General features: G+C 38.5%; 8 protein-coding genes across 17 annotated transcripts in view; 6 read left to right on the plus strand and 2 right to left on the minus strand.

Annotated features, from left to right (window-relative positions):
- The first annotated feature begins 6522 nt into the window (after window positions 1-6522).
- Window positions 6523-19620, plus strand: LOC121984957 (lysine-specific histone demethylase 1 homolog 3-like). 8 transcript variants are annotated; one of them, XM_042538155.1, is made up of 11 exons: window positions 6523-9356; window positions 9723-9864; window positions 10183-12684; window positions 12770-12863; window positions 13885-14345; window positions 14455-15168; window positions 15480-15554; window positions 15843-16210; window positions 18174-18389; window positions 18482-18552; window positions 19157-19620. In XM_042538155.1, the coding sequence occupies exons 1-8, from the start codon at window positions 6943-6945 to the stop codon at window positions 15906-15908; spliced, it is 6468 nt and encodes a 2155-aa protein (XP_042394089.1). In that variant the 5' UTR covers window positions 6523-6942; the 3' UTR covers window positions 15909-16210; window positions 18174-18389; window positions 18482-18552; window positions 19157-19620. The 8 variants fall into 8 exon arrangements, with proteins under 8 accessions (XP_042394089.1, XP_042394086.1, XP_042394085.1 ...); XM_042538152.1 differs by having other exon boundaries at window positions 18502-18909; XM_042538151.1 differs by having other exon boundaries at window positions 18502-18680; window positions 18778-19620.
- Window positions 19621-19781: 161 nt separating this feature from the next.
- Window positions 19782-24547, plus strand: LOC121984959 (barley B recombinant-like protein D). Of its 2 annotated transcripts, XM_042538160.1 has the most exons (4): window positions 19782-19991; window positions 20286-20673; window positions 22393-22482; window positions 23470-24547. In XM_042538160.1, exons 3-4 carry the CDS (start codon window positions 22429-22431, stop codon window positions 24406-24408), a joined length of 993 nt encoding a protein of 330 aa, XP_042394094.1. In that variant the 5' UTR covers window positions 19782-19991; window positions 20286-20673; window positions 22393-22428; the 3' UTR covers window positions 24409-24547. The 2 variants fall into 2 exon arrangements, with proteins under 2 accessions (XP_042394094.1, XP_042394093.1); XM_042538159.1 differs by lacking the exon at window positions 20286-20673 and having other exon boundaries at window positions 19783-19992.
- A 303-nt stretch (window positions 24548-24850) lies between these two features.
- Window positions 24851-26561, minus strand: LOC121984958 (protein DETOXIFICATION 49-like). Its single transcript, XM_042538158.1, has one exon. The coding sequence runs from the start codon at window positions 26454-26456 to the stop codon at window positions 24921-24923; it is 1536 nt and encodes a 511-aa protein (XP_042394092.1). The 5' UTR covers window positions 26457-26561; the 3' UTR covers window positions 24851-24920.
- Window positions 26562-28540: 1979 nt separating this feature from the next.
- Window positions 28541-31894, minus strand: LOC121987615. Of its 2 annotated transcripts, none has more exons than XM_042541365.1 (5): window positions 31490-31894; window positions 31263-31408; window positions 30237-30340; window positions 30133-30163; window positions 28541-29755 (listed from the first exon to the last, which is right to left on the minus strand). In XM_042541365.1, exons 2-5 carry the CDS (start codon window positions 31375-31377, stop codon window positions 29565-29567), a joined length of 441 nt encoding a protein of 146 aa, XP_042397299.1. In that variant the 5' UTR covers window positions 31378-31408; window positions 31490-31894; the 3' UTR covers window positions 28541-29564. The 2 variants fall into 2 exon arrangements, with proteins under 2 accessions (XP_042397299.1, XP_042397298.1); XM_042541364.1 differs by having other exon boundaries at window positions 31832-31888.
- Window positions 31895-32282: 388 nt separating this feature from the next.
- LOC121984960 (mitochondrial import inner membrane translocase subunit TIM23-1-like) lies at window positions 32283-33142 on the plus strand. Its single transcript, XM_042538161.1, has one exon. It carries the CDS (start codon window positions 32285-32287, stop codon window positions 32954-32956), a length of 672 nt encoding a protein of 223 aa, XP_042394095.1. The 5' UTR covers window positions 32283-32284; the 3' UTR covers window positions 32957-33142.
- A 24344-nt stretch (window positions 33143-57486) lies between these two features.
- Window positions 57487-64580, plus strand: LOC121984961 (cytochrome b5-like). Its single transcript, XM_042538162.1, has 4 exons — window positions 57487-57648; window positions 57742-57858; window positions 63841-63907; window positions 64130-64580. Exons 2-4 carry the CDS (start codon window positions 57775-57777, stop codon window positions 64378-64380), a joined length of 402 nt encoding a protein of 133 aa, XP_042394096.1. The 5' UTR covers window positions 57487-57648; window positions 57742-57774; the 3' UTR covers window positions 64381-64580.
- Window positions 64581-65112: 532 nt separating this feature from the next.
- LOC121987616 (auxin-responsive protein SAUR32-like) lies at window positions 65113-65621 on the plus strand. Its single transcript, XM_042541366.1, has one exon. The coding sequence runs from the start codon at window positions 65173-65175 to the stop codon at window positions 65470-65472; it is 300 nt and encodes a 99-aa protein (XP_042397300.1). The 5' UTR covers window positions 65113-65172; the 3' UTR covers window positions 65473-65621.
- A 541-nt stretch (window positions 65622-66162) lies between these two features.
- The window catches only part of LOC121984962 (autophagy-related protein 13a-like), a 7720-nt gene continuing 3389 nt past the window's right edge, over window positions 66163-70493 (plus strand). Inside the window, exons 1-2 of the mRNA XM_042538163.1 lie at window positions 66163-67554; window positions 68759-68937. Coding sequence (XP_042394097.1) covers window positions 66286-67554; window positions 68759-68937 — 1448 coding nt within the window. The 5' untranslated portion in view covers window positions 66163-66285. The remainder of the gene's footprint in view (window positions 67555-68758; window positions 68938-70493) is intronic.

Consider the following 70493-nt stretch of genomic DNA (forward strand, 5'->3'; position numbering starts at 1 on the left):
GTTAGCACTAACGATTTAACCCAGGTTTTGATGAATGACAAATAGGTTAAGTTAGTTTTGTTGTTGTCTGACACTTTGATCAAGTGTGCAGGAAAAGTCCAGACAGGTCGACGGGCTGACCGGATGTCTGGCACGAAGTCCAGCTAGGTCGACGGGCTGACCGGATAGCTGGCAAGAAGTCCAAGCGGGTCGACGGGCTGACCGGACGCTTGGCGAGAAGTCCAGCTAGGTCGACGGGCTGACCGGATAGCTGGCAAGAAGTCCAAGCGGGTCGACGGGCTGACCGGACGCTTGGCGAGAAGTCCAGCTAGGTCGACGGGCTGACCGGATAGCTGGCGAGAAGTCCAAGCGGGTCGACGGGCTGACCGGACGCTTGGCGAGAAGTCCAGCTAGGTCGACGGGCTGACCGGATAGCTGGCGAGAAGTCTAGACGGTCGAAGGGCTGACCGGACGTCTGGCAGGTAAGTAAGGTAAGTCACTGGAGGGGAGTGACTGCGAGGACGCGTTCCCGGAAAGGGAACATTAGGCGTCGATCCGGCTTAGATCCATTTCGGATATCTAAGTCGAGATCGTGACTAGATTCCGGTCTCGAAAGGACGGAATCTAAGTCATACTTTGCTTATCTATAAAACTGTGCTAACAATCTTTGCTGCAGGGTACATTTGCCTCGGACAAACCTTTTCTTGCAGGAGAAGGACTTTCTGGAGAAGAGGGGTCCGGGCGCCCGGAGGTCCGGGCGCCCGGAAGGGATCCGAGCGCCCGGGAGGCAAGTTTTATCCCGATTGCGCGTCGCCACGTGGAGCTCACTGGTTGGACCTGTCACGTCCCACCAGGGCGCCTGGAAGGGATCCGGGGCGCCCTGAGCTTCATATGAAAGAAGGGGCAAGGGTGGAGTTTCAATAAGAACTCAGAATCCAAGATCTGCTGCTCTGTGCTCTTGCGACGCCACGAAAAGCTCTTCGACTCAGTGCTGATTTTGTTTTAATTCTATTGTCGGTATTTTCTTTATCTGTCAATTCTTGTACTTAACTTTGTAATATTCGAATTGATAGTGATTGCCCAACGAAAGTACTCACGGAGTACGGGCCTTCGAGTAGGAGTCGTCACAGGCTCCGAACGAAGTAAAACCATTGTGTCTATTTTACTTTTCCGCTGCGTATTTATACTCTTGTTTTTCGAATTGATATTCACCCCCCCTCTATCGAATCTAACGGTCCTACAAGTGGTATCAGAGCAGGTATCGCTCTGATTTGGTGCAACCACCAATCAGACAAAGAGGGGGTCTTTTTAAAGAAAAATTATATATCGTTCGTTTTTAAAATAAAACCTTACGCCTTTCGTTTTTTCCCTCCAAAACTATTTTTGAAAAATACATCATCATTTTTTCACTATTATTTAGTATCGACAAAATATTACATTTTCAAAAATTTGAGATAATATTTTTTATTAATATTTTAATAATATTTTATTATTTTTTTAAAAAAAAAATTAGTGAAATATTATTTTTTCCAGCACTGCTAATCCAAGACCAAGTCTTGGGATTTTGTCTTTGTTTCATTGTGTGCAAGAACAATGTCTTTTCAAGAAGGATGGAACCCCAATGAACCACCACCGTACGATGAAGATTTCAACTACTGGAGGCGAAGAATGGAATGCTTCTTAGGAAGCGTAGATATCGATTATATGCTAATATTGAAAAAACCTTCTCAAAACTCGGAACTGAATAAAAACGTAAGTAAAATTATTTGTAATATTTTACCTAACAATATCATATGCAGACTAGAAAAATACAAGAATGCATATGAGCTGTGGACCCAGTTGATCAAGCTTCACGAGACGCCAATGGAGCTAGAAGATCAAGTTAAAGTCGAATCCGGACTCGAGTCAGATCCAACGGAAAAGCCTGCTGAATTAGGGGTTACGCTCAAGGTTAGTGATATTTACCAAAATACCCCTGCAAATAGTAGTTTAAAAAATATGAGCATTGATCTGGTTATTTCTGAAAATATATGTGAAAATAATGTAGTTGACAATAATTACAAAAATACCCCTAGGATATTATCTGATAAAACAAATCCAATTAATTTAAAAAATTCAAACTTAAACCTAAACAAATCTGAAAACTCAAATGATAGAGATGACAAGGTCAATATTGATCTAGATAAAATTAATAAGTTATTTAATAATCTAGACAATATTAATCTAGAAAATCCTATCCAAACCCAAGATAATTTAATTAATAAAAAATTAAGTTTTAACGATAAGAAGAATCTAATAAATTCCACTAATTATATCAACTTAAAAAATAAAGAAAATATAAGAATAAAATCAAACACTTTGATAAAATCAAAACTAAATTTAACAAAATTAAAATTAAATGTTAAAAATAACATATTTAATCCAAAAAATTCAAAATTAACAAATAATAAAAGGTTAAAAGATAAGCCTTTAAGGAAACATAATTCAAACAATTTAATTAATTCAAAGTTAAAAATGAATAAAAACTTAAACTTTAAAAATAAGCTATTAAAAGAAAGATAATTCAATTAACCTAATAAAAGTGAAATTGAAAGAAAATTTAAATATTAACTACATTCTCTTAAAGAAAGATAATTTGACTAATTTAATTAATTCAAAATTAAAAACTTGAATCTAAATTACAAATTAAACATTAGATTTTAACCAAAACTTAACTATAATAAACCCAGAACTAAAAACTAAATTAATGGCCAATAATTCAGGGGGAGGTTCCAGAATAGCTGGCACCTCCAAAACTAACCTACCCGACAGGGTAACCCTAACCAACCTACCCGAAAAGGGTAACTCCAACCAACCTACCCGTTAAGGTAATTAGGATTAGTTAAAAAGAGACCAAGTTTAACTTGAATCATGGTACTGGTGAAGTTTTTGGATGATAGTACGTTAGTGAAACTTGGGCATCGCATGTCTAGAAAGATATGGTTTCGATCTGGTGCATTTGGCCAAGTGGAACTGACCGAAGCTACCCTTAAATGAATCCTAACCAGTTAGACCAAAATTTAGTACTAAGCTCCGTGGATAGGACTATTCGGAAAGCCTCGAAAGGTTGGTTACTACTAATGATGTCCATGTGACTCACCAAGCTTAGAAGTTTATCCGAAGAATGCCTATTTGTGGAGACCAAAGCTAAATCTGAATCTAACACAAGTTAAACCAAACTCTGTAATAAAATCTAATTCCTCTCACAAAATTATAGGATACCTTGATTGATAATCTAGATCGGGTGAGATGAATAAGGATTAAATTAATTTTTAAACTAAATTAAAATTAATTAAAATTAAATTTTGAATTTCAAATTAAAATTAAAATTTCAAATTAAATTTAAATTAATTAAAATTAAATTAAATTTAAATTAAAATTAAATTTTTTTCAAACTTAAAAATTTATTTTAAAAATTAAACTTAATTTTTTTTTAACTTAAAAATTTATTTTAAACTTAATTAACTTAAAAATTTTATTTTAACCTAAAAATTATAAAATTCTTTATTAAAAACCATAGGATTCTTTAAAAAACTATTTTAAAAATTCTTTAAAAACTATTTTAAAAATTCTTTAAAAAAAAAATATTTTAAATATTCTTTAAAATCTATTTTAAAAATTCTTTAAAAACTATTTTAAAAATTCTTTAGAAACTATTTTTAAAAATTCTTTAAAAAAAAAAACTATTTTAAAAATTCTTTAAAAACTATTTTAAAAAATTCTTTAAAATCTATTTTAAAAATTATTTAAAAACTATTTTAAAAATTCTTTAAAAACTCTTTTAAAAAATTCTTTAAAAACAATTTTAAAAATTCTTTAAAAAATTCTTTTAAAACTATTTTTTAAATTCTTTAAAAACTATTTTAAAAATTCTTTAAAAACTATTTTTAAATTTCTTTAAAAATTATTTGAAAAATTCCTTAAAAACTATTTTAAATATTCTTTAAAAACTATTTTAAAAATTCTTTAAAAACTATTTTAAAATTCTTTAAAAACTATTTTAAAAATTATTTAAAAACTATTTTAAAAATTCTTTAAAAACTCTTTTAAAAAATTCTTTAAAAACATTTTTAAAAATTCTTTAAAAACTCTTTTAAAAATTCTTTAAAAACTATTTTAAAAATTCTTTAAAAACTATTTTAAAAATTCTTTAAAAACTATTTTTAAATTCTTTAAAATACTATTTTAAAAATTATTTTAAAAACTCATTTAAAAATTATTTTAAAAACTTTAAAAATTCTTTTAAATTTTTTTTTAAAACATTTTAAAAATTATTTTAAAAACTCTTTTAAAAAACTTTAAAAATTCTTTTAAAATTTTTTTAAAAACATTTTAAAAATTCTTTTAAAAACTCTTTTAAAAATCATTTTAAAAATCATACTTTGCTTATCTATAAAACTGTGCTAACAATCTTTGCTGCAGGGTACATTTGCCTCGGACTAACCTTTTCTTGCAGGAGAAGGACTTTCTGGAGAAGAGGGGTCCAGGCGCCCGGAGGTCCGGGCGCCCGGAAGGGATCCGGGCGCCCGGGAGGCAAGTTTTATCCCGATTGCGCGTCGTCACGTGGAGCTCACTGGTTGGACCTGCCACATCCCACCAGGGCGCCTGGAAGGGATCCGGGGCGCCTTGAGCTTCATATAAAAGAAGGGGCAAGGGTGGAGCTTCAATAAGAACTCAGAATCCAAGATCTGCTGCTCTGTGCTCTTGCGACGCCACGAAAAGCTCTCCGACTCAGTGCTGATTTTGTTTTAATTCTATTGTCGGTATTTTCTTTATCTGTCAATTCTTATACTTAACTTTGTAATATTCGAATTGATAGTGATTGCCCAACGAAAGTACTCACGGAGTACGGGCCTTCGAGTAGGAGTCGTCACAGGCTCCGAACGAAGTAAAACCATTGTGTCTATTTTACTTTTCCGCTGCGTATTTATACTCTTGTTTTTCGAATCGATATTCACCCCCCCTCTATCGAATCTAACGATCCTACAGGAGGCAGCCGGGGTAATATCTTACCCGAACCCGACTGGTCAGGTTCTCACAGATCGGTTATATCCAGGCATGATTCTCTCAGTAAGTTAACTCTCAATCAACCAACTCTCGATCGACTCTTGGATGATCTCACCATAACTCCCAATCCCTCAAGGTTTAGGCCAGGTATTATACCCGACAGATCATCCTGAGCTGCCCTATTCATACCCGATCGGGACAGAAGGTGCTACACGACAATAGGGGTAGGGGATCGTAACTGCTTGTCAGAAAGTGATTGTCGAATGTCAGGGAATATTTCAACGGTCTGTGGTCATCTGCGAATGAAACCTTCTTTCAATCTATAGGAGGATGCCATGTGTCCTCTATCACCCGACAGGTCTTGCCACCCGACATTCTCTGACATCGGTCAGCCTCCAGAGGTACGCACTGTCATATAAAAAGGGAGGTTCTCTCCCTTGCGCAGGTACACTCTCTTGCACATTCACACTTGTCTTCTACTTTTCTTTTTCCTTCGTATACTATTTTTCTGGGGGAAAAGTACTTGGCTTGAGCGTCGGAGGGTCTGTTCCGGAGACTTTTTTCCTGGTTTCTGACCTCTAACGTCCCGTGTGCTTGTCCGAGTGTGCGCAGAGATCAGGTACCACCGACTTAGTCATCGTCGTTCGTCAGCGCCACGTGGGGGTACATTCTTGTGGGCGCATACGAGAACTGTGTCCCTTTCACCCCTCTGTCAGCACTAGTAATAGCTCATCCGACCTCTGTCTGACTCAGATTCCGAAAAATAAATAATTTTTCTTTTCTGGAAGAAACGTTCCTTAAAATTTAAAATAAAATAAACCATAATATATATATATATATATATATATATATATATAGCTAAACCTTTATCTCCCCTGCGATCTCCGTTTCTGTGATAAAGAAACCTTCCCTCTTGTCTTTCCGGGTCTTAAACGACTCTAAAGAGAGTGAGTGAACAACGAAGAAAAAACTTGAGGGCTTTCTAAAGGCCTTTTAGACAAAAAAAAAAAAAAAGATCGAGAAGATGTGACCGCGCCATTATCATTCGCCCCTTTAGTAGTGCTTCTTCCCCGCTTTGGACAAAACAAGAACTCTTAAGGACAGGAGTGAATGCACCATGTATATATATATATTTTTTATGGTTTATTTTATTTTTAACTTTAAGGAACGCTTCTTCCTGACAAAAAAAAATTATTTATTTTAAAAATTTTAAGGTGAAAATTTTATTCATCTATTATATTACCATTCAATTCGAAACAAGTAAGATTATATAATTTTTTTATAGTTGCGATTTTTTAAAATTAAAATAATTTGTTACTAATTAAAATGATGCTCCATCCTTAAATTTCTTCTCGATTAGGAAAAAAATTAGGAATTTTGTTAGAATATTCCAAAGAGTTGATAAATCTCATATATTTTTTAATTGAATAGATAAAAAAAGGAAAAAAAAAGTAATAATAATAATAAAAGGAATACTCAAGCCCAAGCCTTAGAAGGGCGAAGGCAAAACAGCTTCCACAAAAAGGGTATCATTTTGCCTTGTAAGAGCTCAAGCCCGCCCACTTCCGCTTCCCCTCTTCGCCAACAATACCACCCTTTCGCCTCCTCGCCGTCGCCGCCACCGCCCTCCATCGCCTCCCTCCCTCCCTGCTCGGCCTCTCTGGATCGCCGGAATCTTCAGGTCGGGCTTCCGTCCCTCCCCGCCGCTTCCTTGCAACGGGACGCTGCGGCCCCTTTCGCTGTCTGACAACCAGGAATTTAGTCGCCGTCGCCTCGAACTCCACGTTTCCTTTTGTACGGGGTGTGATCTCTTGGCTTCCGATGGGCGCCTGAGCGATCGGCGGTTTCGGCTTCAGAAAACGGTTGGGGAAAAGTCGTGATTTTGATGAGGCAAGGGCTGTGTTTGGAAGAGCGTTGATGGAAGGTGAGAATACGCCTGATGATGTTTCACCTGGTGGTTGTGGCAAGGTAGAGCCGCGGCTATCGGAGCCGAGGTCCGCGAGTTCTAAGATGGAGAGGAAAGGGCGCAAGAGGAAGTCTTTGCCGTCGGATGAGGCGGAGGTCGGCGAGTTTGATGAGGATGAGCGGCCGATTGGTTCCCTGTTCAATCTCAAAAAGATTAAGGTTGCGAAAAAAAGGAAGCCACCTTCAGTTAGAGTTGGAGCCGAAAACCCTAGATGTGATGAGCAGATACATATGGGTGGGATGGACGATACATTGGCCAGCTTTAGGAAGAAGCTGAAGGCTCCGAAGAAAGGCAAAGGTGCTACTGGTGGCCTTGTGTCTGAAGGATCCAAGGATTCCCTTTCATTGGATAGTGCAAATTTGGACAAGATGGAGGATATTTTCAGTCGCCGTGGGCAACCAGGAACTTCAGGAAGTCACGGGCGCAGAGGATATCAGCGTGCTTTAACTGGCAAAGATGAGGCCAAAGGAGTGCCCCCGGTGCATGACAACAATTTTTCAGATGGGAGAATGGGAGATTCACTGTCCACCTTTGTCAAGAGTGTTCATCCAGCCAAGAAGGCGAAAGGAACAGGGGGAACCTCATGCACTGACGTGGAGATGAAGTTCAAAATGGACATGGTTTCTACTGATGTACTTCTGAGTTCTCCTTCTATGAAACATAGTTTATCTTCAGATGGATCCCACGGAAAAGTTATCAAGAGAAAGAGTCGTTTATCCTTGACTTCAGATGGATCCAGAGAAAAAGTTTTCAAGAGAAAGAGTCGTTTATCCTTAACTTCAGATGGATCCAAAGAAAAAGTTATCAAGAGAAGGAATCGTCGAAAGTCTGAATACTGTACTCTTCCAGACTTGAAGATCGATAACTTGTCAAAGGAGCATTTGTGCAGGAACTCTGATGCTGGAATGTCAGTTATAGAACAACCTGCTTCCTTGAGAAAAACAATGACTGGCTCATCTTTGCTTGAGGAAGATATGGTACCTATTCCAATGGCATCTGATGTTCTTGACTCAGCTAGTGCTCTCAAACAACCACTTTGCTGCCTGACTCAGGAAGCATCTTTTGTTTCAGTATTGGCTATTGAGGGAAGTGCACATTTTGATTGTTATGGTGGTTCAGATGGACGTTTTGAGGAACCTTTAGATGATTCCGCTCCTTCCATCCTACAGGTACAAACTCCTTACCAAACCTTCTACGAGAAGCTACCTGACCAGGTAAATGAAAAGATCGCAACAAAAGAGGCTAATGTCAAACACCCTGTATGTCTATCAAATTCTGTTGATGTTTCATCCGAGGGTTGCAATGGGGTTATGGCTGTACAATGCCAGTACACAACTGAATTTCTTTCAAACAATAAGTTGTCTGAAAAAGTCGAGGGACCCAACACTTCCCCTGATAAAGGCATTCCTAAAGCTCCTGAAGGAATTTCTTCTCTTAGAAAACCAAAGAAAGAATTTATGAAGCCCTTACTGAATGAAAGATATTTCCACCCTTGTACTGGGAATTTAACCAGGGATGAAATGCCAAAATCAAATTCTGGCAGAATACTTGGAAGATCCTTCTATCATGATGATAAGACACCATCTCAAATTGAAATAACAAATGTGATAAACTCTGAAGGCCATAATGAACTTTTGTGTCCTCAAGTTTCACTGAGGGGCCAATGTCAAGAGCTTCAGTTAGAGTTCCATAAAACTTGCAGGATTGGTGGAGACCATAATGAGCATTTGTCTTGTTCGTGTTTCTCTCATGCGGGTGTGAATGCCGAAGAAACTCATAGTTCAATTGCCCATCCAAATCATTCAGCTTATCATAATGCAACATCCTGTAGTTCACAATGTTTACCTGCTAGGATGCCAGTTGCAGACGATCTTGAACCTGATAATGTTATACATCAAGCTTTTAGTGAGGGAGTCTCATTGGTAAATCCTATCTTACACAATGCTCCCAAAGAACCTTCTTCCGTCACCAATAAAGTACCCACAACCAATAAGGATCCTGATGCAGTTAATTTTGATGCTAGACTCGATCAGAGAGAAACCCATCAAAATGAACTACTAGAAAATAACCAATCTACAATTTCCTATGCAAAAATGCACAGGCTTGGTGACATGGCATGTGAGGGAGACGTCGATTGGGAAATCCTTATGCATGAGCAAGGTTTCTACACAAGTATATCTACAGCTGATGAAAACCAATCTTCTAGACCAAAAGCTAAATCATGTTTTTCAGTGGATGCTACTAATTCTGATTCGGTAGCAGTAGCTGCTGGCCTAAAACCTCATGCTGTTAATCATATTGAGAAGATTAAGTTCAGGGATGTCTTTAAGCGAAGAGGTGGTCTTCAAGAATATTTGGATTGCAGGTAAACTACCTTCTGTGAACCTGTAGGAAGTAATTTTATTTTTCTCTTGACAAGGAACTATCTGCTATTTTGCGCTTTTAGCTTTTCTGCACCAGCATATCTTTTGTTCTTCTGTTCATCTTCTGTTTTTCTGCATCCCTAAAAATATTTCTTTTAATCAAGGCATTTTTGCATTTTCCATTTTGTAATAGCTAATGTGTTTTACTATGTTTTTGTTTCCCCTTACATCCTTACTAAATGTTAATTACTTCTATTTGGTAGTATAAAATTGAAAGATGATTCGTGATCTTTTCAAGGTGTGCTTAGCCTTTGTGTTGATTACTCTGTTAATTGACTGTACATATACTTTTTTACCTTGAATGGCAGGAACTTCATTTTAGGATGTTGGAGTAAAGATGTCAAGCACATACTCCCTCGTACGAGCTGCGGCATAACTGATGTTCCTTCAAAGGATGAACCACCACGTCAAACCCTCATTCGTGAAATCTACATGTTTCTTGATCGTAATGTAAGTTACTTCATAGAAAGGATTTTCTTTTTTGAATTAATATAAGACTTATGAATCCTCTAAATCTTAATTTTGATAGCTATCACATCATCTTTCAATACGTGCAATTAAATCATATTTATTCAGTGTCCATGTGCCTTGAGATATCTTTGTATGTACTGAACTTTCTTTACCTTCCTGGTTAGTAGTTTTCTCCCTTATTCTGGACATCTTTTAAGATTACTTCTACTTTTGTCTATATGTGTTTCTTTTCTCGATTGATGCGATACCTCCAGCACGATGAGCTTAGAAATTCAGCTGCTAATAATTTTCTTGCAGGGTTACATTAATGCAGGAGTTGCTTCAGAGCAAGGCATTGTGAAACTTGGTAGTCTATCTTATCACAGAGATCCGCAAAGGCTTCAAGATAAGGGAGATCACATGGTGAATGCAGCTGGTTTGGACAAAATTACTCGCAACTTTTTTCAGGCTAATCTTCTAGAGCATACTACAGCGATGTTGAATAACAATCTCACTGAAGTTCAGCAAAACATGAAATTGGTTGCAGGAAATGATGAAGGTGAGAGTCTCCTGCCATCTTGTGGCAGATTGGAGCACTCTCTTAATGTTCAGGTGAATGGGCAGACTAAGATAGAGCAAGATGTGGTGCCAGCAGTTACTGCATGTGATGCTGAATGTTTCACAACTTCTATGATAGGGAACCTAGGGTGCTGGGACTCAGAATCCAACTTAACGAATGCAGTTGACAATTTTACTTCACATGATGAAGGGACTAGACAGAGTGATGCTCATCAAGAAGACAATGCAGAAACTTGTAAAGCTCCGATAGCTTGTCAACAAATTGACACCATTGATTGTGGACCAATAGTTGATGTTTCCTCAAAGCATGCACTGGCTTTCTCTGATACAGATAGTATCAAAGAAATGGAGAGTGGGCATGCTAATGTTCATTTGGCATCTGTACAACCTTTAGGTGCAGATAATCATACTAAATCTGATCCAAATGTTCAGAAGAAGATAATTATTGTCGGAGCAGGTCCTTCTGGCATAACTGCAGCACGCCATTTACACCGCCAGGGCTTTTGTGTGACTGTGCTTGAGGCTCGAGATAGACTTGGGGGTCGTATATACACAGATCGCTCCTCACTTTCAGTTCCTGTTGATCTTGGTGCCAGTATCATCACTGGTGTAGAGGCTGATGTTGCTACTGAAAGAAGGCCAGATCCATCATCCTTGGTATGTAGCCAGTTGGGTCTTGAGTTGACTGTTTTAAATAGTGACTGCCCACTCTACGATATAGTCACGGGGGATAAAGTTCCAAGTGATTTAGATGAGGCATTGGAAACTGAATATAATAGTCTTCTTGATGACATGGAACTTCTTGTGGCACAACATGGTGAGAGTGCAATGAACATGTCTCTTGAGGATGGACTGGAATATGCTATTAGGTACCGACGTATGTCCAAGGCAACATCTGATATAGTCACAGAGTTTGATAAACCAAATTTAGTAAATAATCCTATAAAAGTAGCTGTAAATTCTTCATCTTGTAGATCAACAGATTGTGTTGACAATGAACTTAAAACTAATGTTTTGAGTCCCTTGGAACGAAGAGTGATGAATTGGCACTTTGCACATTTGGAATATGGATGTGCTGCACCACTCACAGATGTATCTCTCCCGCATTGGAATCAAGATGATGTTTATGGAGGATTTGGTGGTCCCCACTGTATGATTAAAGGGGGATACAGCACAGTTGTAGAAAATCTAGGCATGGGACTTGATATTCAACTGAACCAAAATGTTACTGAGATTATCTACGACATTAATGAAACAGGTGGGGCCCTTCAAGATGAAAAACAGGTTAAAGTAATTACCTCAAGTGGAAAGGAATTTGTAGGGGATGCAGTCTTGATCACTGTGCCACTTGGTTGCCTAAAGGCAGAGACTATAAAATTCTCTCCTAAGTTACCAGATTGGAAGCAGGCATCTATACGAAGGCTTGGCTTTGGTGTGCTGAATAAAGTCATATTGGAGTTCCCTACAGTTTTTTGGGATGATAATGTCGACTACTTTGGAGCTACTGCAGAAGAAACTAATCAAAGGGGGCAATGTTTTATGTTTTGGAATGTAAAGAAGACAGTTGGTGCACCTGTTCTTATAGCACTCGTTGTTGGAAAGTCAGCTAAGAATGGACAAACTTTTGACAACTCTGATCATGTCGGCCATGCATTGCTGGTTCTTCGTAAGCTTTTTAGTGAAGCAGCTGTACCAGATCCAGTTGCATCTGTTGTGACCAATTGGGGCATGGATCCATTTAGTAGGGGCGCTTATTCTTATGTTGCTATTGGAGCTTCTGGTGAGGATTATGATACTTTGGGAAGACCAGTTGCAAACTGTTTATTTTTTGCAGGTGAAGCAACCTGTAAAGAACACCCTGATACTGTTGGTGGTGCTATGATGAGTGGTCTTCGAGAAGCAGTACGCATTATGGACATCTTGACCACTGGTAAGGATCACCTAGCAGAGGTAGAGTGGATGGAAGCTATACAAAAACAGTCTGACAGTCAACGAAATGAAGTAAAGGACTTATCAAAGCAACTTGATGCATACAAACTGGGTGCATTATCCAAAAGCTCTTCAGATGGGAAGCAGTCATTGCCCACCAAGGATTCTGTATTACAGGACTTGTTCTTTAGTGCAAAGACTACATCTGGACGACTTCATCTGGCTAAAGAACTATTGCGTCTTCCTGTTGAATCTCTAAAATCTTTCACTGGGACTAGAGAAGGACTTGGCACACTGAACACTTGGATCCTTGTAAGATTTCCTAGTCAAGTCTTTATGAGCAAACTTCTTGATTAATATCTAAACAAACATTTCCCCTACCTCTTCATGAAAACAGGATTCTTTAGGGAAAAATTCGACTCAACTCTTGCGACATTGTGTCCGCTTGCTTGTGCTTGTATCAACTGATTTAGTTGCTGTTCGTCTATCAGGTATTCTGTTTTTCAAATGATTTTTTGTTTTTCATAACTGCGTCCTCCAGGTTATAATTCCTCTTTCTTTTAGATTGAACTGTCACTTCATTTACATTGGTACAACTTGAAGCTTTATCTGTTTGCATTAGTTATGCATCTTTCTATCATGGTAATTCTTGGTTATTGTATGTTCCAATATATAATTACTGTATAACATATTTGATATAGAATTTCATAGGGATGTCAAACTGTCAATAACCTGTGTCATGGCCAAGCAAGGGCATGTTTGAACCATGTCAAGTTTGTGACCTAACCCTTGATGACATTACCCTAGGCTCAGCTTGGGCCCAGGATGATCTGTGCCAGCTTATGGGCCATGAATTTAGTAATAAGATATTACAAAATACAATTATTTATTAAAATAATGATATTAAATCTAAAAAGTTATGCCAACATTTTATCAAGTGTTTAGGAAAAATTATAACTTATTTGATAGTTTTTATTTTTTATTTTTAAAAAATATTTTAGGGAAAAGAATGGGTAATTTATAAAATGCAATGTAAAAAAATTTAAATTGCTTATGGGTTATGTTAGGCCCATGTCTAGGTCAAATGAGTTGCCCTCGACATTACATAATTGGTTCAACTTGTTCTGCCCCTCTAGCATTTCATGGTGGTAATATATATGACCAATTTATAGAAGTGTATATTTTGCTTCTCTTTCCTTTGATATTTAGTTTTTAACATTGGTAGGAGATACTCTCTATTGCTTGAACTATTATGTGAGGCTTACTATTTATTTTATGATAGCTGAGTGATACTGACATGAGTTAAGGTGGATGGAGATGAAATCCCTGTAAGACTTTTCTGTATCTTGGGTTAATTATTTAAAGAAGGGGATATTGATAAAAATATATTTTAGTACTCCATTTTAACATGAATCTATTTTTGATATTTGACTGCATTTATGTCCAGTCAACACTAATCTCTAATTAAGCATTGTTAAATTAAAATGTTAGCTTTTCTTATTCCTTTTATAGGAATTGGAAGAACCATTAAGGAGAAGGTTTGTGTGCATACTAGTCGTGATATTCGTTCTGTTGCAAGCCAGCTTGTCAAGATGTGGGTAGAAGTTTTCCGCAAGGAAAAGGCTGTTAATGGTCTGAAGTTGCTAAGGCAAGCAACAGGATTGGAACTTTCCAAAGTAAGATCTAAGGATGGAAAATCCCATCTGCGTGCATCTACTGAGACATCAGAAACTAGATGCAATTTGCAAGTTCGTTCATCTTCTGGAAGTCATTCGCCATCTAAAGCAAACAATAGAAAGACTGAGGTTGCAGCCACAAAGTTAGAATCATCAATGAGCTTAAAATCTGATGTCAAATCATTGCATTTCCAGAGAATGGCAGCTGCAAAGAATAGTTTAGTTATTTCTGAAGAAGAAGCTGCGACTTTTGCTGCCATAGAATCTGCACGAGCTGCTGCTCTGAAAGCTGCAAAGGTTTACATCTAAATTTTCATTACATCCAATAATCCAATTTTTATTTACACGTGTTAGTACTTTGCAATGATGGAATGTGCTAAATTCAAATTTTCATTGTTTGTGTTAGGCATATGCAACTTCAGAAGCAGAGGTCACTACAGTGCGTGAACTTCCAAAGATACCATCTTTCCATAAATTTGCAAGGCGTGAACACTGTCTACAAATTGATGAATTGGATGTCAGAAGGAGGCAATCTGATGGCAATTTTATTAGGCAAGATTGTGCCTCAGAAATAGATTCAAGAAACTGCAGGGTTAGAGATTGGTCTGTTGATTTTAGTGTTGCATGTGGTAACATGGACAATTCAAAATTATCTGGTGATAACCATACTCACTCTAGCTATTCAAATGAATTAGCATATGCATCAAATGCAAGGGAACATTCTGGAGAAAGTGTAGCAATAGATAGCAGAATGACTAGAGCATGGGTTGATACAGATAGGGCTGGTAGTGGTGGTGTCAAGGATTCTGTTGCCATAGAGAGATGGCAGTCACAGGCAATGGATGCAGATGCTGATTTTTACTCCAGTATTCATATGAGAGATGAGGAAGAATCCAACAAGGAAGTGTTACCAGATGTACAAAACCAGTGTCACAGTGACGAAGTTGCTGCCATACAATTCGAAGAAAACAAATCGCTGTTTGAAAATCAAGTAAGAGGAGTCCACCATATTAAACAGGGAGTTGTGGACTTTGTGGCTTCCCTACTGATGCCTTTATACAGAACTAGGAAGATTGACAGAGAAGGATACAAATCCATAATGAAGAAAGCTGCAACCAAGGCAAATCCTTATGGTTACTTTTAAGTCATTCACAGTACAATAGCTTGTTTTAGCGTGCATATTTTATATGGAGACGGATGAAGAGTTTTCTTTATCTTCTCAATTATTTTGATTGTCTGTCCAGGCATTTTTTCTTCAGTATTTTTTGTTTATCATGATTTAGATATTGGATCCGGACATGTTTTATGATAGGATATTATTCCCATTTTAGCTTATCTTGATAATTTGATATATCAACTAGCTTTTATAAATTTTTGAAATTCAGTTTCTAGAATTTTTATTTTTATATTCCTTTACTTTGACTTTGCCAGGTAATGGAACAATGTACAGAAAGAGAAAAAAATATGGCTGTGTATGACTTTCTTGATTTTAGACGGAAGAACAAGGTCAGTTCAACTTTTCATATAGTAACTGTATCCACTTATTCATGCAAAAAATCTTTGTAAAATGCTAAAGATTTTGACATACTTCTAACAACTTTGGAAGTTTTGATCAATCTTCTTTAGCTAATCACATCTTATCTTTTTGATTTGTTGTATTTTGTGTACTTCTGTGTTTCACATCATTGATGTTAATGGCTAATTTATCAATAAAGTTTCATCACCAGAGTAATTTTTTTCAAATTTTATTACTGCTGTCATATCTTGACTATCTACTGATTTTTGTTGTTGCAGATTAGATCTTTTGTGGACAAGTTGATTGAAAGACACTTGACTATGCAACAGGGCGTGAAATTGTGATGTTGCCAGGAATGCCATGGAATTCGGACATACTCGAAGTGCTATTGTCTGAATGATACAAGTCTAACACTTGCAGATTAGATTGCTGTGTGGATGGAATCTGGAAGTGTTGGAGTGTTGGCAACATCATTCTGGACCAGCTCTGCCGAATGCCTTTTGATGTGTATGCCAAGCTAAATGAAGATATCTTGATTGGATTTATCGGCCACCAGCTGCTCTATGAATGCACCTTAAGGTTTATCCCTGAGGACTCTAATGCAATTTCTCCTTCCAAGTTTGGCTACTCAGGAGGAAATGCGAAGGTGATAGATGGTCACAATGTTTGAGGGCATGGATATTCAATGGAATTTTGTGCAGGATAATAGGAAACTGAGTTCTGACAAATATTTTGTGGTATTATGTCTACATGATGAAGTAGTCTTTACTGCATTGTCCCATTTGACAAATTACAGTTTCAAGTCACAGAGCTTCCTTATTCTTTTAATCAAGGATTCTTAGATGAGTGCAGACATTTGCCTTTGCTTTCTTCTTGCTGTATAGTTATGGAATTCATATTGCTGATACCCTTTGTAACCTTTTCATGAGAAAAATAACACTTTATTTTCATGACAGTATTCTCAACTTCTGTTATTGTTTCCTTAAATGACATGTGTACTTGTTGTACAACCTCATTTTCTGTTTGTTAGGTTGTGATAAATACTTGTCAGTTGCATTAGCTCTTATGGCTCCATGCACTTGCTCATGATGTAAATTGCTAATGACGGATTAATCAATTCCCATTAAATGATTCATCTTATTATCTGTGTGGCATGTCAGTAACTAGCATCCTACACTGCATGAAGTTATCCAACTATGCTCTATAGTTGCTAACTTTCTATAGCATCTGGCTTGCTATCATAGTTAGATGATATTTTGATTGTTATTCAGGTTTTGCATGATTGCTAATTGAGTTTTTATTCATGCAGTTGGATAGTTGATGGTAGAGCTTGAATTAGTCTTCTAAATTATATTCAACAGTCTATTAATGAATAAATCCTCAAGGGTAAATCATAGTTCAGTACCATGATTAGGTCCAATTTCATTTTCTTCCGTAAAAGAAAAACAGAATCCTCGCAATATATTGCTTGTCATGAATTGTTTTCTGTTTAACTTATAAAAGTTTGGCTTTCTGACGATGGATGTTTCTAATTTACTTTCATAATCGAGTACCAAATTCATCTTCTAAAAGTTCTTGATTATCAATACATACATCTTCCAATATCATAGTGGCTTTGGGATTAGATTCTCAATCTGTCATATACTTTTTTCAGTTTCATTACTTTGGTTGCCCCAAGTTATTTAGAGATTTCTTTGACACATTTGTAATTGAAGTCTTTGGTTTGCTTCATCATAATCTCCCTTCTCCTGGAAACCTTTGTTATCGATGTTTTTTGGAGTTGAATTTTTCAGTTGACTGACTTATTTGTTTAAACGAATTATTGTCATATTTATACTTGAACTTTCTGTCTCATTTACATTTTGACAACTGATCATGAGAAATTATATAGTTACAAGAATGATTTTTTTACCTTCTCCATAGAGTAAGTGGCATTGCTTGCTACTGTGTTCAGCTTCTAGTTCAAGTTCTTTTGTTGTAAGCATTTTTTAATTCAACTCCTTTACGCAGTCTAACTAGCTGTTGCATGCACATATATCAGTGTTAGACTCGCATTGTGTGCTTGGGTGAATGAAGAAAGAGCTTCATGTAGACTATTTCATAGTTACATCCGTCTTTTCCTTTTTTTTAGGAACTAAAGTTAAACATCCAAGTTCATAAACTACAAATTTGAACTGCACTGTTTGATTGTTACTAGAAGATCCAGGTTTGTCAATTATAATTTCCATCTAGGTTGCATGTGACATGATACTGCCTATCATTCAAAACTATCTTTTTTATAGTTGTGAATTGTAAGGCATCTATGTGACACACAATGTAATTTCATTTTTTTAAAATATGATATTCTGAGTTATGTGAGGAATGTCCATGATCTTCCTTCTAGAACTACCTTGTGCACATGTGGTCTTATTTGAATTTTTTTTAAAAAAATTATTGATAAAATAGCAATAATTTCAAGTTAGAAGCATTGCTTTTGATTCATATGAACCGAAGAGCTTTGGTTTGTAAAGAATGCAAAATGATGTTCTACCTCTATTTTGCCTCCAGTTTTTACTTTTCTAAAACTCATTCTGGTTATAATGATTTGAAGTTACTAAAGCATGCAACAGGATCAGAACCATTCAAAGTAAGATCTAAAGATGAGAAGCCACTACTAATACATCAGAAAAATGGATGCAAAATGCAAGTTCCTTCATCGGGAAGTCATTTGCCATCTAAAGCCAATGAGGGTTGCCTGCAAAGAATATTTAAGCTGTATCCGAAGAATAAGCTGCTACTTTGCTGATGTAGAAGCTGCACGAGTTGCTGCCCTGAAAGCCGCAAAGGTTTCACGCTAGTTTTTCTTCAAGTCCATTAATTCAATTTTTGATTATGCTTGTTAGTACTTCTTCGCCATGATGGAATGTCCTAAATTCAGGTTTTACTGCTATACTGTAGGCAAATGCAACTTCAGAACCAGAGGCCACCGCTTTGTGTGAGCTTCCGAAGGTATCATCTTTCTATAAATTTTCAAGATTAGAACAATGCAAACAGATTAATTGGATGCAAGAAAGAAGCTGTCAAATGATCTTTTTGTTAAGGCTAGTTTATCAGAAACGGATTCAAGAAACAGCAGGGTTAGAGATTTATCTGTTGATTTTAGTGTTGCTCGTGACAGACTTACATGATTCAAAAGTGTCTTATATGAATGAATAGCATATCCTTTAAGTGCAGGGAAAAGGTCGGTGAAAATCGAGCAATATCAAATGATTTCTTGAAAAGGTCAAAGAAGGAGAGTCAACCATATCAAACAAAGCCTCGCAAGTTTTTCGGCTTTATATAGAACTAGGAAAATCGCCAGAGAAGGTTCGAATCCATAACAAAGAAAAGGATGAACACTTTTCCTGGTGTATTTGATATGATGATGAAAGATACTAATTCCATTAACTAAGTTCTTATGCCCTTTGCATTGCTAAAGATCTTGATCTGCATCTAGTAACTCTGAAGATTCTATCAATTTTCTTTAGCCAAACATCAACTTATCGATTTGTCAGTAAAGTTTATCTGCTGTGGAAACTTATTAATATTGAAACTTTTTTTTTTGTTGTTGCAGGTCAAATCAAATCTTTGGGGACAAGCTGTTTGTACTATAAATGAGAATGCCAAACTGTGATTGTCGACCAGGAATGCTGCAGAATTTATTCATTTTGGAAGCACAATTGTGTAATTGATGATATTATTTGTCGTTCTAACCAAACATTATTTTTTTTAATACTGATATCCAGCTTGATCGGGTTAATCCTAGAGGGGACTTGTCTGGATCGGTCATCAAGATAAATAGAAAATCACAAATGGATAGTTTAACCGTATAAGTTTTTTAAACTCATCATAGTAATGTCTTGGTGAGATTTGAATTCTTGTTATCGGGGGCATTGTATCGTAAACTAAACACTAATTTTCTTAAGTCTAAATTTTGTTGCATCTAGCAAACAATTCATTATAAAATATGCATATTTTGTATGATACCTTACAATGTTTTTATTTTTGTTGGAATTTATATAATTTACTTTGAATTTATTATTATGCTATAAGATATTGAAAAGAAATGAAATTAATTGTTTTATTTATTTATATATTGTTGTCATCCGAGTAAACACAAGATTAGAATAAAATAAATAATAATTGAATAAATAAAATACATAAATACTTAAAATAATGAGGAAGATGAGAGCATCTGTCTATTGTAGGTGTGTTTAAGATGTACGCATAGGGAACAGGGACGGACCCATAGAGAATTCATAGGTCAGAGCTCTGGACTTGGAGACGGATGAGAAGAGTGCACGAGAGTGGAGGAGTGGCGTGGAAGAGCAGCGGCAGAGGAGATGTGATTTCTCCGAGTTCCATCCGCTTGATAATCCTCGGGGGAGGCAAGAGACGGTAGAAATCAAGTTGAGTTTGTAGATCTTTATCGTCCCCTCTTTTCCATATGTCTTTTAGGTTTTCTGCACTGCCTTTACCTCATTATCGAGTGAGCTTTTGTCTGCTTTTTTGTTAACTCGCATTGCTCTCGTGAGCTGCGATAGCGCCATCTACGATCGTCTAATCAAACTTTTCGTCTTTGATTTTTAGGAAAAATCTGTTTGTGAGTAGTCGTATTTTAAAACCCTACTTCTGATTCTTTCCTTACCGTGTTTTTTTTCTCCCGTGCGGTTTGGAACACTGGGAGTGTTTGTTTTGGACAGGGAGTGAAGATAATTTTTTGTATTGCATGCTTTGGGAAGGAGAGAAGGCTCTCTAGTTCAACTTAGGCTAATTCAATTGCGTGCTGCTTTCACCACTCACCAGGGAATCTTTGGCAATATAAGTGTTCATGAAATATTTGGTCTGCAAAAGTAAAGGTGGTCCTATTTGAGAGTAATCATTAATATGGGAGGGAAAAAAAAGTAACTTTCATTCTCACGGCATTCATTTTCTGATGATCGAACCATGAGTTGATATAATAATGCTGTTGCACTTTGAAAGTAAAGTTGGCAAATTTCTGGCTAGTTCAAGTATTAGTTGATAGAATTATACTTTTGGCGATGTACCTAAGTATTAGGAGCTTGGTGTAATGTTGGAGCATTGCCACAGGTATGCTTTTACCCGTATATTGTAGAAGCTTTTGACCTTGTGATTTCCTTGTTTTTATATTGTCAAATTCATTTGTTGATTAAGCATCTTAGATCGTCTTTGTAGAGGTAAAAAAAAATAAAGTCTATGTGAACCAAACCTATGTAATCAAGATTTCTTGTACATTTTTTTTTCTTTGCCTCGAACACTATTTAAGTTATTATAATGTTTAGGCCTTGTTTGGCAACTAAAATTTTTTTCTTTTCAATTTCCAAGTTTCAGAAAATCAGAAGTTCATTCACCTCTACTAAATTTAAATGTGCCAACAAAGTCAATTCTAATTATTTATTTTATCTTTTCAAAATTTTAGATTCTATTTTCTAAGAAACAAAAAAAAAGTTAGAAAATTTTCTAAAACAAACAGGCCTTAGTTTTTTCTGCCCTTCTATGTAGTCCACTGCTATGCTTAACCACGATAAGTTTCTTATAGTTGCAGAACTTTTGTCCAGACTCGTCTTCATATTACAAATGTGGGCTACTTCTTGGCTTTTTAGACAAACATGTAAAGCAGTGACCTATGCAGCATTTTACAATGTCTGAAATTTCTTGAACAATTCCATAATATGGAACCGCCTAATGACCTAACCTAGTCTTTCAAAATTTTCATCTTGTCGTATGTACACATGTATGATATATCAGAGAAAAGATTTTTTGAAGGTGTCTTGTATTAGTCAGCATCAAGACAGTTTACCTTTACCTATTTTTGAAGGTGTATGTATATGTGGTTAAACAGGATATATAAGTTCTTTATTAATGTTGCATGTTCTTGTTTTATTGATGAAGAGAAGTTTTATTCACATTAGGAGGATAGATAGAACATACCCTGATACTTCCTTGTTATCAAATATGGGTCATAGATAGTCCTACCACCCTGTAATGACTAGTACCTACTATTCAACTTGGAAACAAGCACCACCATCAATGGGTAAACACTCTTACTGGGGGAATTATTGCATAATTTTTCTCCATATAAATTACTATCTGGGGCAATACTCTCGAATTGTGCATTTTCATGACTACCCTTATCCTTCTCGATTCAACTGTTTCACTGCTGGCACCTGTAATCAGACATGCATAACTAGAAAATATACATTCAATATCTTTCCTGTGTTTATGAAGTAATACTAGCACAATTTATTGTGCAAATGGTATGAAATAAATATCCTGATGCTCTCTGTACCCTTTTCTATTTGCATTTGTTTGTTGGCATATATTATATCAGAAAGTACTTCGACTTGTCTGACTTTGGGTGCGTTAAGAGTTAATTTTGGTTGCATTAAAATAGCGGCAAGGAGGATGTTAGCCTAACCCTTTCTATGCATTCACCCACCAGTCTCTCATTTCCTTTTTTACCTTGATACTTGACCTGCTACATGACCACCATGAATGTAAGTTTAGCTAAGATTAGTGTTGCTGGCGGTGGAGTTAGAGTTCTGTCAGGTTGAAGAGACCTTGATTAAATTTTGGGCCTTACCCTCTTCCTATCCTGTTTATTTATTGTCTTGAATTCTTTCCATAGTTGCAGTTGTATATCTTTATGTGTTGAAGTGGTATGGTAAAGTGTACTAGAAATGACCATGTTACACCCCGTGCATTTAATTTAAGACTTTAATTTTAGTTACAAATTAAGCAATCTTGTTATAGCTTCCTGCTTACAAATAATGCATTTATTTCAAGCAGATATAGGAGCTTTCCACTTGTGATTTAATTTTGATAATGGATGATGGTGGGCAAAGAGAGAACGGACGGTACAAGCCTGCTCATGCACAGGTACGGGACACACCTACAGATACACATTTCTAACTCTTTTCGGAAGCCCACTTGCGTAACATTTTACTAAACTACATTGTGGAACACTGGAATGTACTATTTCCATTTACTTTCATCTAACATCATGGTCGAAGGACTTTTGGTCTGAGAATACCTGTTTTTGCTAGATGTATTATGACATTACAAAGCACAATTGTTTGGTTTGCCTGCTGTGTCTCTATCACGTGTTCGATACATGCTGGCAGGATGATTCTCATTTGTGTTTGAGATATATTCAGTTTTCAAATAGTCATTGACAATATTTTGAAATCTCAATCCCATGGTGGTTTCAATCATAGATCTAACTAGTACAATCTCATGTAGACAAATGTAAACCCGCCCATAACTGCCTTGCACCCTTCAGTTCCCTCGTTGATCTGGTTCACTTGCAAATAATTTTTGCTACAACTTCTAGAAGAAGCTGAGTTCAAAGTTATATGCAGTTCCCATTTTAGTACTATAAGGCGACACTTGCTACAAGCAAGAATTTGTTCTTGCGAACTAGCAAGATGTTCTGATGGGAGGACAACACTAACCTACTTATACACAGAGTTGATGATGGGTTAATAACGATACTGAGCCATTATCATAACCAGGGCAAGTGAACCAGCTCACACCCATGGGTTAAGGAGAATTTAAGAAAGTAAGAGTGTCGTGTGCAAATAACAAGAACAGTAAAGTTCATACGAGAAGATGGTTGACAGTGACCAATAGAGATGATGCCAGTGAAGTTGATACATATTTGACTTGGAGAATGGTACTGATTTTTCACATCTTATCGTATCATATTTGGTTCTAAAGGAGGTGGATGCAGTCACAATTCATTTTTCATCCTATCGTAGTTATCATACATTTTCTTAGATGAGCATGATATTGCACTTAAATGAGGCAGTTCATTGAATATTTTACTATATCTACATGATTTCTGATTCTTTTGTTATTTCACAGTGGATGGTACCTCAACATCCCCAGAAGGATAACCAAACAATAAAACTCATCATGGCTGAACGAGACAAAGTGCTACGAGAACGAGATCTTGCCATTTCTGAGAGAAAAACTGCTTTGGCTGAGCGAGACATGGCATACCTCCAGCGTGATGCTGCAATTGCTGAGCGGGACAGTGCCATTGCGGAACGTGACAATGCTATTGCTGCCCTTGAATATACACCGGATAATGGTATTAGCAGTGATTGCGGACTTGGATGCGGTAATAAACATATGTACCAGCAACATCGCCACCATATTCAATATGTCCAACCTTTGTCACAGCACATGCCAGATGCTCTCTACAACCCTAAAACCGAGGTTCCTAGAGAGGTATTGCCCATGCCAACCGCTTCAAATGCAGATCTGAAAGCCTGGAATTTCAACAAGGCAAGGCGAGGAGCTAAAGCCGGACCCTCCCCATTGAAGAAGTTCAAGACACCCAGGAAGAGTAAAACTAGTGGAGTTAACAAACAGGTCACTATCGCAAAGACGTCCAATGACTGGAAGGTCGAGGTTGGAGGAGACAATACGGCTAAGCGGATTTTATTGCACAAGCATGATGACTGGGAGAGTCGAGACCTTGGTCTGAACCAGGTCACATTCGACGACTCAATGATGCCAGCACCCGTCTGTTCATGCACTGGAAAATACCGGCAATGCTACAAATGGGGTAATGGGGGGTGGCAGTCTTCGTGTTGCACAACTACTCTTTCTATGTACCCCCTGCCAGTGATGCCCAACAAGCGCCATGCCCGTATGGGAGGGCGAAAGATGAGCGGCAATGTGTTCAGGAGGCTTCTCAGCCGGCTTGCAGCGGAAGGCCATGACCTATCCCTGCCAGTGGACCTCAGGGAACACTGGGCCAAGCACGGGACTAATCGATACATCACCATCAGGTGAGACGAATTGTCATATAGATGTATCGACGACTCTAAAAAGGAAATTAGAGCTTTAGCATTTTGAATCTGAAGCCTAGGTCTATGCAGTAGTTGTATCGGAACTTATCGATAATAATATGATGCTTCTATTTTCCTGAATATGAATGAAGAATTGGTCTTCTAGTCTCTTTGTATTTCCTATCCAGTTAAGAATTTCATTGTATTTGTTAAACTGGAAACTGGACTAACAATCCAGTGAACACTATGAACATGCCTAATTACAAATTTATTAGAAACTAATTAGACTTTTGCTCGTGTAAACAATAGTTTGATAAATTTCTGAATAAGAAATGCGAAATGGTTAGTTTGTATTATTGTTATTAATTATATAAAAAAATTACTGAGAAGCCTATTTGTGAAAGAAAAAAAATATTATTGTTTTTGAATTCAGTAGAAAAAAAATATTAAAAAAATATTATTGTATTGTTTTTGAATTCAGTAGATCTTCGTGTTATAATTTTTGTTTTTTTTGGGTTAAAATGTTACAATTTGATGTTGCTCAATCTTTATAAGCAATTTAATGGTTTCTTCTTTTTCAACAACCGAATCCTTTGTAGCGACGACGCCTTTTTCGGCGATTGCGCCGCCGGTGAGCTGCTGCGCCCGCTCCGCCTGCGCGTCCCAATCGGTGAGGCCGATGACGGCGAGCATCAGGGCGACACACGTCGCCTGGGCCGCGAGGAGCCCGAGCCAGAGCCCCACGAAGCCGAACCCGGCGAAGAACGCGAGCCCGACGGCGGCCGGCATCCCCACGCAGTAGAAGGCGCCGAGGTTGATGTTGGCACCGGCCCGCGGCCGCGCGCTGCCGCGCAGCACCCCGCACCCTGCCGTCTGCGGGCAGTTCCCGAGTTCGCACAGCCCGAGCAGGGGCAGCGCCGCGCTGGTCAGAGCGAGTACGTCCGGGTCGCAGGTGAACATCCTGGTCCACGAGCGGCGCACAGCGACGGCGAAGCAGAGGGAGGCGACGCCGACGGCGGCGCCGCAGTTGAGCCCGACTTTGGCCGCGCGGCGAGCGCGGTCGGGCCGGTTCGCACCGAGTTCGTTGGCGACGCGTGTGGAGACGGCGAAGCTGAGGGAGGAGGGGAAGACATAGAGGAGGGAGGTGGTCTGGATGAGGACGCCCATGGACGCGACGGCCGCGCGGCGGTCGACGAGGAGACCGCAGAGGATGATCATAATCTCGTACCACCACCACTCCAAGCACACGGATGCGCAGCTGGGAACGGCGAGGCAGAGGAGCGTGTTCCATCCTCGGAAACACTCGCCGGAGAAACAGAGGAGGCCGCGGAGGTGGCCGGAGAAATAAATGTAAAAACAGAGGAAGGCGACGAGATTGAGATTGGTGAAAACAGAGGCGTAGGCAACGCCGGGGAGTCCAAGGCCGAGGACCGAGACGAAGAGGTAGTTAACTGGAAGGTGGAGGGCGAGGGAGAGGCCGGCGCAGACGGTGAGCGGGAGCGTCACGGACTGTGCGCGGAGGTAGACGCGGAGCGGGTGGAGGAAAGAGTGGATGAGGAGGTCGGGGAGCGAGGCGTGGAGGTAGGTCGCGGCGGCAGCGGCGAGGGCGGTGTCCTGACCGAGGAGGAGGAGGATAGGGCGAATATAAAGCCAAAGAAGGGAGATGGGAGCGGCGGCGCAGAGGAGGAGGAGGACAGTCCGGTGAAGGGCGAGTCTGACGAGGCCAATCTGGCCCGCGCCGAACGCCTGCCCGCAGAGCGGCTCCATGCCGGCTGCGAGGCCGGCGAGAACCGAGTACCCAGTGATATTAGCAAACCCAATGGCGAGCGCACCGCCGGCGAGCGAGAGGTCCCCGAGGCGGCCGAGGAAGAGCATCGAGATCATGGAGCGGGAGTAAAGAAGCAGGCCAGTGAAGACCATAGGCCATGCCAAGCTCACAATCGCCTTGGCCTCTCCGACTGCCAAAGCTACCCAATTCGCCGGCTTGACGACCTCGCCGGTGGCCAACGGTACTGTAAGGAATCCGTGAGCACTCCGGCGATGGCCGCACATGTTCTCCCTCCCTGTCCCTGTTCCTGTCCCTGCACTCGTCGGAGCCGCAGGAAGTTGACTTATATAGGCGGATCGAGTGGTCGGTTAAGTGGTAAAGAGTCAAAGTGTTCCACGCGGATGGAAGACTGTCGACAGATCAAACGACTCTACTGCTGCATTTTCCCCAACACATTTGACACGCTCGCAAATTTCTTCCTTCTTCTCCATTGTCGATGTCGATGTTGATGTTGATGCTTTCAGAGGGCTCTGACCAAGTCAATCAGCTTGGAACACCTCTTCTTCAGTTCTTCTGCCTCATTTAAAAGGTTTTCCTGCTACTAATGACATAGTCAAACGGGATTATATTCAAAGCTAATCAAGCTAGCAAACCTAACTAGCCGCCAACAAGTAAGATGTTCGGTAGCCAGAACACTTGCTCGCCCCATAAACTCAGAGGACTTAGTTGTTTGAGGACTCTTGGTGACTTCAGCATCGGAAGGTTTTACTGAACGACTTTAGCACCCTCTGACATGTGTTAATCTTATGTAATGTAGACTGTATCATGCGCTTTCAATCTGGCAGAGGGCCTAGTCGTATTAGTAGTAGAAGAAGCCTCAATATAGATTTTGAATGCATCAATAGGTTTTGAAGATTTTAACACTCTCTGTTCTAGGCTCAACTATCCTTCGAACTCGATAATTAGTTTATTCTACACTTATAATATAGTTAATCATTGTCCATCTAATATGAAGTTTCTAATTAAAACTACACATGATCAGATGTGTTGCTCACCTCGCTACAACAGGGCAAGTGATGTATCAAGATAGCATCGCTAAACCATGCCATCGACTACATTGGATATCGAAAATGCCCCAGAGATGACCGTTGATGGTTTGCCTTTGACTTCAAGCAAATTCAATGAATGTGATACTACAGAAAGAAAGAAGACCATTTCACAATTTTACAAGTTGATGAATATAAAAGTTGTTTGGTTGTCCAGCAGCTAACCAATGAGATATCGAAAAGCCTACCAATAACCACACACAATGGAAGGGGAAGGTGAAACTTTACAGGCTTCAATTTTCTCGAGAGAAGCCAGCACAGAAGGATATGGCAACATCAGCTTTCTGAACAGGAGCAGGCAACCAACCAATCAGCAAAGGCTTCTTTGAGAAAAGAATTTACTGATCCAATAACACGAAGCATTATGAAAACCCCAATTGAGGGTGAAAGGGATGGGCTGCCAAGCCTGGGATGGAACTTGTCTGGTGTGATTGACACCGAGGTGAGCACTGGTTCCATTGCCATCCATTGCATGTAAGTGCTTGGGAACCGAAATGGACAGTGGTAATGGCTCACGAGAGATTGACCGTGGGCGCGTGAAGCTTAAAGGAGGAGGGGTTTGAATGAGTTGGAGTGGGACTGGTGTTTTGTGGGGTCAAAGAGGACAAGAATGATTTGGCTAGCACCAACATGAGTAGGGAAGAAGCAAGGCCTGATAAAGCTCTATGGTTTGTTTTCCTTCTGCAGGTTGTCAGGGACCTTCTAGATTTAGCTTCAACAATGAAAGAAGAGGGAACCATTTCACTAGAGTAGGTGAGGTGAAGGCGCAAAATCATGAATCCCCTTGTCGAGGTAGATTTTCAGAATTTGTTGCCACCTTCCGGCCAAACAACCTGGCTCAAATGGTTGAATCAATGTGGTTAAAGATGCCCATCCAGTCAAGGAGAAATTGACCATAACCATATTAACTTTCACAAGAAGGGAGTAAATGAAAGAGATTTTTGGTTTGATGTCACTCGATTATTATCAAACCGATTGTAATCATTCTCTGTTCATGAGGATCCTGATGGAGAGCCTTCTAGTTCTAATAGGCTATGAACTAGATCAGAATCATGATTTGCTCGACCAAAGAGATTTACAGGAGCAAAGAGTGACAAACTTGTTGAGGTAGTAGGTCGCATAGCTTAAAGTGACACAAAAGGAATAAACTTTCAGGCCATAAGTAGTTGGCTTGAGGCTTTCAACATCTTCTCCTATTTAGAACCAAACGAGACCATGGGAAAAAAAAAGTAAAGATGTAACAGAAGCAACCGAACGGGAGAGTCCATAAGTGAGTTTGAAGGAACGTTAATTATGAGTTTGCAACATTTAGAAGTGGTAGAAGAACTTTAGGAAAGAGCTACACTGCATTTGTTCAGTGAATCTGGAACAGTGCAGATAAGTTTCAAAGAGAATTGTAATAATATTAACATACAAGTGAGACAAAGGCTAAGCATAAAACAGCAAGATATTCGATCTATTTATAGTTGGATAAAATCTACAAGCACAGAGTTCCAAACAAGAGATGAGGAATCAACCACTGATACTACAGAATGACATAATGGCAAAGTTTCATGTTGGGTTTAGGACGATCAACCATCTGATCATGCTTATTAGAAAATCTCAGTTATTGCATTATGAAAAACTCCAAAATAGATCTAAAAGGGTAATGTCGAAATAAGAGACAGAATGATAAAGAGTGTTACATTATTCATTGTTAATCATTTAGCAACACATTGTTTATGGTACTTATGCTGGCATGATAACTTCATCAACTGATCTTGTTTCTTGGAAGGCGGGCAACAGATCACACATTTGTGTGCAACAAGAACCATCATAAGAAAGAAGTTGATATCTAAACTTTGGAGATTTTGACAAACACAAAATACTTGCCTTGTTTTCACCTCTTATCATTGACTTTCATCAAAGTAAAACTTCAGAATGTTTATTGATTTGTATTTCTATCAAAATTTTATTTAAATATATTGGACAGGTCAAAAATTGTATAGTGTGTGCATAATGAACATTAGTAATGAAAGTTGTAAATTGACCGTGGGCTATGGCTAGCTATGGTAGGCAGCAATTAATCACAGGACAGACATCAATTAATTAGATTGTGTATGCAGAGGAAGTATTAATTCAACTAATCTTTCCATTTTCTCTCTTTTCATCTATCTGTCTTCATTCTCTCCTATAATTTTTTGAGTTTTTACAAAATAGGTTGCAAATTCCATCATACCGTATATAAGAACCAACATGTTCAATTTTGTTGCTATTTTACCTACAAGTATATGTTCTTATAGAATTTTATAGAAGCATTATATTGTACTTTTCAAAATTATTGGACAACTTTGTGCCGTGTAAGCAAACAGAGTAGGATGCATACTCTTGATTTTTGTCCCAAAAATAAAATAGCCAGGTTTTGTATGTAGAGGTTGGCAAGGAAGAGATCAGTTCATCTGATAATCTTTCACTTTCGGTACCCATAGCTTCATCTCCTAAAGTTGCAGAAGGAAATTATTAGTTTTGACAATGAAAGAGCATACATTCAAGTAACAAGTATGATTAATTTACTTAAATTATTTATTGAAGAGGGAATGGTAACAGGAACTTTGATAGAGTTCAACTCTGCCTTCATAGCCTATTCAAAATTGTACTGACTTATTGAAAATAAATTGGTATTTAGGAAACACAGACCTCATAGTCATATGTTCTTCATCAATATCATTTTCAGTTGAATCTACCATTGAATCTTGTGGATTGCCAATTGCAAGAATGTTTCAGTTTTGAATACACAAATCAACATCCAATTAAAGAAAAACTATAATCCACAGTACCTAATCGGATGATACACTTGAAGAATTAAACTCAGTACCTGAAGATTCTGAAGAAGTTGTATCGGTAACCTGATCAGATGATACATTTGAAGAATTAGACTCAGTATTGGAAGATTCTGAAAAAAAAAGTTGTATCATTAACCTGATCAGATGATACGCTTGAAGAACCAGACTCAACATTGGAAGCTTCTGGAGAAGTTGTATCATTAACGTGATCAGATGATTCATTTGAAGAATCCAAATCAACTGGAAGATTCCAAAAAAGTTGTATTGTTAACTTGATCAAATGATACACTTGAATAATCAAACTCAATACTGGAAGATTCTGAAGAAGTTGTATTGCTAACATGATCAGATGATTCACTTGAAAAATCAAACCCACTGCTGAAAGATTCTGAGGAAGTTGTATCTTAACCTGATTAGATGATACACTTGAAGAATCAAACTCACTCAGTACTGGAAGATTCCAAAGGAGTTGTATTGTTAACATGATTAGATGATAAACTTGAAGGATCAGACTCAGTACGGAAGACTTTTGAAGTTGTATTGTTAATATGATTAGATGATACACTTGAAGAATCTGACTCACTATGGTAAGATTCCAAAGAAGTTGTATCATTAATTGAAACATTAAATAAGAAAGATTAGCCGTGTAATCACCAAATCTAATAAAGATTGATCCATTCGTTTTCAATGGGCCCACTTCATAGATATTTTCCAGCGGTTTGGCTTTATTATAAATCTCAACACACATTAATCTGACTATAAAATCGGTAACTACTAACAGTTACCTTATTGTTAAGTTAGTTTGGTTGTAGACTATAAACCATACCAAGAATAGGTCGCTTTCATGAGATGGCAACAAAAAGTAATTAGTTTACGATATCAGAGTTTCTGAACCAAAGTCCTTTGGACTAAGACCCAAGTTAATGTCGATGTTGAGTTGAAAATTAGTGGATCATACAAATAGCTTCCATATTTCATATAACCATTCTATTTTGGGTGGCTTTTAACTTCTTTCTTAAAAGATTTTCATTAGCCAAATAATGAGAAACATGAACAAAAAAGTAAACACTAATTTCAATGAAGATTAGGACACTGATTATGAGTTAATTACAGAGAAATATGAAACTAAGAGAAGTTTGAAGATTTTTGTTATATTCTTTACCTGCTCGTGTTATGGTAATTTCCCCCATGAAGCACGAGCAAGCTGGTACTCTAGCTCCTGCATTTCTCTGGCTGTTTAGAATTCCTTGCTCTGGCCTCTTGTTCATAAAGAGCATCCATTGCAGAATTCATTTCTTCCTTTCTTTGCTGAAAGAAAACACCATTCTGAAATTTAGTTTAAAATAAAATCATAATAATACTCAATTGCACAAAAGAGACATCTCATACTGCATATCTTCTCGCATAACTGGAGTAAGATTGGGAAAGGGGAAACACCTCTACAATGTCAATGCACGCCAAATACTCCATCGGAATGTAGCTTATAAAAAAAAAGTCTAAAAATGCCACCTTTCCGCCAAACGGGATCAAAATTACTGGTCATATGAACAAGGGATCCAACAGTGAGCATAAAGAGGACTGCGCCCGCCTATCAAAACCTAAAGGGCTCTTCCAACAATCCGCCCCAAGAACCAATTTTTCCATCAGGATCCGAGGGCAAAACCCTACAAACTTCGACCTAAAGGATAAACAAAAGCAGATTGACTATCACAGGTGAGTATTTCTTCTTACCTGAGGAGAGATTTCGCCCTATCGCTCTGGAATCCGCTGCCTCCACAGCTCGGCGGCACTTCACCCCGAGTGCTTGTGCTTGCCCATATATATAGTGCTAAGTGTAGCAAACCATTAATCACAACAATATTTAATAATTTTTAAATACAAATTTTTATTATTTCCATTTCAAAAATTATTCTAATGTAAAATTAATTTAGGCGGTTATTTTAAAATTTTATTATATAAAATAAAAATATATAATAATGCACTCTGTTTTTTCTTCTAAGTTTAGTTACTACAATTTTTTAAAGAACAAAAAACCATCTTATTTCCATTTATTTAATTTAGAGTCAAATTTCTTGTTTTTTCCTCTTGTTGAGAGGAAGAAACGGTAAACGGAATGATATTTTGAGGACTAAAACGTAAAACCATAGCCGATTCGGCTCGCTTTCTATAAGAAGCCCGGCTCGTATGACCAGACGCCCTTTTACAAGCGGCGGCCGATTCTCGAGAAGCCTCTCCTCCGCTTCCAGATTCGCCGGAACCCTAGGAATACCAAGAGCTCAGATGGCCGATCCGAGTGCCTTCGGAGGGAACGATGCGGATCGGAGCCGAGAATCCAGCGGGCGACGTCTTTATAATCCCTACCAGGACCTGCAGATCCCATACCGCACCCTATACGACCTCCCTACCTCGCCGGAGTTTCTTTTTGAGGAAGAGTCCCGCACGCAGCGCCGATCCTGGGGCGAAAACCTCACCTACTACACGGGCATCGGATACCTCGCTGGCTCTACTGCCGGCGCCTCCGTCGGCCTCCGCCACGCCTTCCTCTCCTCCGAGCCCGGAGACACCACTAAGATCCGGATCAACCGCATCCTGAACTCCTGTGGCCAGGATGGCCGCCGGATCGGCAACCGCGTCGGTGTCATCGGCCTCATGTACGCCGGGCTGGAGAGCGGGATGGTGGCGGTGAGGGACACCGACGATTGGGTGAACAGCGTCGTCGCTGGGCTTGGTACGGGGGCCCTATTCAAGGCCGCGAATGGCCCCCGCTCGGCGGCTATAGCTGGCGCCATCGGAGGGCTAATGGTTGGAGCTGCTGTCGCCGGAAAGCAGGCTTTAAAGAGATACGTCCCCATCTAGGGTTCGGTTTCTTCCTCCCTGTCGTCCTTAGTTATTGGAGTCTGATATATTGATGGTACTTGTGCTATTTTTTTTGCCAGTTTGAGACCTTAACATGTAAGGTAAATGAACGGAATTTCTGAAACATTTGTTGTAATAACATCGACAAACCAATCAAATTCGTATAGGATCTGCTTGCATTTTGAATTTTTGAACTGTCGAAGGATGAATAGCACGAGAGTGCCATAAATTTCTGCACGTTTAAACTTTCGGTATAATGAAATGGAAGTTTAACTGCTTACAATTTGTATTTAGGTGGTATCCTTCAGACTGTTTTTCTTTCCTATTATACTTTCTTTTGGATGCCCTTTTTTGTGTTTTCATGCACCTTTTATGTCAAGCATGGTCTTCCTGTTCATGCTTTAAATAAATGGTGGACTATGTGGTTATTACATTTTGACTTCAATATGTGAGATCAGATGACTTATATGGCTACTTATATGGTCTTTGTGGTTGTATAGCTGAACCAGTTTAGATTGAACCCAATCAAACAAAAGGTTCAATTATTATTTGCCCTAATACCTTCTTAGATAATAAGAGCTTTTATGATTTTTTGTCATCTCCTTAGAGGATTGGTTGCGAGTGTAAAATACATATGGTGTGAATTGTTTCTGTTTATATGGTAGCTTGTGATTCTTAATTTAAATATTAGTTTTGCATGCGTTCAGTTATAAACATTTTAACTACATGATATATTTTCCATTGTTGATTAATACATATCATTATGGATTAGTGTTTTACATTGTATGGGTAATATATATTTTTATATGGAGTCGTTTTTTTAGATAGATTGATTAGCATACTTTTCATATTTAAGCAGTTTTATCAATAAACACTTTTAATATCTTTTATAATGCATTGGCATGTGGCCCAGAACATGCTCTTGAATACCTCATACGTACCATGCAATTGTTACTTCATGTAACCTGGAACAAAACCTTATTCTTGTTATCATATGTTGCTATAAGTACCACATTGTTCATCAACATATTTTTAGTTCTAACCTTAAATCTTTGTTTGAGACCTACAATAAGAAAGTCATTGAGGAAGAATAAATGCTGTTCATTAAATAAATAGATTTATGCTCCTGCAGTTAGCATATGCACTATACTGTGGGTTGACCTCAATCAATTTGGATATGCTTTTTAGAACCTTATTCTTGTTATCTTATGTTGCTGTCAACTTCTCACAGAGTACCAAAATACTTGTAGTTCTTACCTTAGAACATTGTTTTACTACTAAAATGAGAAAGTTACTTTCGGGGAAAAACAAATGTCTACTCCTTTCCTTAGTTTGGTTGTGTTTTCTTTGTCCAAATGGTGTCATGGTGGGGCTGCATTGTTTTAATAGGGGGTGGATGCTTTCTTTTCATTTGTCTTTTACAATTGTAGTTGGGAGGCAAGCAGTTTCACAATTTTCTCATTATGTTATAAACAACCATAATCTTCTGCTGAACTGCAGAATATCATTTTTGATAATTGTATAAGTATTTTTCACTGAATTCTTCGTGACATTAAATTTTCAACTTGAATAAGCTAGGTGTTGTCAATTCTTATTCGTATTATTTTTATCAGCAAGTATTTTTCTCTCTTTGGTGTCTCTTCAATCTTAATATATCTGTGAGAAAAAATAATACTCAAATAAATCTCCTTGGGATTTCTAAGGAGTCCCAAATGCTAGCAAGTTATATCTGTTTGACCTCTAACTTTCATATGTACAGTTTGTTTTAATTACACAATTTGGAGCTTCCCTGAGCTATTCACTTTCTTTTCTTGGAATAACATGCGGAGTTTTCAACAAGAGGGGAGTCTAAGAGAACATAAATTATCTCTATCAGCTAAAACTATCTTTCATGTTATTTGTTAAAACATACTTGGAGACTGAACATGATAAAAGTGTATACTTTTATTGTTTAGTTGACTGTTAGTGATGGTGCTTAATCCTTCTCCAAAATGCCTGTTCCTATGTCTGTCTTATATATTGTTTTCTTTTTTATCAAATACTTAAATTAGCACTAATCACTTGGTTGATCTAAGTGCAGTTTTTCTCCTCCATGTTGACAATTACTCTCTGCAAAACTCAGTAAATGACTTCGTCTTATTGTCTTTCCATCTGAGCTTGTGTAGCATTGTTAACTAACTTATCTCTTTCTCTCTATATATTGGAATTTTGTTGAAGTGTAATAGGTCTCTATATATTGGAATTTTGTTGAGGTGTAATAGGTAATGATACTGTACCTCTCTCTTTGCTTTAAATTGTTATGAAAAGTCAATCATACTGCTATTTGCCTGATGGATTGATTGTTCTAATGTAATATTGATTCTGACTGTGAAATCTAATATAATATAGATCTTTGTCATGGCCACATTTTTCATGCTGGTATAGCATTCAGTACTAGAGAGATGGATATGTCATGGCCACATTTTTCATGCTGTTATAACATTCAGTACTAAGAGATCCATCGGTGACAAGGTGAGGGTGTTGGTTACTCTGTTGAAGTCTGTGAAAGGGAGGAGGTCGAGAGGAGGGACCACCTTCGTCTCAAGCGTCTAGAGAGTCGCAGAAACTTAGAAAGTATTAGAATGGTACCGGAATATCCCAACGTCATTATTCTGATGCCAAAGTTAAAATCAATAAAGAGGTAAAAAAAGAATATACGTAACAAGTAGTAGAGTTCTTAAAAAAAAACCTATCTTTTTTTTTTTTTTTTTTTTTTTTTTTTTTTTCATGTGCTGACTTTTTTATATTCTTCATTGATGATGTTTTACCTTCTATATACTAATGCATGATATTTATTATTTTAATGACTCTTGACCTTCTCTTGTATTAATAAAAAAATTAAATCTGTTACTTAACGTCCTCTTAATATTGGTTTCATGAATATGAAAGAAAATAAATATAGGTACATATGCATTAGGCGTATAATGGGATAAAGTTTAAATCATCTGTTCTTGAAAATCGATCCCCGGCCATTACGCTATATATATCATGTGTCCACTATCTGCGCTCTTGTATTAATGATAGATGATGACTTTTGACATTTTGATCTTCTCTTGTATTAATGACCTTTTTTATTGGTATTCACATCTTCCTATGTTATGGTAATGGTTTGTTGTCTTTTAACGATGGTAGGTGTTTCGAGGTATATTAATTATGCATGAGTTTAGGGTCCTTTAATTTGGTTACTTTGGTTCAAGATCAAGAAGACCTCATATGATCGATCAGAAAACCAGGAATATGTCCTTGGTGTTTGCCGCTCGGGTGATCCAAAGCTTGTACCCTTGCCTTGTTTGACTTTTTGAGTGAAATCACGCTTGGTTGGTCCGACTCAAGTGATGCTCAAGTGTGGTCGGTCAAGAGTATTAGCCGGAGTATCTTTATGAACTCAACCTTGGTCAACAGCGTTCAGGTTGATTTTACCCCACTGGGTGGGCCTTGGTGGCTGGTTCAAATGATGCTTGGGTGGGCATGACTCGTTAGAGTAGCTTTACAAACTCAGCCTTAGTGGATAGGGTTCGGGCCGATTTTACCCCATTGAACCATCTTTGACTTGACTTTTGTCTTCTACGTAAGTAGATACCTTGATGCTTGCAGAGACACGTGAAGGTTTTCACCATCCTCACATCACATGCCTTCCCCTCAGATGACGCTAATTTGATCCCGCCCAAAGACAGTCAGAGGGAGATCCACCGGTGACGAGGTGAGGGTGTTGACTGTTGTTGTTGGAGTCCGCAAAAGGGAGGAGGCCTAGGGGAGGGATCATCATCTTCTCAAGTGTCTGGAGAGTTATAGAAACTTGAAAATGGTTAGAATGATGCTAGGATACTCTATTGTTGCCACTCTGACACCCAAGTCAAAATCAATAAGGAGGTAAAAGATGAATGTAAACAAGTAGTAGAGTTTTTTTTATATTTTTTATTGATGGTCTTTTGCCTTCTATGTATTAATGCATCATATTTATGATTTTGATGACTTTTGGCCTTCTCATGTATTAATAATCATGATAACTTTTGACCTTTTCTTACATTAATGGTCAACAATTATCTCATAACTTTTTATCTTCTCTTGTATTAATGACATTTTTTCACTCGTATTCACACATTCCTATGTTATAGTAATGATTTGTTCGTTGTTTTTTTAATGATAATAAGTATTTCAAGATATATTAATTATGCATGAGTTTGGGGTCCTTTGGTTACTTTGGTTCAAGATCAAAAAGAAAAGACTCATATAACTGATCAGGAAATCAGGTATATGTCCTTGGTGTTTGCCACTCAGGTGATCTAAAGCCTGAACCCTTGCCCTATCTGACTTTTTGAGTAAAATCGTGCTTGGCTGGTCTGACTCAAGTGATGTCGAGGCAGGTGCGACCGGTCGGGAGTATTAGCCAAAGTAGCTAGCTTTACGAACTCAGCCTTGGTCGACAAGGTTCAGGCCAATTTTAACCCACTGGGGTGGGCCCTGGTACTTGGCTCAAATGACGCCCGGGTGGGCATGGCCAGTCGGGAGCATTAGCCGAAGAAACTTTACGAACTCAACCTTGGTCGATAGGGTTTGAGCTGATTTTACCCCACTAAACCATCTTTGACTTAACTTTTATCTTCCACGTAAATAGATACTTTAAGCCTTGTGGAGACACGTGAAGGCCTTCACCATCCCCACATTAGCAAGGAGAAAGAAAGGGTAGATTTTTCTCAAGATCTATACTAATTGTTACCTATATTCTTCTTTTACCTCCTTGTTGATTTTAACTTGGGCATCGGAGCGGCAATGCTGGGGATATTCTAGTGTCATTCTAACCCTTTTCAAGTTTCTGTGACTCTCCAGGCGCTCGAGAAGATGGTGGTCCTTCCCCTTGACCTCCTCCCTTTCACGGACTTCAACAGCAGTAGTCAACACCCTTGCCTCGTCATTGATGGATCTCCTTCCGACCATCTTTGGAGCATGATCAAATTGGCATAGTTTGTGGAAAAAATCTTATTTACTTGAACTAAGGTGCTCAGATGAATAACACCGGAAAGACGTCCACCCTCATTATGATGAAAGAAGAATTGGATCAGATCATGGCTACTGCAGTGAGAGACATGTTGGAACAACATAAATTGCATCAGCTAAACTCCCGGGGACCTTCTACTTCAATTGGAATATCTTCGATCTCTCAATCAACGTTGGCGCACCCAAACGGCCAAGCACAAGTCCCGGTCAGGAATCCTACTGAAGCGCATGCTGAGGGCGCTCATTTTAAGTCTTCCGTGGGGAATATGCCGCCCCGCACCATCGGCCGAGGTGCAGTGTCGTCCCAAAGAGTCAGAACAACTCTCCATTCTGCACCAGTATTATGGAAGATCCCTTACCTCGCCATTATCAACCACTATGATTGGCGAGTATAGTGACACAACTGATCCGAAAGACCATGTGTGTAAATTTAAAAATGCCGCTCTGCTGCATCAATATTCTGATGGGGTGAAGTGTCGAGTGTTCCTGACAACACTTTTGGGTTCGACACAGAGGTGGTTCAGCTGCCTCCCTGCGGTTTCTATTCAATCATTTGGCGAATTCAAAATAGTATTTTTACATTATTTTTCCAGCAGTCGGAGATATCACAAAACACCTTTGAATTTATTCGCTCTTAAGTAGAAGCACAAGGAGGTTTTGAAAGATTATATTTAACGCTTTAATCAAACCGCTCAAGATGTTCTTTCAGCAACTTCAAAGATATTAACAAGTGCATTCTCGCAAGGGTTGACAAAGGGAGACTTCTTCAAATCCTTGATGAGAAAGCCTCCCAAAAGTTTTGACGATCTATTGGGTCGGTTGGTCAAGTATGTGAATATAGAAGATGTTCAATTTGCTCAGAAAAAAGGATCTCGCAGGGCCATTGCTCCCCTCCCCTACTCGAAGAGGAAGACACCACCGCTCCCCTTACGTGGCAAAGAAGCTCATTTGAATTATCATCATCCAGGAGATCATCAAGGAAAAAAGGTGATTCAATTGGTAGAAGTAGAAGTTCAACTGAGTTAGGGTTCTCTACAATGGCTCCCCAAGACGAGGGAGCGATTTTGTATTCATCACTAGCCAAGAAGTCATTCGACAGAGGAATGCTATGGTTACCCTGACTATGTTAGAAGAATAGCCGATCAACATGCGTTTAGGGGGAAGCAATCCTTTCATCATCCTTATCCTCCTCCTTCCCAGTCAAACCATCGGGACAATAAAGCTCGTAGACTAGGTCAGCCAGATCAGGCTTCTACAGAACGACAACGAGAAGCATCAATACCTCTCAGAAAAAGCAAGAACAAGGGCAAGGAAAAAGTCATAGACTTGCCCAAGGAAACTATATGTATAATCTCTGAGGGGCTTACTAATAGAGACTCAAATCGAGCTTGGAAAAGCTATAGTCGTCGACTGGAAAATTACTCGGTGGGAACCTGTCAGGAGTGGAAGGCTAGATCGTCTATATGCTTTAGCCCAGAAGACTTAGGAGTTGAAGCCCCTCACAAGAACTTCTTAGTAATTCAAGCTTTAATTGCTAATTACAATGTGAAAAGTCTTTGTAGATACAGTGTCACGCCCTAGAGGAGTCCATGCCATACAAACGAACAACATCTCCCCTGTAATAGTGACAATATGAATAATATATACAATGTCACACGGTTACACACAAGCTATAATCAATAGCCCACACAGCTGTAACATACACAACCACACAGTTATATATACAGTCCTTTCGGCTAGAACAAAATGATCACAACCATGAAGTTGTATAATAAACAGCTCACATGGCTGTACTAAAAACACAGTGAAAAATGAAAGAAAACCCATAAACCAAAACGATACACTACTAGCCAGCTAGGCTTTACATAACCACAACAAAATAAATACAAGACATCATATAGCAAAACTCAAACAAATTCGAGTTATACAATGTCAAGTCCATAAATTGTAATGCAAGAAAATAGGAAGTAAAACCAGAAACCATCATTAGATGAGACGTGGGACCGACAGACATGATACTCCAAGCAACTCCATAATCACTACCTGCTACCTGAGAAAAAAGACAACACAGAAATGTTGTGATGAGTGTGGATCACTCAAAGGGTAATAGACAAGATAGTTTATGGTCAATATAAAACATGAAAATCAAAGTATACAATCTCATCAGGGAAATAAGAATATGATTATAAACTGACATAATGAATGTATATACCCAATCTGAATCTAACACATAATATCATAATCATAATGTCATAATAAGTGAACCTACCCAATCTGAAACTAATGTATAAGGTTAAGATCGTAAATGACATATTAAATGCATATACCGAATCGGTCGAATACATATGGTGCACTAAATAGTAAACTCACCAGAGATCAGCAACAAACCTACTAGAAACACCTGAGCAATATAACTGACGGCATATATATGTATAATAAATGATATGTATGAAACATGACAACCATATGCAACAATCATACCTCAAACAAGTGCAACATATCACAGTCACATGTAGCTAGTATCTACTAGACATGTATGTAAATATATCTCCACAAGATGCACCGCGCATCATATGCAAATGTGCATGCATGCCACATGGCCACCCTCGCCACCTCTCCAGACATCACGACCCCTGTATGACTGAGAGACTTGGGCCTGTGACAACTGTACTACCCTCTAGATACTACAATAGAGTGGCTGAGACAGATAGTTCGCTAAGTAGTTATTTAGCTACATAGCATTAGAGTCCCTGACTACTCACATCTCTAGCCCTCTGACTACTGTACCCTCCAGATATCACTACTCATGAGTGGCCGAGGCTGACAAAGTATAACACTGAGTGGCCAAGTGAGCACGACAGGACTAGCTTCACTTCTAACTACCACTCTCCCAAAGTGGCTAAATGGGCAGCTAATATGATTGACAAGTAGCTCATACCGAAAGGGAGCAATGGTCAACAAACCATCCATACTACATGAGAGCAATGATTGTCAGCATGTATATGTATATATGACTGTCAACTAGCTCATACCACAAGGGAGCAATGGTCGTCGCATATGATGCAATGATACACATGATATAAATAATCATGATACCGACACGATATCGACACAATCATCATCAATGCAACACCTCAATCCATTATAAATACCTCCAATACATGATCCATCAAACATCTATATCTATATGTAAGGATAGATCCAACAAGTGCCTACTAAATATCAAATACAGTAAGTAGCATCAACAGACATGTACACACCATACACGTACTCAATCTACAACGTAAGTATAATCAATATAATACCTCTAATATCACACCAGACACATGCATACCACCACATAGGTATAATCAACAAGAAACCTCCAATAACCATATCAGACAAGTATACACACACAACATGCAAATGGAAAATCAACCAGGTGACTCCTACAATACATACCAATCATGTGTAACTCAATATTCAATGCATAATTAGCATGTTAACTCGATCAACAAGATATCTCCTACTATACATATTCTACATATATGTACATAATAGAGTTTAGATATCCAAAGACTAAGATTGTATATTAAATAAATAGATCATCTCTAAGGTCAGGTAGATAAGTCTCAAGCAGGATATCAAACAAATAGATTTAAGCTAAAGCAACCTAATCCATCAATCAAAACAACATGCACTAAGTTCAAAGAACTAAAGAGACCAAGGAAAAAATACCCCGCCTTTATCTGTCAATCGTGTTAAAATAAATCCCACATTGAAACGCTTGTCTCTAATCCGAGTCTTGCAATAGGATATACAATTTAGCTAATCACATATACAACAATTAGCTAAACCCAAAACTCAATCCTAATTCGATTAGGTAATCATGTTTAATTCCACCTAATGATCCAAATCTAATTAAATAATAAGTCCATCCTTAATCCACCGATCAATTCCTTAATTCTCACCAACAAATCAATTCCTACCACTTACCCAAATTCGAAGATAGTTGATGGTGGTTCACGGCTGACAACATTGGGCTACTGCTGCCCCACTCCCTTCACTTGCTAACTTAGAAATCCAAACAATGAATCCATTAATTAGCCTTATAATCCATAGTAAACTTAAATTCAACAACCTTTAAACTAACACTCACCCAAATTCCAATGCACTGTTCATGGTCGGAGCAACCCACTGCCGGTGATGATGGTCGGTACCAAGCGACGCCACTGGTTTCCAGGACAATCACCCCAAAATCAGCACTGTGTAAGTATTAAAACCCAAATCTAGAACTAGAGTTAATAATTACCTCTAAGATTCTGGCAGAAAAATAAGGTACTCTAGATGATAATGAGAAGGAAGATCGGATATGTGTGAGAGTACAGAGGCTATTACTGACCCCCAATAGTAGGATGGGCTGAAGGGATCAGCGATCGATTAAGCAAGAATCCAACAACATGTTATTTAGATGTCCTGTATCCATCCTGATCAAAGAAGAATCAACAAAGGAGAATTCAATATGCGAAAACCATGAATCCAAGTTTGGATGGGGAGCACCTTGGATGGTTGCCCTCCAGTGGTGGCACCCAATCGAGATCCTGTTTGTGATGGCGCGGGCAAGAAGGGCGACACTCACTTGATCTGCTAACACATCACAGTCAGAGGAGCAAAAAGGTGCCCAAGGGAGCAAATCTGCCACGATCGACTCGGGTGATCGCTGGTAGTGGTGGCTGCTCAGTCTACAATGGTTGGACGACACCGATGTCGTCGGGATCTAGTGGTGATCAATGGAGAAGATGGGAATCTCGATCGGCGGTGGCTTGATCAGCACCAGCGTGATCAAGATTGGGATGACACTGCAGCATCGCCCTGCTAGACTCCCACGGGAAGGGCAGTAATTGGGCAAATTGAAGCGGCACTGATCAAGAATAGGCAGGTGGTGCTCACGGTGGCTAGCGACCGACATCTACGCAGAGAGAAGGGAGAGAAGTCATAGTGGATTGAGGTCGACGAAGAAGAGGTGAAAGGAGAGGGATCAGGGCGAGAAGGAGAGGGAGGAGGGGATCAACAAAATGATTTAGGGATAGTAACTTAATATATATACTTAGGGTTAAGATTAATTAAACCCTAAGTTAATCTCTCAATCAACTCCTATTTAAATAGGTATTCCAATCAGGCTTTCCTTAAGCCCAATCGATTCATCCCCTTAAACATGTCATACGGATTCCATTTAAATCTAAAAAAATTCTAAAAATTTCAGAAAAATCCAATAAGGTTATTACTTCAATAACATTTATTATTAAATTTATTTTATCTTACATATAAGCAGCTCGATCAATATTATTTTTAAAACAACTTTAGATCAGATGCAAATACATAAGGAAGAGCTACAACCCATCAACACTCCATTATTTGGTTTCGCATGCCATCAATTACAACTACTTGGGTAGCTCTACCTCTCCCTGACCCTTGGAGAGGATCCCTTGGAAAGAATTCAGAAGGCACCTTTTATGGTAGTGGATGCCTCTGCATCCTACAATGTCAGCTTGGGAAGACTGGAATTGAATACCTTTTAGGCGGTGGTCTCCATGTTTTATCAAAAAATCAAGATCCCAGTGGGTGATATAGTTGGAGAAGTTAAACGAGATCAACCAGCTTCCCATAAATGTTACATTGATTTTGTGCATATTGACTCCCGGAAAAGTCAAAAGTGTTGGTGTAGGGAGCACCAGACGATTGAACCTGAGTTTTGATAATGACAAAGTATTCTAAGTTAAGTGTTATTGTTGTTTTAACAAATTGAACTAAGTGCGAAGGAAAATCCTAAGTGATCTTAGGCAAAGTCCTATCTACGGTTAGACAATGAAGTCCTGGTCAGGAGGACTGGAAAAGTCTTGGCAGGTCGAGGATGTTGGTAAAAATCTTAGAGTCGAGGACACTAGATGAAAGTCTTGGGGGTCACGGACACTAGACGGACGACTAGACAGGTCGGAGATTGGATGTCCAGCATAAAATCTTGATGTCTCAGACGCTGAGTCTAGGAAGAAGTACCAGATCGAACACGAGTTTGAAGGCAAATTCAACTTGGAAGAAGATGATGAAATTATCACCAAACTCATGAACCTAGTTAGGAAACTATACAAGAAGAAGGGATTCACAAAAAGAGAAATCAAGAAGGTGATCCAGTCAAAGATGATGCACCCAAGTCCAAAATCAAACACAAAGGTCAAGTCTGAAGTTATCCACTACAGCTGCAACAAGAAGGGACATATCAAGGTGAACTGTCCAAACCAGAAGGAAACGAAGAAGCAACGAAAAAAGAAGGCGCTACAAGCAACGTGGGATGAATCGTCGTTAGAAGACTCCAACGAAGATTTCGAATAGACAAGCTTCCTCATGCTTCTGGCCCAAGAACAAGTCAACGAGTCCGAAACCGAGAGTGAATTGGAAGTTGAGTTTAAGAGAAGTCACAGATCCGTATCCATTTCCGAAGAATCAAATAGCACTGTAAGTTCATCTCAAATAAATAACTTACATAACTTAATAAATTATCGGATGCGCAAACTAGCTAAATCCAACATTCGGGTCAAGTCACTCCAAAATGAGGTAACAACCCTAAAGGAAGTGACTAACCTGTTGGTGCAATATTCCCTAGGTCGAGGTTGACCTGGTTGACTAAGCTTGAGATGGCTCAAGCTTGAGTCTTGATGTTTAGGTTTCGATGTTTGACAATACATAGAGATTGCAGGTGCAATAGTTCATTTGGGGAGATTGTTGGTACAATTCTCCTCTGGTCAAGGTTGACCAGTTAGATGTAAAGAAGAGTTAAGTAAATCAAAACTAACTGGATACTTGACTGAGAAGTCCTGGTGAGTGAAGTCAGACAGTTGGAAAATCCTGGTGAGTGAAGCTAGGTGAAAGACCTGGTGAGTGAAGCTATGTGAAAGACCTGGTGAGTGAAGCCAGACAGTTGGAAAATCCTGGTGAGTAAAGCCAGGTGAAAGATCTGGTGAGTGAAGCCAGGCAGTTGGAAAATCCTGGTGAGTGAAGCCAGGTGAAAGACCGACTGAGTGAAGCTAGGTAGAGGAGAAGTCCTGGTGAGTGAAGCCAGGTGAAAGTCCTGGTGAGTGAAGTCAGGTAGATGAGAAACTCTAGGGAGTGAAGCTAGGTGAAAGTCCTGGTGAGTGAAGCTAGGTGAAAGTCCTGGTGAGTGAAGCCAGGTAGATGGGAAACCCTAGTGAGTGAAGCTAGGTGAAAGTCCTGGTAAGTGAAGCCAGACAGATGGGAAGTCCTAGTGAGTGAAGCTAGACAGAAGGGAAGACCTGGTGAGCAAAGTCAGGCACGTGGAAATCCAGGTGGGTCGGGATTGACCGGACACCTGGTATTGAGAAGTCCAAGTAGGTCAAAGGATTGACTGGATATTTGGCATGAAGAGAAAAAGTCCAAGTGGGTCAAAGGGATTGACTGGACACTTGGTAAGGAAGTCCTAACAGATCGAGGGTGACCGGATGCTAGGCATGATGTCCCAACAGGTCTTGGTTGACCAGATATTGGATTTTAGGGGCTTGGGACTTGATTAGGGCAAGTCAAGTTGATTTAATTGATGAATCATGTCCAATTGATCGGCTGATCGATTGGACTGGTGCCGCGACAAAAGCTTCTCCCAATCGATCACCCGATCAATTGGGAGCCTCCAATCGATCGGGCGATCGATTGGGAAGCTGTCGCCGATTGCACAGAAGCCTTCCCAATCGATCACCCGATCGATTTGGAGCCTCCAATCGATTGAGTGATCGATTGAGAGGCAGGAAATCGCGCGAGAACCCTGAATCGATCGGGCAATCGATTCAGGCGATTTCCAGAGAGCACAGAGGTGCTCTGGATCGATCGATCGAAAGCCTCCCCAATCGATTGGGAGCAATCCAATCGATTGGGATCCGACCGTTGGCGCTGGATAAAGTCGTTGCGAGCATTTTCTTCAGCAGACTTTCGCTCGATTCATCTCAGATTCACAATGATTTCTCCATAGAGCTCACCGCCAGTTCTTGAAGGTTCTTGGAGGCAAGTGCTTGTGCACGTCCAAGTCAAGAGGTGATCTACGACAAGAAGAAGAAGCTAGGGTTAGGGGTTCAAGTGTAAATCTTGTCAGATTTCAATTTATTTGTTTCCCTTTCTTTCTTCTTGTATTGAGAGTGTTGTAGGGCTTCTCCGCTTTCGGTAGTTACCGTAAAGAATTTTTTCATAGTGGAGAGTGCGTATCGTGTGTGGATCCTTGGATTAGCCACCTCTTCTTGATGTGGATACCAAGTAAATCCTTGAGTTAACATCGTAATTTTATTTCTTGTATTTTACGGTGCCTATCATCACCAAGAAGCAAGACGACGAGCGCACGACGAGCTATTCACCCCCCCCCCCCACCTCTAGCACATTTCGACCCTAACATAACCAAGCTCCTTGACTGAACCTGTTCAAACTGGAACTTCAACTCAAGTCCAACAACTTGAGGATGAAAATTCCAACTTGAAAAGTCAAGTTAAAGAACTTAGGGACTCATTGGAATAGTTCACTTTGGGTTCCAAGAATCTTGATTTGATCCTTGAAAAATAAAGAGTTGTATACAATCGATTTGGACTCGGGTATAAGGCTAAATATAAATTTAAATCTTAACTGTCTCTAGTGAATCGAAACAATAGAAAAGTAGTCCAAGAATGGGTCCCCAAGTCTAACATGATTAATCAAGTTGGACTTGATCAATATTGGATCCCCAAGGATCAAATCCACTACTTTAATAGACCTTATCGAGGCTATAATCTAGGGAAAGCTCATAGAAAGACCATCTTCATTATTAAACTTGTTTAATGTTTGTTTTATCACTTTCCTTATACATGCTTAGATTAGGATATATAAGGACTTAGACTTGATCGAAACTTGATTAGTTAAACTAAGAATTCTTAGAAATAAAATTAAATATTTAATTTTTTAAAAGGCTTTATCTAGAAGTGGTTGTTGCTCCAATACCCAGAAGGCCTAGTGTCTCACCACATCCTAGAAGCTAATTATTGAAATGGATGTTTAATTAACTAACTATTAAACTTTAATCTAACTTAAATATAAATCAATTATTAGATTTTAATCTAAATTAAAGATAAAATTAACCATCTCACAGAATTTATAAGGTTCCTTGATTGACAATCTAGAAAAAGGTGAAATGGATTTAAGTTTAAAATAAAAATTTAGTTAATTAAACCAAATTCAATTAAAACTAATCAAAATTCACTCAAATCTAATTAAACTTTAATTAATTAAACCAAATTCAATTAAAACTAATAAAAATTCACTCAAATCTAAATAAACTTAAATTTAATTAAAACTTTAATTAAGTAAACCAACTTCAATTAAAACTAATCAAAATTCACTTAAATATAATTAAACTTAAATTTAATTAAACTTTAATCAATTAAACTTAATTCAATCAATCAATTAAACCTAATTCAGTTAGTCAAGTTAACTTAAATCTAATTAAACTCAAATCTAATTAAATTTAAATATAATTAAACTTTAATCAATTAAATCTAATTTAATTAATCAATTAAACCTAATTTAGTTAATCAATTTAAGTTAAATTTAATTAAACTCAAATCTAACTAAACCTAATAAAAAACATAAGTTAAACTCAATCAACCATCTCACAATTACCCATAAGCATAACATGATTGACAACTTAGATTGGGTAAGATAGAAAATAAGGGATAGAATTCAATCAATCTATCTTATAGTATGTTTAAATTGGATCCAAAATAAATACTTTATGTGTAGGAATATAATAATTTGAACCAATGGATGTTAGATAGTGAATGCTCCAGACACATGACTGGAGACCGATTGAAGCTCACTAAGCTAAAACTCAAGAACTTAGGGTTAGTTGCATTTGGCAATGACGTAAAAGTTAAGGTAATTGAAACAGGTAATATCGAACTGAGTTTCTATTTTATTATTCGAAAAGTCTTATTAGTTGATAAATTTAATTTTAACTTATTTAGCATAATTCAACTGTGTGACTCTAGATACTTAGTAACTTTTTTTTAACTCTAAATATTTAATTAAAAATATCAAAAATCTTGAAATTACACTTAAGGAAATTAGGAAAATAATATTTACACAATTGACCTACCAACCTTCTCACTCAAGTGTCTATTGATACAATAAGAGAAAACAAATTGTGGCACGGAAGACTAGGTCATACTCACATCGATCTCATTTAAAAAATGAGTCAAAATGACTTAGTTAGGGGTTTATCTAAATTAAAAAATTTAGAAAATATAATTTGTAATGTTTGTCAACAAGATAAACAAACTAAGTCAACCCACAAACCAATAAATCTAAATCGAATTAACTCAATACTTGAGTTTTTACACTTAGACCTATTTGATTCACACGGAGCAAAGTCACTAAGCAAAAACTAATACTGCTTAGTAATAATTGATGATCACTCAAGATTTACTTGGGTAAAATTTCTAAAAATCAAATATGAAATCTTTAATAAATTTTGCAAAGAATTAGCAGTGATCATTAGGGGGAGGGGGGATTCGAAAATCATAGGTTTATCAAAAACTAATGGATGTAATCATGAATTTTCATGTCCTAGAACTCCCTGATAAAATGGACTAGTAGAATACAAAAATAGAACATTACAAGAAGCTGCTAGAACCATGTTAAATGAATATAACCTAAGTAACCAATTTTGGGCATAAGCAATAAATACAGCATGTTATATTTAAAATAGAATATTAATTAATAAATTTTATAATAAAACCCCTTATAAAATATATTATAATAAAATACCCAACTTAAATTATTTAAAAGTATTTGGGTGTTAGGTACACATATTAAACACTAAAGATTATTTAGAAAAATTTACATCTAAATCAACAATTGACATCTTTATCTATTTTCTTCTAAGGAAAATAGATGACTATTTTTAAAATTCTTTGTTCCAAAAATTTTCTTTACTTTGATCTTTATATGCTTGGACTCTAGAATAAAAATTATTCACTTTTTTCTTAAACTTAAAGCACTTACTTAAAGAGTTTTTAAGGCATTAATCATGGGGGAGGTTAAAAATTATTTTAAGTTAATAGTTTTTTTTTCTCTACTTAATACTTTGATATATGTTAAAGGGGGAGTAAAAGAAATTAGGAGTTAAGTTAAATTATTTTTCAAAATTTTAAAGTTAAATATTTTTTAAAGTTAAAGTATTTTTCAGAAAGTAAGTTAATTTTTTTAAATAAAGTACTTCTTCAAAGTTAAGTTTTTTTTTTAAATAATTTTTTTTTCAAAAATAGCAAGTTCAACTGTCCTTAAAAACATAAAGTTTAAAGCAAGAAAAAATAAGTGTTTTTGAAAAAAGTTTTTTTAGCTAAGTGTTTACCTAAGTATTTTGAAAGAAAAATTAAACTTTTGAAAACTAAGTTTTTTGCTAAGAAAGTGCTATATTTCAGGGGGAGTTTTTGAATTTTAAAGAATTCTTAGTTGTATTTCAAAATTTAGAAACTTAGTTTTTGAAAAAAAAATCCGTACTTATAAAAATACTTACTCATTCTTACTTGTTATCTATTTACTTAACTTAACTATAAATTATGTTGCCATAATAAAAATGGAGGAAATTTTGGTGCAGGGAGTACCAGATGATTAAATCTGAGTTTTGATAATGAAAAAAAGTTCTAAGTTAAATGCTATTATTGTTCTAACAAGTTGAATTAAGTGTGCATAAAAGCCTTAAGTGATCTTAAGTAAAGTCCTAGTTGCAGTTAGGTAATGAAGTCCTGGTCCAGGGGATTGGGCAAAGTCTTGGAGGGTCGAGAATATTGGGCGAAATCCTAGAGTCGAGGATGCTAGGTGAAAGTCCTGGGGTTGCAGACACTAGGCGGAAGACTGGATGGGTGGGAAATCGGACGTCCAGCATGAAGTCCTGATGTCTCAGACGCTGAACAAAAGTCTAGACAGTTTGGAGGATCGATCTAAAAAAATGTAATCTCTCATGAGAGGAGTAGGTGAGGACGCGTTCCCTGAAGATGGAACAGTAGGTGCCGGTCCGACCTAGAGTTTCAGCGAAACTCAAAGTCAGGACTGGACAGTCTAAAACTACCAAAACTTATTATGCTTCATATATTATTGCCTGGACTAACCTTGTTTTGCAAAATGAAGGTTGTAGCAAAAAGCTGGTCCTGGCGCTTGGAGGTGGTCCGGGCACGCGGGAATGCCTCGACGAAGAAGCACCCTAAGCAGGTGCCTGGCCAAGCACCTTGGGGGAGTGCCTACCTAGGCACCCTGACAGTCCGGGAGCTCAAAGTTGCTTCAGGTGCCAGGATAACCAAAATTTCATCGACACACTGAGCTGGAGCACAAAGACTGGTCGACTCATGTCAGCGGCCCAGGTGTCTGGAGGGGGTCTGGGAGCTCGGACGTAGATAAACTTCAGGGATAAAGTTTCAATGAGAGCTTGCCATGTCAGTATAGTCCATGCGCCCGAAAGGTGTGAAATATCCCTAGATTTTTTTCCAATTTTTTTTTATAGACACGTGATCAAACATGGGACAACCTTCTAATCCTTTATTATAAAAGAAACTATAGTAGAAATCCCATCACGACGAAACACCATACCCAACATAAACGGTAGCATCACAACCAAAAGGTTAACAGAAGGAATGGGTAAACATCAATATAGACCCTCATACGAATAAAGGACTCATGGGAAAAAAAACTTATATAGCACTCCTGAGACATCCGGGCAATGTCCTCCTCGTCTACTCCGTCCGCATGCCCTCCATCATATCCTAGGAGGTGTCTCCCTCACCTGTAACATAAGCATCATGAGTCTACGAGCTCGACAAGTACATCCAATATGAAAGATATGACATCCATAAAGTGATAGGAATAATAACTAGTAGGCATAGAACATAAATCAATTATAGAATAGAGAAGGAAAATACGATATGCAAAAGAGCCTATATAGCTAATACGAGTGGATATGACACAATGTGGTAACCACAATTTGAGTCAGTCATTCAGTCCATAATCATGACCCTAGAGATACCTCCTAGGAGAACATGCAGTCATATAGCCGAAGTTAACATAAATTATATTATTAGTCAAGTTTGGAAGGGCCCTCCCCGGAGCTCATCCCGGGGCACCCATCCCTTACGGTCACCATATATGCTCATATTCATCCAATTAGTCACATAAAAAAACATAGTCTATCCTCATTATCCTTAACATAATTCATTCATATCATTCTTCACAAAAATAGGCATGCTTACTGCATAAGCTAACTTTCATAAAAGAAACTACCTAAATTCAAACAGTGAATAAACAACCTAAGTATCTTGAGGTAGTAATGAAAGAACAATTACTTTGAAGGTGCTGAGTCTCAAGCCAATATACGAAAAATTCAAACAGCAACCAAGACACCAATACCAACTCACAAACCACTATATCAATTCTATAAATTCGTTACAAGCCGTAAGGGGACCAACACTGAATTCATCTTAGCAACCCAGAGGAAGCGAGCACACATTAAAATTGAATTAGAAACACACAACTTCATCCATATCATTCATTCAACAACGGAGAATTTCACACATAAATCCTTCCATAACCTTCAGTTAACAGCGGAGAAACAAGCACGTATCGAAATCAAGTCACCACTACCAAATTTAGTCTTGGAAATCTAAAACCTCCATAAAGAACAAGAACAAACTCATTCTGAACTAAACCCACCAAAACTGTACTAGAACAACCCAACTACAAGAAAAAGAGCAAAGCAGTATTAAAATCCATTAGCTATCTCCCAAATCTACTCAAGAAATTTGATACCATCATGAAGAAAACATGAATCAAATTCAATTACAACCCATTGAGTCCATTTTAGTATTTAAAGCCACTACGAACAAAAAACTAAAGTAAAACAATTACTTAAAAAAAAATTGTATTCATTCTCATTCCATCTAGATCTGTCCCAGCAAATACCATTCACAAGAGAAATCTAGTTGACATCAACAGTTACCGAACACAACAATTTCAAAAACACGAAAAATAACCTTGAGATCTAAACACAATCAACTAGAGCTGCTCGAAATCCCAGAACTCATATACAGAAGAAGTAGAAGAGCACCATTGTAATCGAGCTACAAATCCTATATTTGTCAAGTAGTCCAAAGAACATAACGAAGAAGAAGGGCATCGTAGAAATTCATCATAAATCCTCAATCGATAGAGGAAATCTAAAGTAGAAGGAAGAACTAGAATTTGTAAAGAGGAAAATCACCGGTTTCCCAATTTCTAAATCCAACAACATACTTCTACAAATTCAGAAACAAGAAAGAGGAACAAAAGCTTCTTCGATCGATGCCCTAAAATGTCCATACTGTCCCAAAGCTTCCAAAAACTGTAGAACCAAGTGAACATCACGCTTACATCACCAAGAAATCAAAGATCACAACAAGACTTAACTTGAACCTTTGACAACATCAAAACTTATGTTTGATTCTGGTGTAACTTGCACCAACAAGCTCAACCTCCCTGAGCTAGAGTAATTAAAGATTCATCTCACTGAGGGGCTCAACTTCCCTGAGCATGATCTATCAAAGTGTCGATGTCTCGCTAAGGGGCTAAACATCCCTGAGCGGGAGCTATTAAAGCAAAGATGTCTTGCTAAGGCGTTTAACCCTCCGAGCGAGAGCTAACAAAGTTGTCTTCTTAAAGGCTCACCCTCCATAAGAGGGGAGTTAACAGACTCGAAGTCTTAAAGTCTTAGTCTTCCCAAGCGTGAACTAACAACTCACACTAAAAAAGAAATTAGTAAAACCCTACACGGATGAAGAAAATCCATAGGCACAAGTCTTTAAAATATAAAGGCTCCAGGCCAACTAAAAAAAACATTTACAGAATCAAACGTTAGTGATCTGCCTTTTCTGAGGTAGATAGATCCTCCCATTCTTTCTACATATTGAGGAATTCAAGGGAGGTACGGGGTGATAGGTGTCTATCCTGGAAGATTTGTCAGACAACACCTTCAAAATCTTGTCGCATCCTTTTCCATATCTAGGTAACCAACAAGTCAAAGTATTCTTGCGATGGAAGGAACTCCGTTTTGAAATTTAAGCGTTGTCCTTCCTCTGTAGCCTTATAAGTTGTCAGCTCGATCTTCATAAGTTCTAGTTGAACAGTTATTTCTCCTCAACTCTGAATAGCCTTGTTGGCCTACTCTTTCAATATATCAAGGCTCTCTACTGCCTAAGTCAACTTCTCTTGAAGTTTAGTCATTAAATGCCTAGATCGGTGATTCACTCCTCTTGACGGCTTATATAAGACTCATGTTCTTGCAGCCAGATAGTTAAGCAGGCTCTTTGTACCTCTAGAGGTGTGAATTGCATTTGCAGTTCTTCTAGCTCAGCTTCTAAGGACTTGACGTTAGCCAATGCTGTTTCTAATTCTTCTTAAAGACAATCAAACAAATTGTCCTATAGTTGGGACTCCTCTCATGCCCTAGCTGCCTCGGCACCGCCTCTTCTACCACTCGGGAGGGTATGACCAGTTGGGTTTCCAATTCTTCAATTCGCTTTTTCAATAGCCCAATCTACCCACTAGATGTGGCACACGGTTATGGATTCCAAGGTGCTCCGACCACAACTATCGGAGAGTTCTATTAGCTCCAAGACAACAAAACAACATACTAGTGATCAGAATCAATGAAGTATCATGATTATGGAGCTATTATCTCAACCACTGATCTTGAGCGTGTCCAAGTTTTTTAATTCCTTGGCGTACTCACCCTCCTTTATTAATGCTAGTAGGTTGGCCTAACGTTTATTCTTTGCTTTTCGGCAGGACCTGGGCGGTACCCCAGTTACAATGGCAACTAGGGGTGCCTCTAATAGGGGTGTGGTCGGCCTGGTTGGGATTTCTCGCTATACCCCAATTGGCGTACTCGGCATAGGAGACATTAATCATTCAAGACTTGATGGACTCGAGGACGCAGTTGGCAAGTCGTGCCCGCTGACTTGCTCGAGAGAGCCTCCTGAGGAGGTAACTCTCGTGGCCCTGTGGCCAACAGAAGCCATACGCTTCCGTTTCTTATGCAAGGCAGCAACTAGGGATGACAATGGGTAGGATTTGGATAGGATTTCATATCCTCCATACCCATCCCCATACCCATCGGGTATTTAACTTTCATACTCATCCCCATACCCGTCGGATTTTAGGTATTCATATCCTACCCATCATCCTATTACTCCCTACCATTTTCATTTTTTTAAAAAAAATTATTTCAATGTACTTGTCAGATCTTCCAAGTCTCGTACTCCTTCGATCGGGTGAACATTTCTCGTGGAAAAGAAGATAAGATACATGTTGATGACCGGATAAAGAGACAAACTAAGTCTTTTTTTTTAAGATAGAAAGAAGGCTAAAGTTTTTTTTTCTCAATAAAAAATGAGGCTATATATATATCGGGTATCGGGTAGGGTATGGGTAGGATTTTATCACATCCGCCTCCATACCTATACTCGAAATACCCATACCCGAATACTCATTTACTATAATCGGGTATAAAAATTTCCTCCATATCCTCCTCCATTCGGGTCGGATGTCGGATTACCCATCGGATTTGGGTGAAATTGCCATCCCTAGCAGCAACTCGGAGGATAGGGGCTTGAGGTGACCCTTTAACTTCTTTGAGTATCTCCTCAATTAGTGACAAGGATCCCCCAGGTCAGACGTCAACCGCCATGAATAACTCGGGAAGAGGAAGTGGCGTTGCCTCCCTAGGCTGGATATGGTGGTTAGAGGAACCCTCTCTGTCTCCCTTCGATCGACCGGAGGGTTCTTGGAAGGGGCAGCTCAGACTCATTCTCTGTGCCATTAGGATTGTCTTATGAAACTTTAGGCGTCAAAAGAGCCTAAAGAGTCGCCCAATACCACTTAATCTATTTGCTCATTGAAAGGTTTAGCATGGTGGCATCTGTGCAAAAGAAAAGGATAAGTTAGTCTTCACAAACGAAGTGGGTAGTATGAAACTCACTGAGCGAGAGTTCTAGGTCGGCAACATTCAGGCATAGTCGAGCTCGATATAGCAAGCCTTTAGTATTGGTTAACTTGGTGGCATAAAACTCATGTCAGTCAGCAGATCCACGACCCTTAAGTATTTTGGGTCCTTCCTATATCGGTTGAGAGGTGGTGGGTCAGGAAGATTTACTTGTCAGCCGATCAAGAATGTGAATGAGGTTGGAGGTTTTAGATAGAAAAGTTAATTTTTCCAACCCTTGTGAGATGAGGGGAACCCATCAAGGAAATGATAACCCGCCCGGATCATAAAATAAAAGGCACCTAACTCTGCCCATTTAGGATGATAAAAGTAATGAAAGAAAACAGAAGTCAAGGGTATCCGATACAACCTAAAAATCATTGTCACCCCACTCATAATCCTAAAAGCATTCAGAGCTAATTGATGGAGGTGTGTGTCGAAATATTCTGACACATCCCTATAAAACTCGGGGACAGGGAAACAGAGACTACCATCTAATTGATCGGAGAAGAAACTTAAATAACTTGGTGGGGGCATATAAGGCACTTGGTTGGGCTTGGGATACGAAACCGAATCTGGTGAGATATCATAGAATAGCCGCATCTCAAGGCAATGTTCTCCTGTTAGCGAAGTTTGGATCCACTCGTACTAAGGAGAAAGTAAAGGGTTTTCGGTCATCAAGAAAGCGACAAGAAAGTAAGAAGCTCGAACAAACTTACGGATGGAGGCAGAACTCTAAAGCAAGGAAGTGACAGAATGTAGCAACGAAGGCCAAGTCTCGAACAAGGGTTAAAGATGATTGCACAGGCAAGGCGGCACTCGCTCCTCCTCAAGTTGATTTATAGCTTCATTCTAACCGCAATCGATGGATTAAAGATCGATAAAAGACGGGATTGTTTTCCTACTATCAGATCTATTGCCAAACTCGCGGTGAAACACTAGTCATCATTATCTTAAGTCTAAAGTAATCGGGCCATCCAATCAATTTTTTTTACGTGACCGTAGCAAAAGGTGAATTACGACACACCCCATACTCGGCCCAATATCTATGGCATCATGGAAGCATTAATTATGCACCATGCTAATTAAGGGCATCACACATCACATTTAATGTGTATTCTCTATCCATTATCCGAAGGATGCTCCTCATTAATATTGAAGACTAACGTCAGCCACGTGGTATTATTAAAACAACCATCAGTTGCTTTTTACTGGTACAATTAGTCGGTATTTGTATCTCCTTCAATTGGACTTGAGGGGAAGACATACGATGTGGGGATGGTAAGGCATCCACGTGTCTCCATAAGGGTCAAGGTGTTTGCTTATGTGGAAGACAAAAGTCAAGTCAAAGATAATTCAGTGGAGTAAAATCGGCATGAATCTTGTCGACCAAGGCTGAGTTCGTAAAGCTACTCTAGCTAATACTCCCGAATGGCCATGCTTGCCCGAACATCATTTGAGCTAGGCACTAGGGCCCGCCCCAATGGGGTAAAACCGGCCCGAACCCTGTCGACCAAAGCTGAGTTCATAAAGCTACTCCAACTAATACTCTCGATCGGCCACGCCCGCCCAAGCATCACTTGAGTCGGACCAACCAAGCACAATTTTACTCAAAAAGTCAGACAAAGTAAGAGTACAAGCTTTGGATCATCGGAGCAGCAAACACTAAGGACATATACTTGATTTGTCGATCAATTATAAGAAGTCTATTCTTCTTGATCTTGAACCAAAGTAACTAAAGGACCTCAAATTCATGCATAATTAATATACCTCGAAATACCTAACATCATTAAAAGACAGTAAATCATTATCATAACATAAGAAGATGTGAATACAGTGAAAAAAAAATCATTAATACAATAGAAGATTAAAAATCATCATATAATCATTGACCATTAATGAATATAAAAAGGGGTCAACGGGAGAAAGAACAAGTTTTTCTCTATAACTCTACTACTTATTGTCTACCGTCTTCTTTTACCTCTTATTGATTATTCTAACCATTTTTAAATTTCTACGACTCTCCAAATGCTCAAGAAGACATTGGTCCCTCCCCTCGACCTCCTCCCTTCTGTAGACTTCAACCATAACAGTCAACACCCTCCCCACATCACCAAAGGATTCCCTATGTCCTATCATCTTTGGGGCAGATAAGTACCATGAACACTAATTGAAACAGTGACAAACTTTTACATTGTTTTGGCAGCTCAACTGCGGAATGATACTGAAATTACGTGGGACTGCGGTAGTTGGAAATTTTGAAGCTAATATATATATATATTTTTACTGCACATGATAATGTTTAAAGTTACGTTTTAAATTTGGAAACAATGTCGTGCGGGGCTCGGCTGAAATGAATCAAATTGTATCAAAATTTGACCAATCATAAAGCTGGCTCGTTGGATGGTTGATAGCGACCATAAATAAATGATCCATTCCCCCCTTGGCCTTTATGGCCCCTTACGGCACATGCAGGCGGAGTTTCCATCTTCGAATCAACGAAAATCGGCAAACAGCAATCCGCAGCGGCCTCGGAGATCGAGATTCACGGGGTGGTTGGTAGGTGTGAACCACCGGCCTGATTCATCGTCTTCAAGTAGATCCTCCTCCCTTTTTTCCCCCTTCTCTCCTCTCTCTCTCTCTCTCTCTCTCTCTTTTTCTGCTTTAAAGATTGTTGTTCGGTCCGCAGATTCGCGTCGTTTCCCCATCTCTGGTCGAGGAAATGGCTGATTCCAAGGTGTATCACTTTGATGAGGTCGCCAAGCACAACGTCGCCAAAGATTGTTGGCTCATCATCGACGGAAAGGTTCTTTCTCCAATTTTTTTTTTTATATCTAATTTTCCCTCTTTTTGTCCTCTTCCTTGTAAGTGTTTACCTAAAACTTTGTTTCACAGTTTTTGGATCGCAGGGCTAAGAAATTGTTTAAAAGTTTGTAGAAAACACATAGTTGTTCGCCGATGATTACTTTTTGGTGCTAAACAGCAAGAGATAATCTGTGTTCCCTCAAATCTTAATTGGTCCTCTGTACTTATCCTTAAGCCTGTACCGGACTCTGTGCATAGACTTGGTAGGTGAGGTTGGTTTGTTCAAGTGCAAATAAGGGAATTGTTGATTTTATACTATGCTTACGGCAAAAAAAAAAAAAAGCCCATGGTTGAAGCACTGAAAGATATTAGTCTCTATATAGAGTTTGTTCTGGTCCAAAGATGTTGAAGTTGAGTGAGATAAAGTGTTTTCATAAAGCTTTTACTTAAATTGGGATATAGAATCTTATCTGTCGAATTCATTTTATGAGTGAGATTAATCTCTTAGATGGAAATTGTGAATATTAGCATGACTGGCATTGAGGAGAATTCATAGTGGTCTTGTATGGTGGCTAACATTGTAATTATTATCTGAGAATGGATACTCTTTCTCAGTCTTTTGGCTTAAGATGTGCAGCTCTATTTCTGGGAAATGAAGTTGGAATTCAGTTTCATTTTGTGCAGTTTGGCCTTCTTCAGGGCTTCAAAATCTAAACTAACATCTTCTTGGTAGAAATAAAGAAAATAGAGAATAATTATTTCTATATAATTTTATTAATGAAACTAAAGACTTATTTATACAAATTGTCTAACTAATAATAGAAATATTAAATATGACATACAATCGTAATAATAATAATAATCGTAGCAGTGAATATAATAAATTTGGAAATACTATCTTTTGTAGTGTCTGTCTTCAGGAGATCCGGCCCAATCTGCATCACCATAGACATTCAACTCTAGTGAGGACTGACAATATAAGAGAAGACCATGTAAAATTGTGCCTTTAAGATAACAAAGAATTCTCTTAACACTTTTCCAATGGTACTCAGTGGGAGAATGTATAAATTGACAGACATGATGAACTGTGAAAGTAATGTCAGGTCATGTAATGGTGATATATTGTAGGACACCAATAATACTTCGGTAGATCTGAGGTCAGCCATTAAAGGAGAGGAAGAAGGAGCATTAAAACCTCTTTTATTGATTAGTGTGGAGATAAGACGTGTGTCATTCATTTTAGCTCATTGAAGAAGTCCAATGATATATTTGCTCTGAGAGAGAAGACAACCTTCAGCATGTGGAAGAGACTCAATGCTGAGAAAAAAAAAAGCCTTGTCGAGGTCCTGAATCGAAAACTCTTGATTAAGGAGATGGAGGAAAGAAGTGATGTCTTCTTGATCACTGCTAGTTATTAAAATATCACCCACGTAAATTAGAAAAAATATGATAAATTTTCCATTGCATTTATAGAATAGCAAAGAGTCAGTTTTTGACCCAGAAAAATCCTAAATGTGAAGTCAATTAGATGGACGATGAAACCACGCACGAGGCGCTTGTTGAAGACCATATATAGATTTTTGAAATTTACAAACATGTGTTGAAAGTTGCGGGTAGATGAAATCTGGTGCTTGCTCCATAAATACAGTTTCTTCAAGATGACCGTGAAGTAGAGCCGTCAATTTGGGTTGGGCTTGTTGGGTTGGCCCGCCCCACCAAATAATTCAAGCAGATTGGGTTGGAGTTTATCAACCCAAGCTCGCCGCGGGTCGACCCGCTTAGGCCTGTGACCCGCACGGGTCGGCCCGCAATGGGCTTGGGTTAGCCTGCGGGTTATGAAACATATGTAAGCCAAGTTTTATGTCAATGTATTATCTTTCTTTGTTATAATTTTGAAATAAAAATAATACTTTTCATCAAACATTAATACTTATTTTGTTGTTTATATTTAAAATACCTATTTCTGGATACATTTGATTGATGAAATTTTTCTGAAGTAAAACATTGAATATATAAAACTTTTAATTTTTTTTTTAAAAATTTTTGATGGACTCGTGGGTTGGCCAACCTAACTAACCTACAACCCGCCTTGGATTGGGTTGAGTTGGTGATTTGCCAACCCGCCAAGATGATGGGTCGGCCCACCTCTCCTCGCCAAATGGTTGGCCCGCCATGGGTTGGCTCGTGCGACAACTCTATCGTGAAGGAAAACATTGGAAACATCTAATTGTTATATCAACTACTTGGAGCTAAGAGATAGTAGCAATCTGATAGTTGTAATTTTGACGATCAAATTGAAAATATCATTAAAGTCAATACCTGATTTTTAACTAAAGTCTTTTGCAACAAAGCGAGTTTTGTAGCGTTCAATGGATCCATCTGCTTGATACTTGATTCGGTAAACCCATTTAAAATCCACTATTTATAGACGGAGTACGAGGAACTAAGGTTTATGAAGAAGAGCATCAAACTCTGTAGTCTTCGCAGCACGCCAATTTGGGTCTTTGATTGCTTATGTAAAGCTAGTTGGTTCAACAAACTTGAAGAAGCAATTAGAGCCCGTGGAAGAGGATAGCGGGTGGAAACTGGCGGGCATCGAGCATAAATCTCGCTTAGAGGAAGCATACGACGAGGAGTATCATCATCGGAACTACTCGGAGATGAGTGGTCAGATTGATGAGAATTAGGACTAGAGAGAGGAACATTGCTAGATGTTAAGTCTGCAAGATTTGGTGGAGATGGAGCATAGCCCAAAATTTCATCTTCCCTTGGACTTTGAGTATGTCTTGTTGGAGTAACCTGTGAGAGTTCTGGTATATTATTAGGGGAAATCAGAAAGGTGCCTTGATTATCCGAGGGAATAACTGTAAATGGGAAAAAAGACTCATCAAAATAACATGTCGAGAAATATATATCCGTCCAGTTAATATATGTAGACAACGATACCCATGATGCAAATTACTATAACCAAGGAAAACATATTGTTGAGATCGAGGGTTTAACTTATACTTTGAGTAAGGTCGCAATTAAGGATAACATGCGCAACCAAAGATATAGATGAATGAGTAATCCGAAGGGCGATTATGTCTTTCAAGGGGTTTTTGTTTTGAAGTAGTGGAGTGGATAAACGATTGATAAGGTATACTGAGATTTGGACAATATTATCCCAAAATTTAAATGAAACTGAGGCATGATTAAGAAGGGTTAAGACAATTTCAGTTATACGACGATGTTTCCTTTCAGCGGATCCATTTTGTTCAAGAGTATAGGGACAAGAGACTCGATAAAGGGTGCCTGAGGAGGAAAGATGACGATGAAGGGCTTAATACTCTCCTTCCCAATCAGAATAAGGATAGAGTATTTTACGATCAAAATAACGCTCAACATGCTTTTGAAAACGACAAAAAATATCGAAAAGTTCAGACTTTTTCATATGAAGAATCTAAGTAAATTTGCTAAAATTGTCAATAAAAATAACATATTAAAGAAAATCTTGATTAGATTGAATAGGACCAAGATCCCATACATCAGAGTGAATAATTTTAAAGGAAAACTAGAGGTGTGAGTAGAACAACATTCGCGAACAAGGTTCGTGAATAACGTTCATGAATAATGTTCGTGAATAACGTTCATGAATAATGTTCGTGAATAATGTTCATAAACCATATTCATTAATAAAACTCTTTTCAATATGCTAAATAAAAAATAAAATAAAATAAACAAATAAGTTTGAATTATCAAGCCCAATAACCAATCAAACAACTAAAAGTTTCAAACAATCAAGCTTGAATTGCGAGCTTGATAATATCTAAACGAACTAAACTCGAACCTAGCTCAAGCCAAGATTCAAACAAGCTCAAACTCAAGCCAATCTTCAAACAAGCTCAAGCTCATAAAAAATAAACCAAGCTAAGCTTGAACAATCATTTCAAAAGTTTGGTTCATTTTAAACTCGGCTCGGCTCGATTACCTTGTCAAACAAGCTTGAGCACCCTAAAGTTCGGCTTGGTTCGGCTCGGCTCGGCTCGTTTACAGCTCTAGAGATGAGGAGACTAAAGAAATTAGTAAATCATACTGATTAATGATATTCTAAACAAGACGTAGAGATGGATGACCAAGATATGCGTGCCAAGAGAATTTGTTAGTGCGTTCTCCAAGTATTAGTATAGGTGGGTTGAAGATGATAGAGATCGTCTTTAATATTTCCTCGGAGTAGAATAGTTCCTGTTGTGGGATCCTTCATAAGACAGTGATGAGATTGAAATTCAAAGAACACGTTATTATCAAGAGCAAAATAATGCACAGAAAGTAAATCTTTGGTGATAGAAGGAACATAAAGAGTGTTGTGCATATGAAAAGTTTAACCACATGAGTGAAAGGATATGTTTCTAAGATGAGTAATTGGCAAATCTGAGTCATTACCTATTTGTACAATGTCGGATCCATGATAAGGCAAAGCTTCTGTGAGAATATCATACTTCTGTGTAACATGATGAGTTACTCCAGAATCCGGATGTTATCCTGGGTTCTTAGGAGTCGATGAAACTTGTGAAATAGTTGGTTGTCCTAATGCTGCAGTACTACCAGCAAAATTTGAGTCAAATCTTTTAGGACATTGAATACCAGTATCTCTAACTTTGAAACAAATTTGACATCTTCTCTGACTATAAGACTAATTAAATCTTCTAGACCAATGAATACCAATACGATCAACGATGCTACAAATTTGACATCGGTTTGAACTTTACTTTTGGCCATCTTGATGTTGTTGAGTATCTGACATTGAAAATAAATAACTCTTCCCTTGATAGTAATAGACCTTGTTGCAAATTAGAAAGAAAGTTGGCTTCTGTAGACTACCGCTCACGAACAGAAAAGGAGCAAATTGGCCGGAGTTTTCTGTTGTGGCTTGCTGGAAGAATTGTCGACAGTTGAAACTTTGTTGTCTAGTAGCACACGGAGATCTCTCCTTCTTGATTGGCAGGAGCAGTAGAACAACAGCTGTTGTTCAGTGGTGGGCCGAAAGGGCTGCTTCGGCTTCTACCTAGTCGGTTGGAGAATTGCAAGTCGAAAGGCAGATTTGTATTGAGGAAGACTCATATCGCTTAACCTAGAGCCAAACGATGATAGAAATAAGAAGAAACAGAGGAACAATGTACATGAAAGAAATAGAGGAACGACGAGGGATAAAGGAAAAAAGAGATTAGAAGAAGAGCGATCGATGAAAGAGATTAGAGATCATGACTATGACTCTGATACCATGATAGGAATAAAGAAAATAGAGAATAATTATTTCTGAATAATTTTATTGATGAAGCCAAAGGGCTATTTATACAAATTGTCTAACTAACAATAGAAATATTAAATATGACATATAATAATAATAATAATAATAAATTTAGAAATATTATCTGATTATGATGTCAAATATGATAAATCTTGATTGATTGAAAAAATTCGAGATTATTTTCCATAATTACTTTTTTTATTGTCATTACTTCTTTTGTCTTTGATAACTTGGCTTAATAAATTAATAAAAAAAATTAAAATTAAGATGCCCAAGAAATGGTGGAAAAAGCTTCCTTAGTATGTTATTTGTATATAATATTATACTAATTAATAAATATTAGTTGATTAAATTCAAAATGTAAATTATGGAGTTTTAAATATCTTTGATCTATTAGTGGATTTTTAGATGAATGCGTAAGAGAAATTTTCAGAGTTTTGATAATGTTGTTGACTCTCCATGCTAATAGAATCAAGGTATTAGCCAAAAATACTTGTAGTAGTTATTATAGCAAAGATGTGAATGCTAAGATAGAGTCCTCTGGACCTTGCCGAGTATATATATGCATTGTACCTTATACGATCTGAATCATGATGATCCCACAGAGTTCCACCACTGTCTGATATTTCAGGGTTCTTTTTCCATTTCGGTTTATTATAACACTTTGCTGAGTCATAAATAATTCATTCCTTCTAGGTTTATGATGTCACCCCATTTATAGATGAGCATCCGGGAGGTGATGAGGTTTTGCTTGCAGTAACTGGTATGGACGCTATTTGTTTCTCTTTTCTTTTTCTTTTTTATGTTTACTTATGGTTTCTTGTCATTCCCTGTTGGTTGTTATCTCAGTATTTGTTTTATAGTTCTTTTTTTTACTTTAAATTCTATTTTCTAAGAAATGAGAATTTTTTTCTTAAAAAATTCTGTAATCTCAGTAGTTTCATGCTCTAATATTAAAAGTTTTCTTTCAACTTAATCTCTGCAGGAATGGATGCGACCAACGATTTTGAAGACATTGGCCACAGCTCCACCGCCAGGGATATGATGGCCAAATACTACATCGGCGAGATAGATCCTTCAACGGTTTCAGTGAAGCGCACCTACCTACAGCCTCAGCAAGCGCCCAACCCCGTCGATAAACCGGCCGGCTTCCTGATCAAAGTACTGCAGTTCCTCGTCCCCTTGTTGATCCTGGGCTTAGCATTCGCCGTTCGAAAGTTCACTAAAGCAGATTAGGCTTGCTCATTCTTGCAGTTCCTTAACTCCATAGCTTCACTTAATATTCAAACTGATGATATCGAACTTTCTGTCGAAGTATCTATCTACTTGTGCTCGGTAGTGATAAATGCTAGCAATGTCTGTTGTGTCGAAACCTACCAAATCTATGAGACGATAGCAATCCAAATAAACTGCATTGTGATGCTTTAGCGGAGGAAGAACAACCCAAGACTACGGAGGGCCTCTTTTTAACTATTCGATCGTTGTTTGATTTGCTCACATAATTCAATCCCTTTTCTCTTTAATACAATTTCTAAAGCAATTACAAATTACAACACGTTGGAATTACTCTTAAAAGCCATGTTTCAGATCATCTTGTTGAAGTAAAATCCAATCTGGCTAGAATTCAACAATCTCACGCTTAATTCCGTGTTCTGATATTTTGCACGAGTTATATATATAGCGCACGTGTTTCTCACTTTTCTTTTGACCTTATTAACTACGTGCGCTCCGCGCCACCCACGTGTCTCTCGTTCCCCGTCGAAGAGCGACATTGTCGCATCCAGAGCGTCCACGTGGCGAGTCAACGCCTCCATCAAATCTAATCCCGGACCCAATTCTTAACCCACTGACTCAAAAGAAAATCGCGTGGATGCCGTGACGTTAATTATCTCTCCGGTTTGAATCGAATTTTTCAACATTTCTGCGGTGATTTACCGAAATTTAACCGATTTCCGATTCGTTTTGATTTTTCTATAAATAATCAGCCCTGTAGAGCTGCATCACTGTGCAGAATTTAGAGATTGGATAATGGCGCGGAAGCAGAAGGGGGAGGTGAAGCGGGGAACGCCGGCGGCGAAGGGCACGGTGACGGTGATGATAGCCGAGGAGCAACAGCGGTTCGCGGTACCGCTGGAGTACCTGAGCCACCCTCTGTTCGCGGAGCTCCTGGAGGAGGCCGCGGCGGAGTACGGCTTCAGCCACTCCGGCGCCATCGCCATCCCCTGCGCGGTCGATCACTTCCGCCGCGTCCTCCACAACATCGAGCGAGACCTCCGCCGCCGCCGCCGCCGCCGCCACCCGAACTTCACTCTGCCCATCACGAAATAACTGCACGCGCCGCCTCGTAGAACTTCAACGACGGAGCGGAGCCGGCGACTGTTTTTTTTTAAAAAAAAATATTGTCGGCCTGTTTAGCGTTTACTTCGAATCTTCTCTAGTTCTTCCATTTCCTTTCAGTAAATTCTACTTCCTCGATTTCTGTAATCGATCTGCAAGAGTTTGATCTTGAATCAAGAGAAGAAACAAAAAAAAACAAATTAAATTCAATTAAATTTAAAATAAAATAGTAAACTAAATTCATATATGACAGTAAACTAAATTTAACAATTAAATTTAACAAGCTCTATAAATAGTAAACTAAATCTAAAATAAAATATTCAATTAAATTCGAAAAAAAAATAACTAAATTTGTATGTTATTGCACCTAATCAACTTGAATTATTGTATACTATAAAAGATTATTGTACTTTTTGTTTTCCACTCCATAATGTTAGCGAATTTACACCCTTAATCGATAGGATATTCCTTCACGTAATCCCATAAAACCACCCAATAGCTATAATCCCTTCGATCGATTGTGAGACTCTTCTTTGACTTTCTCCAATCATTGCTTAATTAAAAAAGATTAGTTATTAATTTGTGGTTAATTTTATGCCTTTGTTTAATTAGAAAAATAATAGTACAAAATAGTTTAATTATGAGGACCAAAGTGAAATTTTCTCTGGCTACATCCAATCTGTTCCCTTCCTTCTGCGTTACTTCCTCTGGCTGCTCGTGTTTCGTTCCTCATGACCTTCTCTGGTTGCTTGCTCCGGCGGCCGGCGCGCTTCCCGACGACGGCCAAACTCTGATAGTGGACTCATGGCGTCCCCCTCCGAGACCGATCGAACGGAGCAGATCATCGTCCACTTCCTCCACAAGACTCTCCATACCGTGCTCGCCTCCCGCATCCCCCACATCCGCCTCGCGCCCCGACCGTCATCCGGAAAGCGAGACCGATGGTTCCACCTCGACCTCGGCGACCTCCCGGGTCCGATCGCGCACCATGGCGCCTTCATGGACCCGTTGGTCATCGACGTCCTCCTAAGTCCGCGACGCGACGCCTCTGAATCCGGTTCTGGGGAGACCGTTGTCGAGCGCTGGACTGCGCAGTGCGTTCCCTGGCACGGCGCCCCGCAGCACCCCCATGATGTTGGCTCTTTCCAACCCAGAACCTACAAGAAGTCGGTAATTTTGCTCAGATCGCTATACGCGCTGCTCCGGCTCCTCCCGGCTCACCGGATCTTCCGGATGCTGTGCTCCTCTGGTCAGCCTTACAATTACGATCTTGGCTACCGGGTTTACTCCTTCGCGCCGCCATTTTCTAGGGCGGAAGGGGCGGATTTGAAGCGATACAGCTTCACGCCGGTGGAGACCCTCTTCGGCCAGATCGTTGTTTCGGTGGAGTACCGCCCCAGCCTCGCGGCATTTAACCTAGAAATTTCTCCCCTGATGCCACCGATGATCATAACCGATTACATCGGTAGTCCGGCTGCCGAGCCCAGTAGGCCTTTCCCCTCTTCGCTGCCCAATTGGGCATCTCGACCCACCACGTCTCAGAATCCACCCAGGGGCTTCCGGCCATCGACGGTGGCGGCCCCTCAACTGGATCGCCCGCACAGCTGGAACGCTGCGCCCATGGCGCACCACCCGCTCAGTTCACCGCACGATCGGGTTGACAAGGTAGGATCCTCACCTCCTGAACATTATGACCGCTTGGGGCCGAACCAGCGGTCGGTGAGCGATCGGAAGGCAAATTTCAAGTTTGATGATTTTCGGCTCTCCCCACCGTTCTCGACATCGACGTCCCCTTCGCCTCCCACGCTTGGTGGTCATTCCCTCCAATCAAGGCTACAGATGGAGACGGCACCGATGAGCATACCAATGTCAGCAACTGGGAAGAGCCAGATGCATCGCAGTCCTAACCTCTCGGATCCTTTCAAGAGCCTTTTGCCACCTCCATCTCCTAGAAGCACAAGACTCGATCCTTCAAGCCAGGAGTCTCCTTCCAAGAGCAGATCTTTCAGAAAGTCAGAAGGTTTGAGTGGAGGCGATATCTATTCAAACTTGCATATGTACGCTGCATATAAGGTAACATTCTACCCTTCGCGTTTTGTGACACATTTATGTATGAAAAGATTATAGCTTTAGTTTGATCCTAAGCACATGGTTTTATCGATTCTTGCTCCTTCATTATACAGATGCAGATTGCATAACTTCGATTATATCACACTTGCATACAGTATGATATATATACCTATCAGGGACTCAGCTTATATATCTCTATCAGGGACACATGTTGCTCTTTTTATTATTTCGTTATCACAGGAACCTATTTTTCCTTTATCCCTACATTAATTCAGCAGACTTGGGATTCATGAAAATCTAAAGTTTCATTCCTAAAATTTCACATGCATTTTTATTTGGGAATGTAGAATATGACAAACGTCAGCTTTTGGGAACAATATGCAATTCATATATGACAGTAGCAGGATGTCTTAGAAGAAAAATATTGGAATTAATGCAAGAATGTTATCAGAACATATTGGTTAGCCCTCAAGTAATAACTTTTTGGGAAGAGGTTTAGGTTTTGGAGTAAGCAAAATGATTACTGGTATTTAGTTGTATTGATACAGAGTGGCATAGCCAGAGACCACTGGTGCTAAAAGGAACATGAGACCGTTTGCTGTCGGTTAATAGTCAATTTGCAGATGGTAAGGGCTTACACTACAATGATACTATGCTCCTTAATAGGTCAAAAATACTAGTTTTGATGCATATTTTAGGCATGAATACATCTGAAATCCTAGTTATCTTTGAGGTGGGACCAGTCTTAATAGAAAACTTTGGGTATAGCAATCAGTCTGTTGAAAGTGTCATTTTTTACATATTATGGATAGGTATATAGGATCCAATATAGGATTTTGAAGTACTTGTGGACTTATGATGAATATCAGAACATGTGACATATGTGTGTAAAATTGCAAAACTGGGAACAGTGCGATAATAATGTGTCTAAAATACCTCTGACATCGATCATCTCTCACGTAGCTTCTTCATTTCAATTGAAATCAAGGGACCTGCATTCGGATTATTGGGTATTTATGTTTTTACTTTTTATACTCCATTATGCATAATTCTTAAATATTGAATTTGTTGGAAATTGTTTCACCTGAAGATCTTTCATCACATTATTCATCTTCTCTGTCCTTTGATATGCTCAGGCTATAAATAATTGTGCTAATAAGGTGCAACTTCAACTAATGAACTTGTCTGGATCCTTCTCATATTTTAGGGTCTCAAGGATGGTCGGGATGATTCTGGAAGGTTCTCTGCTTTGTCTTCTGGTGGCTCACCTAGGTATGCCTTTTCAAGAAGTTCAAGCCGATTCTCAATGCAGGATGATCTGGACGATACAGATTTCTCTTACCCATTTGCTGTGGATGATGTTGACACATTAGATTCTCATACAAGGTGACTCTCCATTCTGCTTATGATATGTTATTTTTGTGCCTATTTGAGTTGTCTAACATGGAGATTGGTTCATGAATCTTATTGTTCACTGTTTTTACCTATCCGTTGGAACTTTATAATAGTGAAATTTATGAATCTCTTAAATTATTGTGGATAAATTGTGCAGTTGTCCACTTCTGATCAAGAGATATCATCATATATTATAAATTAAATTGACATGATAAATCAAATAAAGCATATAAATAAAAAGATGAAATGAATTCCTTTAAAACCCCTATGCAATTAAGGTTCTGTCCTTAGAGCTGTGGCCTTTAAATAATAATAAAAAATCAGAATTAAACTTATGAAAAAAAATATTTTAACTGTCTTATAAATATAAAGATTCTAACACTGCCTTCGACTACTATTCAACTTTGATTCCTTGATTCTATAGGAGGTATAGTCTTAATGTCGGTGTCGTTTTTTTTCTGTCAAATTCCTTTGTTTTTGATTGGGTATTTTCCCCTCGTATGTTTCTTTTCTATGCCTAAATGAAGTCTGATAAACAGTTGGCTTGTTTGTGAGATTTAGCATCTGATTGTTTGATATGCAATATACTGCCTAAGATTAAACTTCGAAAAATTCTCAGATTGATTGCCATGAAGATGGACACTGTATTACCAGATTTAATTGATTGCAATGTGGATGAATGTCTCATTAGCAGATTTTTTAAAGATATCAAACTACTTTACTAGAAAAGTAGTTGTTTTTTTACTTTTGATTGCCCAGAAAGATTGACAGGAGACCCAAAACTGAAATCTAAAATTGACTGAGAAGAATTCTTCCATTTCTAAAAGGTTAAATTGAAGAAGATGGTCAGCACTTTCTTATTCTGACTTCAATCCTATTTTAAAGACTAACCAAATGCGAAGTAAACAAGGATTTCACTGTTAGATTCATATAATTCACGAGTACTTCTAGCAATTAGGGCTTACAAGTCCTCTCCGTGTCACGATTTGGTTGTGCATCATAAGAAAAATCTCATTGCTAAACCTGTAATGGTCTATCAGATCTGTTACAGTCTATCAGATCTGTAACGGTCTATCAGATCTAGATCGTAATGATTGACTTCAACAAGAGATGTGTTTAGAAATATTTATTGTATTTTTCTAATGGATGTGTGGACTTTTTAAGTTCAACTATACTTAAGGATCCCAGTTTTGCTTGGCGATATAGGAATTAAGACAGACTGATATGCTTGTGCTGAGATGCCTTTAGGTGTCATGCCTCGCTGTATTCTAATCCCTCACTTTCTGCTTTTAGTTAACTTTTTGCTTGACAATTATTTGTTTGCTTCTTTCTAAATGTGACCTACATTGATATGGGTTATGATGAAGCGGCCTGGCAAGCGAAGTAGAGGTCATGGTCAAGAAAGATAGGATGATGAATGACCAAATAAAAGGTCAAGCGAGTACTATTGTAGGTATATGCACTTGGTCAGGCAAAGCTCGATCGAGTGTAAAGATATTTAGCTTTATATATAGTTTTTAGTATATTACCGGCTGAGTGAAGGCCGA

The sequence above is a fragment of the Zingiber officinale genome, chromosome 5B, assembly GCF_018446385.1.
Source record: "Zingiber officinale cultivar Zhangliang chromosome 5B, Zo_v1.1, whole genome shotgun sequence".
NCBI lineage: Eukaryota > Viridiplantae > Streptophyta > Magnoliopsida > Zingiberales > Zingiberaceae > Zingiber > Zingiber officinale.

Excerpts from the sequence above, each read along its gene's own strand:
- LOC121984957 (XM_042538153.1), top strand. The coding sequence starts at position 6,943 with ATGGAAGGTGAGAATACGCCTGATGATGTTTCACCTGGTGGTTGTGGC. Across the intron at positions 9,865-10,182 it reads ACATGTTTCTTGATCGTAAT|GGTTACATTAATGCAGGAGT; the intron begins GTAAGTTACTTC and ends ATTTTCTTGCAG. Across the intron at positions 15,169-15,479 it reads TGAAGAAAGCTGCAACCAAG|GTAATGGAACAATGTACAGA; the intron begins GCAAATCCTTAT and ends TGACTTTGCCAG.
- LOC121984959 (XM_042538160.1), top strand. The coding sequence starts at position 22,429 with ATGGATGATGGTGGGCAAAGAGAGAACGGACGGTACAAGCCTGCTCAT. Across the intron at positions 22,483-23,469 it reads ACAAGCCTGCTCATGCACAG|TGGATGGTACCTCAACATCC; the intron begins GTACGGGACACA and ends GTTATTTCACAG.
- LOC121984958 (XM_042538158.1), bottom strand. The coding sequence starts at position 26,456 with ATGTGCGGCCATCGCCGGAGTGCTCACGGATTCCTTACAGTACCGTTG.
- LOC121987615 (XM_042541365.1), bottom strand. The coding sequence starts at position 31,377 with ATGCTCTTTATGAACAAGAGGCCAGAGCAAGGAATTCTAAACAGCCAG. Across the intron at positions 30,164-30,236 it reads CAAGCGTATCATCTGATCAG|GTTACCGATACAACTTCTTC; the intron begins GTTAATGATACA and ends TCATCTGATCAG. Across the intron at positions 29,756-30,132 it reads AACTTCTTCAGAATCTTCAG|GAGATGAAGCTATGGGTACC; the intron begins GTACTGAGTTTA and ends CTGCAACTTTAG.
- LOC121984960 (XM_042538161.1), top strand. The coding sequence starts at position 32,285 with ATGACCAGACGCCCTTTTACAAGCGGCGGCCGATTCTCGAGAAGCCTC.
- LOC121984961 (XM_042538162.1), top strand. The coding sequence starts at position 57,775 with ATGGCTGATTCCAAGGTGTATCACTTTGATGAGGTCGCCAAGCACAAC. Across the intron at positions 57,859-63,840 it reads GGCTCATCATCGACGGAAAG|GTTTATGATGTCACCCCATT; the intron begins GTTCTTTCTCCA and ends CATTCCTTCTAG. Across the intron at positions 63,908-64,129 it reads GGTTTTGCTTGCAGTAACTG|GAATGGATGCGACCAACGAT; the intron begins GTATGGACGCTA and ends TAATCTCTGCAG.
- LOC121987616 (XM_042541366.1), top strand. The coding sequence starts at position 65,173 with ATGGCGCGGAAGCAGAAGGGGGAGGTGAAGCGGGGAACGCCGGCGGCG.